General features: G+C 38.5%; 1 protein-coding gene across 5 annotated transcripts; it reads right to left on the reverse strand.

The window, feature by feature from the left end:
- Positions 1-6,068: 6,068 nt before the first annotated feature.
- Positions 6,069-55,510, reverse strand: LOC308701497 (uncharacterized protein). Of its 5 annotated transcripts, none has more exons than XM_081383818.1 (7): positions 55,471-55,510; positions 49,905-49,943; positions 35,524-36,186; positions 33,891-34,550; positions 24,919-24,957; positions 10,673-11,959; positions 6,069-10,317 (listed from the first exon to the last, which is right to left on the reverse strand). In XM_081383818.1, exons 1-7 carry the CDS (start codon positions 55,484-55,486, stop codon positions 8,432-8,434), a joined length of 4,590 nt encoding a protein of 1,529 aa, XP_081239944.1. In that variant the 5' UTR covers positions 55,487-55,510; the 3' UTR covers positions 6,069-8,431. The 5 variants fall into 5 exon arrangements, with proteins under 5 accessions (XP_081239944.1, XP_081239943.1, XP_081239941.1 ...); XM_081383817.1 differs by having other exon boundaries at positions 24,919-24,954; positions 35,515-36,186; XM_081383815.1 differs by having other exon boundaries at positions 35,515-36,186.
- Positions 55,511-72,089: the final 16,579 nt, after the last annotated feature.

Consider the following 72,089-nt stretch of genomic DNA (forward strand, 5'->3'; position numbering starts at 1 on the left):
GTCATCAACTATCTGATAAAAAAATGTGTATGTGAGAGTGTTTGGTCATTTAAAAACCTTTATAAATAATCTTGATCTTGATCTATAACGTGAGATGGCTGTTTCTTTGCGCCGCGTTCTGAGAATCCTGTGAGTCATCAATTTCTCCCGAAATACATGCAAGAAAGTGGAATAGAAGAATAGAGTAAACTACTTTATAGTTACTTCCACTGTGTTTGTCTGATATGATGAATAGCACACGTCGGCAAATTATATTTGAATAGATTGTTATTGCTGCTTCCACAGACATCAGTGTGTATTTTACAAACTCCAAATGTATTGTTTTACTAGTGCTTAATGTGTATTTAATTGTCTGAAACCTAAAATAAAAATTGTGAGGTTGAAAACACTGCATAGTTGTGATATATGACAGCGCTGAGCGCGTCCGACTCTGGCTCAGCGCCAACCAACGCGCGAAAGCACAGTTTGAATCTGGCCGTTATGTCACGTAACCGAACATTCTAAATCCCATATGTGGGACCGTACTCTCAGGGGCACTGAAATAAAAAAAAATCCCATATATGGGACTGTACCGCTCAAAAGGTTAAACATTTCATTTGTAACCATAAATACAAAAATGAAACTGAGGGGGCACAAATCAGATCTGAGGGGGCAATGCCCCCTTTTGCCCCCTCGTGGCGCCGGGCCTGGAAGAACTGCTTGTGTTGAGCTATGATTGATCATGTGACTCTCATCACTGCTGTGATTGGTGGTTATCAGTGTACAAAACAGATATTAATACTTAAATAGAACGGTAAATTAACATTATATCATATTACTGAAATCCAATGTTAAATATACAGTTTTTTTCCGTAAAAACAACGGGAAGAAATTACAATTTTTTTACAGTATTTTTCCGTTTTTTAACAGAAATTTTCTGGCGCCCCTGCTGCCAGAAAATTACCGTTTTTTTACAGGTTTTTTTTTTTACAATGTACTTTAGAGTCGGTCTAAACCAGCGCTATAGGAACTATCTGTTAGTGTTCGCTTATTGGCCGAACACACGCGAGACACCAGCACACGCCATTTAAACACACAGATTACAGCCTATATATTTACTCCAGAAACTAACTCTACGAACATGTACAAGTGTGATAGATGAAGCTCTTAACCTTTACACTGAGGAGAAAATCCAACGCAACTTTGAGGAGATCAAGAGAAACACGATCATGTATTTAATGTATTATGCAGCAACACTGGACATCAAACACACGGCATACGCTAATAACTGTTCATTACTGTCTTGCATGGCAGCTCTAATAACGTATTACAGGAGTGTTATAAAGATAGTAAAGTAATGAACACAGAGAATGCAGGCGCTGTGTGGCTCAGTCGTTCTCAGCGCCGTCAAAATAAAAGTGACAACAAGTTTTAGAGTTCCGACTGGCGGTTTGATTGGAAATACAACCAGGAAAATGTTCTTAAAGGTGCTGTAAGCGATGTCACACGGTTTTTAGGCCAAAACTTTTTTTGTCACATACAGCAAACATCTCCTCACTATCCGCTAGCCGCCTGTCCCCTGAACACACTGTAAAAAAACGCGGTCTCTGTAGACACCCCAGGCTCCACAAACGGCAAGAAAAACAAACTGTGCTAACCCACACCATGAAACATAACAGACTGTTCCATCCAATAACCGACAAGAAGGATTTGGGGGGTTAGTGTGAGGAGGAGGGAGGGTCTAGCTAGCCTCCGTTTTGTTTTGTTTTACAATACTTTGAACGTCAACAAGAAGTGACGTCACCCAACATCACTCAGAGCAGCTTTAAGGGAACCATTAGTTCTCAGGGAAACACCCTGGTCTGCAGACAACAGCACATGTGTGAGTGACTTGAACGCTTGAAAATAAAGTCCATTAGACAATGTCCACACGGAGAATGCATCTCTCTGCGCTCACTAGCAAAAGAGTAAGCTTAGTTCGACAGGCTCGTGGAACAAAACTGAGCGGAACGCGGAAAATGAAGTATTCAAGTAATCCTGAAGACCTTGATTAGCTGGTTTAGGCGTTTAATTAGAGAGCTCTGCAGGGCTGCTGCTCTCCAGGAACTGAGTCTGACACCCATGATCTATAGCCTTCATTAATAATAATAATAATAATAAACAGGCTAACTACCACAAATCAACAGAGATAAGTGGAATCATGATTATAGTTAAATAAGATAAAAGACACATCTAATATGACCAATTACATTTATTTTCATATTAAATATCACAATGTGTCATTCACTTTCAAATGTGACAATTTATCATTTATAATTAATAACGAATTTATATTATAAATACACATAGATGTAGCTATTATATGCACATGTATATTTATTTAATTCAGGTGTCGTCTGTGTTTGATGACGTTGCAGGTTGACAACGCATTATGTCGAGTGAACCAAGTTTGAAACTAAATATATAAAAACTTTTCACAAAATAAAATAAAATAATCATTAATTAATCTAATACAAATGAAGCTCTTTGAAACTTTGAAAACGATATTCAAATAAAAACCCTTGAAAAAGGGTAAAAGTAGCCTATAGATACAGAGATTTGATGTGTATTAAAAAGGTTTAAATGTATAAAAATGTATGTGAGATGTAAACTTTTACAAAGGTTCAATGCCACTTTTAAATGTAAATGTCAGAGTGCAGAAAAATATCATTTAATAAACTTAAAGTAAACAATTGCCTTCTTTTGACTTATATTTCATAAATACTTCATAAATCATTGAGGAAACGTTGCTGCATATATTTCTATGTAATTTGATTCTTACCTGAACTTGAAGCCATTTCAACACCAACACCTTTGAAATCAACATCGACAGAAAAACCAGATAAAAATGTAGAAATTTCACCATAAATCCATGTAATTAAACTCTACTGTTTCACAGTCAACACATGGCTTTTTGCCCGGGGTAAAGCAAGGAAAAATAAACCTAAAACCTCAAGGTGACGTAATGGATGACACTCGTCTCTTCGTGGAGGTGGAAAAACAAGTTCTTTATGAACCGCAGGATTTCTTGTTTAAAGGTTTAAATGTGAAAGAAAATGCATGAGAGTCGGCTGTTTTTGAGTTTTAATTTAAAATGTTAGAAAAGTACGTTTACAACTTAATATATGAATATATATAGAAGTAATGCATTGAATAATTTACATTTAGTGTGTTTAAACATGAATATGTTTATGAATATTTACAAAGAGAATTTCAATGCTGACAAAGCATTTTCAGTAACAACTTTTGGATTTGAAATAAAAATAAGGAATAAAAGAGGTTTAGTGTCCTTGTGTAATTCAGAATTAACTTTAATTCTAAAGTTTGTGTTGTTATATAACTGTGTCTTTAAGGCAAGACACTACAGACAAAAACAGTTTTTTCATAATTGTCAATTTTGGGATTTTTGGCTTTATTTTTCAGACTAGTGGAAAGAAAACATCCTAAATACACGTTTAAGTGTATCTTTTATAGCCCTTTATCTATTTGCATCTGTAGATTTCAATTACAGTATGTGTCTTTAAAGTCTGTTTTCTCAAAATGACCTTTTCTCTCCACTTCAGCAGCACTTACATATACCAAACTTTAGAGGTTCATTCCTATCAATATTCTGAAGGTTTTTACAGAGGGGTTTGTTCATATAGAATTTAACGTTACCTGATTTTATTCAACATTTTATAAAAAAAAAAAAAAAATGGAAATGTATTTTTTTGATTTATGGAGTGATAAAAAGAGAAATTCAAAATCCCCTCTGTAAAAACCTTTGACTCTAATATGTGAACAACAACAAAAACGAAACAAGACTTTTGTTATAGAAATGTATGCAAATTTGTGAGATAACTCTCATTTACATATTTAAACATAACATTAACATAACAACATTGGATGTACATTATCTGCTTATTACACGGATGCTTGCCACTTCAGTAAATAATAAGACACAAAATATTGATCTGAGTTGAAATATTTTATTAGGTCTATAAACGCAAAGCTTCCACAGAGAGAGCAGTTTCAGCGGCGAAACTAGACAGACATTTAAGAGATACGGTTTACAGTCATAACACTTATTACACAGCATTTCACCACATAAATAATTATGGAGATCTGAGATATTGATTTGAGATTAAACTGTTTTAAAACCGTACCTGTCAGTATCTTATAATCCAACTGTGTACAAAACAATAGTTGGCGGCTGCATTTGTATGAAACGAGAGAGCGAGTCCACGATACTGGATGGCATAATTAAATAAAAAAACTGTACACAAAATATTGACTTGACTGAGTTGTATTATTTTATTAGCTCACCAAATGCAAAACTTCTACGAAGATTTATTTTTTTTTTCCTAGTGAGTGTATATCGCTGCTGACTTAAGTGACGCGGATGAGCCTGTGTTTCTGTTTTCAGAGGTTGTTATCTGTGAATAATATAAAGCTGGATGATGCTATTGACCAATCAGAATCAAGTGTTCCACAGAGCCGTGTAATAAAAATATAAACGGTATAAATTAGCCTACTTTTAGTTCAGAATCACAGTTTCTAATCATCTATTATGCATCAACGACAAGTCAAATGCATGCCATGGCAAAATATTCAGCAAGGTCTAGCATTATATGATTTTTATTAACCCAGATGTATTGTTGGAGTGTATGAAATCAAATTTTGTAAGTATTAGACATAATAATACAGCTTTTTAAACTTTTAAAATTAGCCGCATTTTGTTTTGCTACAGAATTTTCGTTCACCATTTCTCCCTTATGTTGTCTGTACATCTTTATTGGTGCTGTGGATAACAGGTTTTGTCATACATGTCTCTGTGTGTATGTGTGTGTGTCTCTGTGTGTGTGTGTGTGTGTGTGTGTCCGACATGACTTACAGTTGTTACAGTTTCACCACTGATGAGAAGAAACCCACTGCCAGACAGGGATTGAGCAGAAGATCAGGACGGTGGTTCAGAGTGACGGTCATAAACCCGGATGTCAACAGCTTCATTCGGTCCATGATGGTGTTTAACTGGAAGATACGCTGAGGGTCAGTTTGCCACCAACCACATTAAGATACGTAAAGCCTTGTCTTCAGACACTGGTTCCCAAACCAGCCCTCAACTTCCCTTCTCTTGCATGTGTTTGTCTATTTTATATTCTTGCACACTTAAGGCTTTCATGGCTGTAAATTGCTGATGCACTGTACTCTGGGTAACAAACACAGTACCAAACTATTTAGAACTGTTTTTAATAGTTTAAATATATTGACTGAATAAAAATATCTTTTGAAAATAACTCAAAATATGGTAGTATTATAATATTACTAACTATAGGTTCATGTCTTCACTAGAGCTTAAACTCATTGAAAGTCATTGGCATGTGCTGGAGGAGACTTTACCATCAATTTTTGGACATTTTCTGCTCCGCGTGAGTAGCTTGTTTTGTGCGGAGAAACTTTTAATGGTGAATGAGTGATCAAATTCAAACACTATCCATCCTAAACAATATGTGAGATTAAAATTAGTGTGTCCCAAAGCATAGTATGTTGAAAAGAGTATGCCAGAAGTCCCTGGATAGTCTACTATTTCTGGTAGATTAAGTAGAGAGGTTAAGTAAAGAGGTTTTGATAATATTAAACAATCTAATAAAAAAAATATATTTAATGTTATTCATGTTATATTTCATCTGCAACAACAGTGTGAACTTTTATAAAGATCTGTTTGGCCATTAACTTTAAAATGCATCATTATACAAAAAATATGAGGAGAGTTCTTCACATGAAACACCCAAAACTGGCTGAACAACATGCTACATCTTTTCTCTCCAATATGATTGGAAATTAAATGAAATATGGAGGATGTAAACTGTGACGATAGGCCAGTTCATGGTGACTGATGCGCGTAACGCAATTTAATGACATGATAGTTTGTCCCAAAACTTGTCTACTCTTCTGCTGCACACTTAAAAGTAAGTACTTTTTCCTCCACGAGGCCAACTGCATCAGCCGATCTAAACCCCTTCTTTCCACGTGTTGGACCAGTTCGAATGAAGAGACAAAAGGCTGAGGCTTTATTCTTTATTGTTTATTGTCTTTATTATTCTTTGTTCTTTATTGTCGATGAGTAGAGAGAACAGAGTAGAAGAAAAGAAGAAGCAGAGAAAGTCTAAAGGTCCTTGCACACTGAGTCAGAAATTTTCGTATGCTTTTTTTAATTCGTCATTCGGCGGCTCTGAATTGTCAAAACACCTGAGGTCGTATTTATTTTTTAACGTGCAAAAATTTCTGACGCAAATTTCTGATTCTGTGTGCAAGAACCTTAAAGGGGTGGTGGTTTAAAATAAGTCCCAGTGTGTGTGTGTGTGTGTGTGTGAAGTTTTAGCTCAAAATACCCCACAGATATTTTTATATAGCATGTTAAAGCTACACTGTGTAATGATTCTTAGCAAAAAACACTTTCAAAAAGAATTTTCTTTCAAAATTATATGTGCTCATTCATGTGTAATTACTTAGACCAACTAATCAAGTATTCTCGTAAGCGTAGAATCTGCCATTCAGAATACACACGAGCGAGTCGCTCAAATGGCGGAAGCCATGTTGCGCCTCCATCTTGAAAATACATTAGCCAAAGAGGGACATACCTGGAAATTCAAGCTTCGCCTTTCGCGCTTTTACACTCAGTGACACCGTGACGAATGCGAGGGGGAGATTACTCGCGACTGCCGGCAGATTTGAAAGCCTGTTGAAGATGGAGGATCACGCCTATTCTCGAGGACATGTAACAGAGTCGCCAAGGAAGTGAAAAAGAGAATTAAAGCTGCGTTTTGTGTCTGTCCCTTTAAATGCAAATGAGCTTTTGTCACAGAGGGCGGAGCTTCAACAGCTTGTGTCCTTTTACCTCACGATACAGAAAAATAAAATAGAGAAATAGGAGAATAGTACATTAGTACATTTTGTGATGCACATACATCAAGTGTTATTATACCAAAGCAAAAGCTACAGAAAATGACTGCTTCACAACATCTTCCTGTGACGTTAAAAACCTTTGAGTGGAGACATTCTCTTATCTCTTACTTATGAAGACCTACCCACTGAGACCACACAATCATAATAAATAAACAACAAAAGCAAGTATTGCCACAGCTATAAAAATAAGTAGTATTATAAATGATTAAAGGGGCTATATGCAACTTTTCCCCCAAAATAAACGTAACAATAGCCTTTTTATTTGACCATGTATGACTCAAACATCTCCCGATGAGCATACTGACACCTTGTCAGCTCACAGTGGGTGCACCTATAAGCCTGTATCCTATTTTTCCTATTTTCTGTCGGGTCGGATTTTTCGCGCGCTGTATACAATATACAATATATCTTTCCAATATACACTCTGCTCGTTTTTTAACTGTAGAGTGAAGGGTGTAAGTTCTTACAGTTCAAAAACAATGTTTTATGTTTTAGAATTTAGTCTCACTTCAACTAAAGTTATATTGTAATAATAAATAATTATTTTTCCAATACCTTTCATGCAAAGAGAGAAGCTCAAAGAGTGGTTCAAACAGGATAGGTCAATACTTCTAAAAGAGGTTTTGCGGCCTTCATATTCACATATGGCCAAACAGTAACAGAAGTTACAGGGGGCCCTCGTAGTTCTTTGTTTAAAATGCCCTGTATAGGCTATGGGACACATATATATTAGAGCAATAAGGACCCAGTTGGGTCACACTTTATATTAAATGGCTTTAGGTACTATGTACTTTCATTGAAATTAATAATTGGACACAATGGACTTATTGTGTACATGCTTTTACATTGTACTTATATTTTGAAAATACCTGCATGTAATTAATGTATGTAATTACATTTGTAATTACACTGTTGACCCTAACCTCACCTGTATCACACCTCAATAGCAGCACGAGTGTTTTACAATACAACATCAACGCAATAAGCACATTGTAACTGTACATAGTACTTAAAGGCACTTAATATAAAGTGGGACCCACATTTGTTTTCATTGTTAATGGGTTTTCTGAACCAAAGTGGATCACATGCATGGCCTTAAACCCCATTCAGGGGTTTCTCTTGATGAGCTAAAACGTAAATGACATTTGTATTCTAAATAAAAGACAGATTGTACTGAATGTCAGCTTGCTTATTTTGCTCACGATTTTAGTCAGTTATTTTGGTATGTTCAACTCAAACCATCAAGTAAATGATATTCAGAGTTTTTATTAAGTTAATAATGTTAAATAATACCGTTTTACTTACTAAACCACTAAATTATTTTTTTAGAGTGTTACAACAAAATGTGTGTGTGTGTGTGTGTAAGCATGCTTAGAATGTATTAAGTGTGATTTAACCCTTTCATTTCTCTGTGTTTGTGTGTTAAGCATGTTCTCCATCGTGATTGTCTTATGGGAATGGGTCATTTTTAGCCCCAAAACAGTTTCCCAAAGCCTTTAATAATAAGATTTAACCCCGATCTATTTTTCTCTTTATATAGTTGTTCAAGCCTCTCTTTGAGCTCCTGAACCTGCTGATCTTTTCTCTCACTGAAATCTTTCAATTCTTTTTCTTGTTTTCTGGATTCCTCTTGATGTTTCTTCTTCATCTTCTCTATTTCCTCTTTATGTTTCTGTTTCATTTCATCACACTCTTTTTCTTCTCTTTCTATTATTTCTCTCTCCTCTCTTTCTCTTCTCCTGATCTCTTCTTCTTGCTCTCGTTTCAGATCTTCCATCATTTTCTTCCATCTCTTTCTCTTCTCCCCTCGTCTCTCTTCATCCTCTTGTTTTCTCCACTTCCACTCCTCTTTTCTCTCTCGCTCCAGCTGCTCATAATCTCTTTTCATTTCATTTCTCTCTTCTTCATATTCTCTCTCTTTTTCTTCTCTCTCTCTTTTCTGTTTTTCTCTCTCCTCCTCTATCATCTGTTCTTCTTCTTCTCTCTCGGCTTCAAATCTCTTTCTCATTTTCTCCAGTTCTTCTTGTTTTTCTCTCAGTTGTTCCTTGTGTCTCTCTTTTATCCCTCTTTCCTCTTTCTCTCGTTCTTTCATCTGTCTTTTCTTCTCTTCCTCCCATTTTCTCTGCTGTCGTTTAATTTCCTCTTGAATCTCTTCATCTTCAGTCTCTTTTATTTTTCTCTTCCATTCTTCTCTCTCTTCCTCTTCTTGTCCCTTCTTCATTTGTTCCTCTAAATCTCTCTTTTTTATCTCCTCTTCCTGTTTTCTTCTTAACTCTGCCATGATGTGTTCCTGCTCAGTTTTCATCTTTTCTTGATCTTGTTTATATTCTTCTTCTCTCATCCTATCTTCTTCTTCTCTTTCTTTTTGCTGTTTTTCACACTGTAATCTCTGATTTTCATTCTCTCTCTCCATCTCTTCAATTGTTTGATCATATTCAGCTCTTCGCTGTTCTTCCTCTTCTGATCGTTCCCGATCCTCCTCCTCCTCTTGTTTCTTCTGGTCTGATTTTTCCTTCTCCTCAAACTCTCTCCTCAGTGTTTCCTCTCTTTCTCTGAACTTGTTCTCCAGCCTCACTCTCTCCTCATCTATCTTTAGTTTCTTCTCCTCCAGTATCTTTCTCATGAGTTTGACTTCCATCTTATATTTGTTTTCTAATTCTTTAACTTGATCCTGATTTTTTCTTTTATTCTCTTCTAGAATTTCTCCTCTCTTTTCAATGGAGATCGCTGCCTCCTCAAACATCTCATTAGTGAAGTATCGGCCCTCATTAGACTTCTTCACCTCTTCTATCATGTTTATCAGCTCAGTAACTTGCGTCCGGTCTTGTGTTTCTGTGTTGTTAAAAGCCAAGAATCTGTTTCCACATTCGCTGATCAGTTTCTTGAGTTCATCATTTCCACTTTTCTCTACATATTGTTTTATTGTTTGTCCTCTCAGAGTATCTCCTCTAGTGAAGAGAACAATGCTGAACTCTGCTGCTTTTGGGCCAAAGATCATCTTTATCATGTCTAAAGTGTCTCTCTCCTCTTGAGTGATTCTTCCCAAACTCAACACAATGATGAACACATGAGGTCCAGGTGCGGACAGTGAAATACACTTCATCATTTCTTTAACCACTTCTGGATATTTTAGTGAGGTGTCAAGGAGTCCTGGAGTATCAACAACAGCTACTGATTTACCATCAACTTTACCAACTCCCTTCTGACAAGTAGTGGTCACCAAACGTTTCCTGGCTTCGCTGTGAAACTCGTTGTTTCCGAGGATTGTGTTTCCTGTGGCACTCTTTCCATTTCCTGTCCTCCCAAACAGCAAGATTCTCAAACATCCTGGATCTGATGGTGAAACTTCATCATCTGAAAAAGACAATTATAGGGTTTAGAGATTAATAACAATTTATTAAATGTGAGACCCAGAGCAACTAGTGTTGAACTTAAACCTAAAATTTAAACTATTTACAACAGTCCATCTCAGTGGTTCTCAACCCTTTTTGGTTCAGCCCCCCCCCCACTCAATCCATTATCCAGGTCAACTACCAACCTATTAATTAAAGTGTAGGTTACTGTCTTCCCTGAATATTCCCTGTTTTTAAAATAATAATAATAATAATAATAAATAGATTAAATATTTTTTTGTGATTTAAAATAAAATAAAATATCAAAAGGATAAACAATGCAGATTTATTTTCACAGCCATATTCATAATTCTGACCTTGAGGGTGTGTGTCTGTATTATGTGTTTCCTCTCTTCTTTTCTTTCGTCTTTCCTCTTGTTTCTGTTTGTTCCATTCCTCTCGTTCTCTCTTCATCTCCTCTCGTATCTTCCTCTCTTGATCCTCAATGTTTTTAATATCTCTTCTATACTGTTCTTCTCTTTCTATATATTCCTCTTCTCTTCTCTTTCTCTCTTCATCTTGATTCTGTCTTTCTTCCTCCATCTTCATCTTCACTCTCTTCATCTCTTCTTCATGTATGAACTGAAGATCTTCTTTCTCTCTCAGTCTTCTTACTCTCTCTCTTTTAAGTTTCTCATAATATTCATCCCATGTTTCCTTGTCTATTTTTCTCCTTCTCTCATCCTCTTCGTCTCTTCTTTGTCTTTCCTCTTGTTTCTGTCTCTCCCATTCCTCTTGTTCTCTCTTCAGCTCATCCTGTATCTTTCTCTTTTGTTCCTCTCTTTCTTTAATGTCTCTTTTGTATCGTTCTTCTCTTTCTCTAAATTCTTCTTCTCTTCTCTTTCTTTGATTTTGTATTTCTTCCTCCATCGTCATCTTAATCCTCTTTTTCTCTTCTTCATGTTTGTTCATCAGTTCTTCTTTCTTTCTGTTCAGTTGCTCCACTTCCTCCATCAGGATCTTCATCTGTTTTTCTTGTATTCCTCTTTCCAACTCTCTGAACATCTTACATGAGTAGTAACTATCTCCGTTTGCTTTCACCATGTCGTCTATCTTCTGCAGTAGATCAGACACCTGTGTTCGGTCTCCAGTCTGATTATTATTGAACACATGGAATCTGTTTCCACATGCATCAATGAGGGATTTAAGTGCAGGTTCAGGATCTCCCAGATACTGTTCAATGGTTTTGCTCTTCAGATCATCTCCTCTAGTGAAGAGCACCATTGTGTACATTAAAGAGTTTTCACCAAACATCTCTTGGATGATCTTCACTGCTGTTGCTTCTTCTTGAGTGAATCGTCCCACTGGTATCAGTAAGAGAAGCACATGTGGTCCAGGCAGGATCATGGAGATGGAGTTGCTTATTTCTCTCTGGATTTCCTCATTAGTAAGTTCAGTATCAAACAGTCCTGGAGTGTCGATCACAGTAACGTTTCTGCCGTTGATTTCATCTGATACTTTCTGACACTCTTTAGTAATAGACTTTTGAGATGTGTCTGATATAAATGCTTCTCTTCCTAAGATGGTGTTTCCAGTTGCACTCTTCCCAACTCCAGTTTTTCCCAGCAGCACAATCCTCAGATCGTCTTCTCTTTCTCTGGAATCTAAAGATAGATCAAATAAAAATTAAAAACAGTATTTTGAATTTTAAGTGAAGATTGTTCATCATCCACGTCATCAGAGAATATTGTGTATAATTTATCCTGAAGCCTCATGTGCTTATTTTATTTTCTTCTGAACTCCGTATGTAATATGTTTTTCTCACATATCTTTGTAAACCTTTGCAGCCGGAGGGTCTGATTATAATTTAACCAACAGTAATTCTGGATTGCGTCCACCAACAAGTAAATAGGAAATAAGCGAATCAGAACACTGCGCGCCAAACCAGCAGTATGTGCGCAAGCGTGAACCACTAGTGTTTCTGTCTCACTCTGGATCTGCCACTGCATCACATTTCTCTCTGCGTGGCGTGGAGTGTCCGTTTTTAAGTCGGCTCTCATGTTAACTGGTTAGAGCTTGTGTTAGAGCACAATGCCTGCGTGACACACACACTTCTCGAGCCGCGCCGAAACCGCGTGCTAGAAATAGAACCGCAAACTACGCCAATTTTTCACGCGACACGCAAGAGTGTTGGAAGTTTTCAGACAAAATAGAAGGCGCAAATACATATTAATAAATTACATTTTGATGCTTGAAAGTCTCTCGGTTTTGACAAATGCATATATAATTGTAATTAAAAAAATAGGCCTAATTATCGATTTTCAAATATTGCCCCTGTCAATAGGCCTACAGAACGAAATATTCTGTAGCCTATTTTGCCGTCAATACTGCCGACGTTGTCTTTGCTGTATCAGGCTATATATATTATGTTTAACATCCAAATGTAGATGGTCGGCGCACAGAGCCACGTACGCAGTCGCAGACAGCACGTGAAGTTCGTGAACACCGAATTCCCTTTTCTTTCTAATCTATTTGTGTTTGAACAGACATGTGCACGAAAAAATAAGCCAGTGTCCGTCTCAACGAGTTTCCCCGTAAACGCAGTCAAAATAAAACGGATGCGTGTCATTACCGGTATTAGATATGTGCATTCGTCTTAAAGGGACAGCACCCAATATACCTGCAGCTGTTTGTGTCACCAAAGTTAATCAAACAACAAAAGAGAAAGAGAAAAATCACGTTTTGTCAAAAGATAACCTGTATTAATACTTAATACAGTTAATTTACCTGAAAAACATAAAGCACTGCTTTATTTCTCATGTATTTGTGTTTTATTGTATTTATATTTGTATTTTGTTTATTAGTTTCTAATCTATGCAGATGCACTAGGCCTACCCTACACAATTACCCCAATCATCCTAGAATTATTAATTCTTTACAAAAAGAGCTATTCAAATCATCAGGTGAAATTGTTTTCAGGAAGTAGCAGTAAAGCAAGAAGAAGAAGTGCAAGATAGTTTTTCTAAATTTCATTTGACTCTATGTGCCTATAGGGGTGGGTTGGGGATGGTGGCATTGTAGTATCTGGATATTTGCCGCGGGACGAGGGCTTCGATTACCTCTCTCTTTTTTGACCATACATGTGTTTGCACCCCTGTTTATGGCAAAGTTGCGCATCAATCTCTTCATTGGACCCTGGTGCATCATCCTATAAATTGCAACCAAGTGGCAAGCCTTTGTGTTTCGATTTTTTTCCCCTCCAAACCAAGATGGCCAAGGGTCAGTCAGACATGCCAAGTTTCTCCAGAATATCCACCCATTCCTTCTATCCTAGGAGACTCTTGTAGGTAAAAAAAATATTGCAGCATCAAGCAATATCTAATGAGTCATATCACAGTAAAATTTTCCAAGTTTTGATTTTAGATTGAGAGAAAACTCTGATTAATCACATGTCCACTGTAGTGGACGTCATGCATGCAATGGCTATATTTCAGCTACAATTCATAATTATAATGTGAATATTGTTTTTGAAATTTAAAACTTAAATTTGACTTTTTCTACTGTAAATAAATGTATTTGTATTATTAGAATGTAATTTTCATTGACATCGAAAAAAGTCATGTGATTACATAATGTATGACACTTGTAATGCATTACTTTACTTGTTAGATCAAAAAGTAATCTGATTTTATAATGCACGTTATTGTAATGCGCTTCTTTACTCATAACATCAAAAAGTAATCTGATTACGTAATGCATGTTACTTTTAATGCGTTTCTTTACTCATAACATCAAAAAGTTATCTGATTACGTAATGCATGTTACTTGTAATGCGTTTCTTTTCTCATAACATCAAAAAGTAATCTGATTACGTAATGCATGTTACTTGTAATGCGTTTCTTTTCTCATAACATCAAAAAGTAATCTGATTACATAATGCATGTTACTTGTAATGCGTTTCTTTACTCGTTACATCAAAAAGTAATCTGATTAGGTAATGCACATTACTTGTAGTTAATTACTTGTTAGATCAAAAAGTAATCTGATTAGGTAATGCATGTTACTTGTAACACATTACTTTACTTGTAACGTCAAAAAAGTAATCTGAATGCGTTATGCATGTTAAATTACTTGTAATGCGTGTTGGTGTTGGGGGTTGGGTTATCATTTCAGATGAGATTGAAAAAACGTATCGCTAGGTTTTCTCAGAGGAGGGCTATGATAGAAATGTGCATGTCCATCTTGGACATAATCAGAATTATCAGCTAATAAGGGTAAATCTCCATACTCTGGTGCACTGGAGGGAGCATCTGAGTGGTTTCCACAGTTGTACCTTGACAGGCTTTAGAAAATTCTAATGGAATCACGTCCTCATGTTCTGATATCAAAGATACGCGAAGTGCAACTTGTATGAAGTTGTATGAAGCCATTGCAATATTTTGCATTTATATTTTTTGTATATATTTTATAGTTTTCACATTATTTGATATAATTGCATTGATTAGTTTGTTAAATTCACATACTTTATCTGTTTGATTATTGTCTTATATTTAATACAGTATATCTTCAGTTTAAACTAACCGCATGCTGTCCACTCAAGTGGACATCTGAAGATCTCTTTGAAAAATTTGTAAAAAAATAAAATAAAAATCAATTCTTGTTTTTCATGCCCTAAGAGCAATAAAAACACATAGGAAAAAAATCCTGACTGAGGTTATCATAATTCATGCATGAAAGGGTTAAAAAAAGCTGTAACCTCCCCCATCTGATCATTGTGAACTTATGTAAAAACAGGTTAAGGTAAAGGCTAGCTACCTCGACAAATCTCTGTTTAATATGTAAACCCTAACAGGGTGATCAGGAATCTGGTGTGAAGCAGAAGCTGACTGTACATTACTTTACTACAATGCAGCTTTTTGCCAAATATAGAAATAAATGGACATGAAATATTAATTTGTTTAAATAATTTATTTATTTTCATTTTATATTATTTGAGTGTAGTTGAGGAGGATATATTTTGTGTGCAATTTTTAGTATGTTTCTCTCTCTTGTCTGTCTCTCTGTCAGGGTTCTGTCACTTCTGTCTATTTCTTGGTTTTGTGACAGAGCCCTGATACTCCTGTTTAGTCTTGTCCATGAGCCTTGTTTCATGTGCATTCATATCATGTTTAGTCTTGTGCTGTGTTGCATGCAGCTTGTGTTTTACACTAGCTGTGTGCTTGCATGTTGTCATGTTTTGTGTGAACACGTGGCTTATGAGTGTTGTCATGTGTTCCTTGTGCCATGTGCTCTTCTGTCCATTGTCTAGCCCCTCCCATCTTGTTACCTGATTATTGATTCATTTGCCCCACCTGTCCTCCCTCGTTACCTGCTTTGTTTGCTCTCCCTATTTATTCTCCCTGTGTTTGCAGTCCTGTGCTGGTCCATTGTTGTATGTACACCTTGTGTTCCCTGCTGTGTGCTCAAGTCAAGTCAAGTCAAGTCAAGTCAAGTCAAGTCATAATTAATAAAAACCCATCCAAAGACCCAACCGTGTCCTCGCTTCATTTCCTCAACCCCAAACCCTGAAACTCTCCATCTGTAATCGCTCACAATTGGAGCTACTAATGAGAAGCGAACTAACAGTGCGTTCAAATCCTCCTGAACTCCTCCAGAGGAAATCGCTCGTGACAGTCTTATCCTGTAGGCATGAGCTGGAGGAAAGCTTTCCTCTTCAATCTCGCACAACATGTGGGCATCCTCACTAAATCCATCACATGCTGACAAAGTCTAATGATAAGGAGGCCACAGAAGGAGGATTCCCACACTGAAAGGTGGTTGATTGAGCGGAGAAACGTTGATTGAGCGAACGCTGGCGTGTTCTGACAGCCGCTGCTCTCCTGCTATCCTTTCTTTTTCGTGACAAATTGTGGACTAATTATGGACTACTTAAGCGTGCAGTTTTAATTTTTGGATCCTAACTCCCTTGAGTCCATCCTGCAGATTTTTTAACGCTGATTTGACTAAATACGGCGCTGTTTATGAACTGTCTCTGTATCCCTTCAGTCAAGTTGTTACCTGCCATACGCGAGCTTTCGCCACTGAAGCAACAGGCTACTTCATCTGTCTTCCGTGAGTAAGGGACCGTTCGGTATTTATGGAAGGGGCCACCGGAGGAAAATAGGGGAGGGTCATGTCTTTTTATTCTTTGTTGAGGGGAGGGTCATCCAACTTTTTTTAGTCTAGGGGGAATATTTCAAAGTGGCTTGTTTGGTGCTATTTTTTTCCATTTAGCTCCATGTTGATCTCGCGTTATCAGCCCCCCTTCGATATCAGATGGGTCTGACCCAACAAAAATCCAGTTTGGCGCTGTTTGACAGTGTGCGCTTCAGTTCGCGCTTAGAAAAAGTGCATCATGTCAGAACAGAATGCCAATGAAATGTTTACCCGGCAAAGCTTTAAAGCACGAGCAAATAATGAATTCTTGTGATTGCGAATAAGTGCACAGTGTCCTGTGAGTGTAACTCTACCGCTGCATTAACATGTGATGTGAATGTACATCGAGTTTTACAGTATTGGGACTGAGGCGCCAGAACTGCAGCTGATAAAATGTGCGCTGTAGCGCAATACTATTTAGTTTCCATTCTTATTTTGTTTCCACGATGTGTAAGATGTAGGGCTACCACATATTTAAATTACTATTAGTATTATTTAAGTTAACATAATAAACAGCGCCGCTGCTCCCACCACGCGCATCACGCGCTGTGCGTAGGGCACCAAGTGCTGAGGGGGCACCAAAAAAAGCCTAATTAAAAAAAAATTATAATGCCGATATTATTTCATTAGCCTACCCATCCCCCCCCCCCCCCCCCGCTTTGGATGGTCCGTGCCGGTTGTTTGCGCGGGCGCCTTTGCGAAGGACGAACGCGAACGAAGTTTGACAGACAGACAGTAGGCAACTTTTTTGGAAATGGCCCCTAAAAGACAGCAGGAGTTAGGATCTGAGAAAAAAAAGAAGAAGAAACTGCGAGATGATGCCCGTGCATCACTTGCAGGTAAGTCCATGTTTAATCATTCTTAAATAAGGGAAATGTTCTGCATGTGCTGCTGCTAACACGCCTCGAACTTGCTGACGTTAATGTTAGCAAACTATGTTATTATAACTTATAACTTCGGTGCAAGCTAAATTGAGATTTTACTGTTAAACACTACCTGTTTTACAAATAACTGACGCCAGCTAGTTGTTACTTTCTTTACTATCTTTCTTTAGATATTGAGCAGTAGTTTATGGTTTATTTTGACGTGACGGTGGTTAATACTTTCTCAGTAACAGTTAACGTTAGCAGTCAGTGCAGTGCACATGGTAGACTAACAATTCCTGTTAAATATATAAAAAATATAAAATGTCAATATAAATGATGTAAAGCAAACAATACTGTTTAATTGTGTGCATTATTGCACCTCATTCTATTATGCTTTTATATTATATTAGATTAGATTAGATTTATCAAATAGTTGATAAATAAGGAATAAAGGGGGAGAACTCCTTGGCTGCCATGCTTTCAGTTTTAAATGTTTATAATTTTTTTCCGTATGAGATTCTTTGTTTGAATATTTTGTCTAATAAATGTAATTTATTCAAAGTGACATTGAATTTGGGAAAAACATGTCTGGATTATTTTGATAGTTTTTTATTTTGCTATTCGGTTTACTGAAGAAAAGTTTGCACTTTAAAATGTGTAGTGAGTGTTGGCTATTCTACATATGTTTACAAAGTCAGCAAAGCTGTGAAGATTTTACTTTCTCTTTTTAGTGTTCTTAAGTTTTATACTGTGGTGCTGCCATTGTGTTATTGGTATTGAGTTATATGTTTGGTAATAAAAAGTTAAACTGGCAAAAACAAACGTTTTTTTTCCCGGGGTCGGGGTGGGGGGCATCATAAAGGAATTATGCTTAGGGCACCAAAATGGCTAGCAGCGGCACTGATAATAAAATACGTAGACCTACACCACAAAAACTAGTTGAGGATAAATTCGTTAAAATTTGGCGATTCCAGTGTTATGGACGTGACATTTGCAGTCAAAACTTGAAATATAAATTCTCAGAAAATGCATTTAATACCAATATTTTGAAACGTCTGAAAGGAGTCAAGACATTAGAAAAATATCAGTCTACACATGCATTTTATAATATGAGGGAAATACACATGTGACGTGACACAAAAAATCTTTTAACTTTTAGGTGTCAAAATATTTTTTAGTAATCTGTGCAAACCCAAAGATATATACCCACCGGATGAATAAAGATCGGCCTCCACAAAACATAAAATATTATTTTTATTTTATTTTTCGTGTTCGCATTTATGTGAAAAAAAAAAAATGTTACGGGCGTGACAGTTCTCTATCACGGACATGACTGCTCTGAAAGCGACTTTAAAAATTTCACAGAGACCTCAAACAGAAAGCACAAAGCCTTTCTTTAAAGTGAATTTCGTTTTATTATTAATTGTATCTTAATTTTAATCAATGTTTCATCAACCAATTTTAATACATAATAAGTAAATACAGTAGAAAATAGATAATCATGACACGGAGGCGCCGGCGAGTGAACTGGACTCTTGTCTCATTAATGAACCGAAACTCAGCGTAAGGTATACTTGCCTCACAGACCTGAGAAATATATAGAAAGCTTGAAATGTCTACTTTTAAACAGAACAATTCAAAACGAAGGAAAACAGACTGCTTTCTGCTTATGAAATGTGCATTTCTGAGAAGATCGCGACGCATCGTCAACTTCATCTTTGCAGTCCACACAGAAAACACTTGTTTATTAATAAACAATTAAAATGTCTCCTTACTATATTTGACATATTAATAATCATTACTTTTGCCGGTTCTTTGTGACAGCTTTTAGATGCTTTATTCGCAGCGCCACCCACATGTTGAACGCGTCACACCGCATCAGCACCGAAAACATGATTTTTTTCAAATCTAAAATCAAAAATCGTGATACGAACCGAATCGTAGGTTTGGTCTATCGTTACAGCCCTAGTAAGATGAGAAAGCAAGAGTTTAACGTTATGGTTTAAAAAAACAACAACAAAAAAAAACAATAGCTATCTGAACATCTTTGCCAAGCGCAAACCAGTACAGAAGTAGGCTAATCAATAAATTATCGGGGAGGGTCATGCCTTTTTTCACAATCATTTTGGAGGGTCATAGAAAAATGTATTGCTGGCGAAGGGAGGGTCATGTCTTTTTTGACAACAGATCTCAAAACTCCTCCGGTGGCCCCTTAAATAAAAAACGAACAGTCCCTAAGTATCCACTTTCTCTAGGATTATCGGTTGCCGGATGCTGGTCTGGTTGATATGGTCTTAGAAAGGGCTGTATCTTCCACATATTTGCACTGTGTTGTAGTTTAGCTGCTCGGTGTGCTGGCTAACGTGGTTTTAAACCTGGCTGGGTACGGGCGACTTTAGGATGATCCTCCTCTTTTTATTGCCTGTAACTTTTTTATCCGCTTTTTATTTTTGCACGCTGTCTCAAGAAACTTTGCTGCCTTTTTGCTGGTGGGGTTTTTATGACATGACTTTCTATTCGTCGTTGGATCTGCATCACCTGAACCCTAAAGTTCGGCCATCGCTGCCCACTAACCTTTATAATCACTGCACTGCTCTTGGTATCGCTCGCCGGCCTCGTTACATACATCGGGGCTCCCACAAACATTGCACTGGGCTCACTACCTCAGTTCCCTCAGTTGACGGATGTATTATCCCCGTTGTCTGGTCTTCTTCTCGTCGGCTGTATGCAAAATCTCGCAGAGAGGGTGGAAATATTAACTTTGCAAATCACCGTTTTCTGGAATATGCCCCACTTGGGGCTCCACCGCCAGTTACAACTTCCTCTGCAACAGTTCAGCCTTCAGTGAAAATGGCCCTAGTAAACGCTAGGTCACTGTCAAATAAAACATTCATTATGAACAACTTCTTCTCATCTTATGCCTTGGATTTTCTGGATTTTCCTGGCTGAAACCTGACGATCTTTCGTCTCTGGGTGAACTATCTCCTCCTGACTGTTCCTTTTACAGCTCTCCCAGGCCAAATGGATCTGGTGGTGGTCTAGCTACAATTTTCAAGAAGTCATTTAAATGTCAACTACTGCCTGTAGATGCCTTTTCTAGTTTTGAGGCACAACTCCTGCACATCGACCTCGATGGTCCTCTAATTTGTATCTTGATTTACAGACCACCCAAAGTTAGCACAACTTTTATTCATGAGCTCTCAGACTTCCTGTCAAATCAAGTGTCACGCTGTGATAGACTGTTGGTTCTGGGGGATTTTAATATCCATGTTTGCTGCCCCTCTAAACCTATGGTTAAAAATTTTATGAATCTCATTGACTCGCTCAGTTTCGCACAGTGTGTCTCTTCTCCCACTCATAACCTGGGCCATACATTAGATCTTATTTTGACTCGCAGTCTCTCCATACATTCATGTGAAGTATTTGATACTGGTATCTCTGATCACTATTCTGTATTATTTGAACCTGCAGTCCCATATGTACAGCCCTTCCTCTCTCAGCCTGTGTGCAGCTCCCGTGTTTTTCATGCCACTACTGCACTACAATCTCTACAATCTTTTCTAATTGTGAGGTCTCTTTGTCACCTGATATGAACACTGACCAGATGGTTCTCGTCTTCAACTCTGCCTGTTCTACTGCATTGGATACTGTTGCTCCCCTGAAGCCTAGAAGGCAACAACCTAAATCTAATTCTCAACCTTGGTTAAATGCCTCTACCCGTGTGCTCAGATGGGAGTGCAGAAGGGCTGAACGCAGGTGGAAAAAGGATGGGCTTCAGGTCTCTTATCAAATTTTAAAAGATTGTCTTGCCTCCTATCAAACGTCGGTCAGTGATGCAAAATCTCAATACTTTTCAAATTTGATTGCCATGAATGCAAACAGGCCAAAAGTTCTTTTTAAAACTATAAACTCAGCCTGATCTCACCTTGATCCATCTGTTCTTAGTAACTACTAGGGATGCAACGGTACACGGTAAAATCCCGGACCGTTCGGTCAGCCCTGCACGGGACAATCTACCCTCGTGTCCCGCGGGACTTCGGTTTTGCCTTTGAGTTCGCGCTGATCCTTTTAGTTTTTGCTTTAGGCGCCATTCACATATCGCGCCTAAAAACGCGTAGAAAACGCTAGGCGCGCCGCGTTCTCCTTTTTCCAAAGCGCTAGGGCGGTTGCGCTCCGGAGGCGTCTGTCGTTGCTAAAGCAACCATCAGCTGCGCTCTGGTTGGTTCTTGTCACGTGACCTACGGTGCGCTTGCGGCATTCTGAAAAGTTGAGAATTTTCTGCTGGGGACATCGTTAGTGCCAACCGGTCTCGCCTTGCACCAGACAGTGTTGATAGACTCATCTTTTTGCACAAGAATCTCTCAATAGTGGATGAGTAAATAACATTGCACTTTGTATCCTGAATGCAGTATTTTTTTATTATATTATTTTGCTCTGCTTTTTTTTATTCAAAGCACAAGCTAATTTATGTTTGTTAAAGGTAAAAGTGCACTTTTTCTTTCACATTGATCACTTCATATACCAGTTATCAAGGTTTGGAATTGGGATCCACTTGAATATTTTGAAGTGTGTTTGTTTACATTTTGTATTTCATATAAGTGATAGTTGAAGAGGTTGAATTCCTTAGTGTTGTTCAGTACAGACTAGAGTGTTAATTTATTCCATACATTGATGTTCTTCCTACTGTGACATTCTGTTTATGCTCATAAGAAAAATAAAACATATTTTTGGGATGAAATAGCAGTCTCTTTCTGCACAAAACATGTACCGAAACCGAACCGAGACCGTGGCCCAAAAACCGAGGTACGGACCGTACCGTGGGCTATCTGTACCGTTGCACCCCTAGTAACTACCGGCCAATTTCTAAACTCCCATTTATTTCCAAGGTTTTAGAGAAAGCAGTGCTTTCACAGTTTACTTCTTACCTGGATGCCTTTAACATTTTGGATAACTTCCAATCTGGTTTTAGAGCACTTCACAGTACAGAGTCAGCCTTGCTTAACGATCTGAAACGCAAGTGTCAAAGCGCAAAGCGCAAGTAACTTTGTGGGCGGATCTCTGTTGCTATTTTCCCGGCGGGATAAATGACTCTTGCGCCAGGCGCAAATCTAAAATGTGTTGGTCTGAAGTAGCTTCATTATTCATAGGTGTGGTTTGGGCGTAACGTGAAATAAACCAATCAGAGCGTCATCTCACATTCCCTTTAAGAGCAGACGCGCTTGTTCTAAAGCGGATTCTTATTATAACGGTGGGTTTGCCAGACGCGTGCCAGGAGCGGTTCACAGCCGAGGAGACCAACGTTCTCGTCAGGGACGTTGGGGATGGAGAAACCCACCCAAATTAACTTCGGTTAAACATTAAACAGGCATATGATAATTTGGGTAAATGTGTAAGCTAGATACATGCTTTTATAATAAACTATCTATCTATCTATCTATCTATCTATCTATCTATCTATCTATCTATCTATCTATCTATCTATCTATCTATCTATCTATCTATCTATCTATCGTAATAATGTATGATTTGCAAAAATGAGAACTGCTGCTTCTGTGTAGATGAGAGAATCAAAGTGTATGTTGTGCACACACTACATTGATTATGGCCAAGCATGCGCCCTTAAAATAGCATATGAATAACATGCGCAACGCGCCACTGACTTTAAACTGTTTTTTTTTTTTCGGTCAGTGGCGCAATTGTTTTCTAAACCTGTAAAATAGCATGAGGGAACGTTTGCGCCGGAACACGCCTCCTCTTTGCGCTGAACCGCCCCGGGGAGCGCAAGTGTATTTCTTAGTTAACCGACGTGCCTCTGTGGAGGAAAAAGTCCGCTTTGCGCGGGTGCAAAATAGGAATGATACATGCGTCGCTGTACAAAGTCAATTGTGCTGGGTGCAAGATAGGGCCCCTAAGGTTTAATCAGGACAGCATAAAAATAATTTTGCAATCAAGGTACCTTCAATAGCTGATGCATTTTAAATCTTAAATTGTGGGTTTCCTCCCTTTTCAGATAAATCTTAAATAATTTATCCCATTATAAGAACTGCTACATTGGTATATTCACTGGCAGAGACTGAAATAAATATAATAGACTCTGTAAAATGTTCATCTTGACTGATTTGACCCTTGAGCTCATACATGCCTGTCTTGGCGAGTATCCTAGCAAACATAGTTGGTTATGTCTTTAATGAACGTAAACAGTCGAGAAAGGCTACACGTGTATCAGTATGTACTGCCTTTGTTACATCACTTTATCTCCCGAGTCTTTCTGGTAGAACTATTCTTTATTATAGGTTTTGTACTTCACTCACATTCCAATATCCCAAAAAATCATCCTCTTCACACGCGCAAAAATGTGCTTGGAAACATCACAGTCGAGCGGTGCTTACTGTGAATGTACAAATTGTACTACTGACTATTTAGAGCAGTGTAATTTTTATATGTTAGATTGACTATATTATTACTATATTTTATTAAGGCTATAATGAACAGGCTGCGATGTCAAGATTGCAATGCTGGAATATGTTGTGTGTGTGTGAGTGTGTGTGTGTGCGTGTGTGGCGCGGGCACGTTCGAACAGTGGAAACATAAAAACATACTCCGTCATGTTCATTCAAGACATCATTCAAACTGCAAACTCATTCAAAGTGTTGCAAAACGTTGGAGGATATTTTGCAAATAATTTATTTAATATGTTTTGTGACAGTTTGTTTTTAGAAGTTTCAAAGTGTTAGTAAAAGAGTAAAGAAAAAGTTAAAACTTTTTTTTTAAGTATCTATTTTTTATTAAGTATTTATTTTGTATTAATACATAACCTCATTGTATTAATTTATAATGTAACATTATAGAGTGACATTTGTGTCAATAATCGTCAAGCACAGGTGACTGTATGTTAAATTTCTGCTGTTTTAACTCTTTTTTTTTATCTCATCTTATTTTTTGCACATACTAATAAGGTATTAAAAGGGTGTTTACAGAGTTTGTTTTTTTAATACCACCGTCGTCTTACATTTAAAAGCTAAGCATTTTTTTACGTTAAGTGTTTTAGAAGGTCCCATTATGATGCCATTGTCTGTTTTAGCAGCTACTGCCATCTAGTGGTTCTCAGACAGCCGTGTGTGTGTGTGTGTGTGTGTGTGTGTGTGTGTGTGTGTGTGTGTGTGTGTGTGTGTGTTTGTGTGGATGGAATAAAAGTGTCAAAATTTCAGATGAATCAAATAGTATCGACTCAGAAATGCACATCTTCTTTGTTGCATGTGCAAATTATGATGCGCTTATACAAAAGAAAACATTTGTGTTCACAAATAAGTCTCTATTTGTACAAATTGCTGCACATTCATTTAATTATCATTTCTCTGTGCCATTATCGTTATAGTTGTGATGTGATCTCTGCTATTCTTTAATATTGAGAACAATTTTTAGAACTATATCTTTATGGTTATCTTTATAGTTATTGTCTTTGGTGTGAACGGGCCTTTATCCATAATGTTTCATTAAAGGGACACATACAAGTTTCAAGTTGACACATCTTAATATCACTGCTAGTGATTTAATTCACTTACTGTTAGGACGTTCAAAGATTGGACTTCTTCTTCCTGCTGCTGGAAGAAAAATCACACACACACACACACACACACACATGCACGCACACACACACACGCGCACACGCACACACACACACACACACACAGAGGTCTTTAATCAGTGAACAATTACACACTTAACACAATCATACAAAAATATATAATTTTATCACCAATTAAATGATAGTCATCTCATCTTCACAAACAAACCACTATTTACACACCATTTGTACATTCAACCATGTTCCCTGTGGTTTATATATATATATATTCTACCCTTATTCTTTATTCAATTAATACTGTAAACAGACAATAACATTATACATAGTGTCAATTTTCTAAAAGATCAGGAGCTTTTAACAATAATCAGGGGCTTAAGCCACCAAGTTAGGAGAGAACAATGCGTCTGTTTTTATCTTCTGAATCTGATCTATTCTGAGAAGTGTCTGAAGTCCGCGGTCTTTTGCTTCACATTTAACAGCGCTCATTATAATCATAGACAGTGATTATAATCGATCTTCATGAGGAGCTAATGCTAATATAATCACTATTGCTAATGCGCGCGGTGCCTGGGCGTGGCCTAATTGACTCCTCCCCCATCAAGACCATTCTTTTTAAAACAGCATTTCATTTTCTTTTTTTATTTTTATTTTAACGACTTTTTATTTTCATGAAAGTGACACTGAGAGTATAAATATTAAATATAATAGAGATAATAAAGTACTGCAGTCGCATTGCACAATGTTCTCATTGGTCTTTATATCGAGCCTCCGAAATGCAATACACGGGTTTCTTGTATACAAACAATACCGGATGCGCGCGCATCCAGGAGGCAGAAAACCGCTAGCTGTTATGCCGAGTTCTGTAAAAGAACATTGTAATTAACGTAGATTTCGCATTGTTTGTAATTTATTGTTGACTCAATAATAAACTGCAATTTCAGAATTGGATCTGTTTGTTTGTGTTTCATATTAATATAACATTATGTAAAACGTCCAACTGTTTACGAATCAAAATCCGGACATACTGTGATGTATGTATGAATTATCATGTTAGACTAAGTTAGTAATGTAATTAGGGTGACCACCATCAAACAAACCAAATGTGGGACGATTATAAGTTTGTGTGGGACAATGTGGGACATGTTACCAACACCAAAACATAACCTGGAACTGTTATATAATGTTTATCTAATTTAATAAAAACATTTGTATTCTGCCTTTCAGCTGATAAAAATTATTTGTTCTTTAGTTCCTTTCCTTCCAGAAAACACCATTACATCACTATGTAACATAACATGTCTTTATTTTACATGTCATTTAAATTCAACATCACTGAGCCCAAAGGCAGCAGGCATCATGCGCATATATAGGCTATATATATATAATTTATTATAATTATAATTTTTTTTAAACAGTTCTGACCAACTCCAACTAAAACCCAACAAAATAAACAATGAACAAATAAAATATAAAACATGAAATTAGATCATTGACAGTCTTATATATTAAGAATATATTAAACCAAAAATTTTCGTATTTTTTAGAAAGGATGTGAATTAAAACAACCACAGCAGGAACAAGTTGATAAATTCTGTTAAATTTAAATTTACCAAATTATCTATTTGTTTTCAGACAGGAAACACATGGAACGAATACACCGCTCCACATTTTGATTGACAAAACATTGAGGAAACATTCCTTCATAGGCTATGTTTGTGCCTTAATTTGATTCTTACCTGAACTCGACGCCATTTCAACACCAGCACAAAATCAAAACCGAAAGAAACACTTCTGTAAGAGGTTTATTGTCCTCGCGTTATTCAGCCACAGGGTGGCGCTCTAACAGTGAGTAATCCGATCCTGGAGGGTCACAGTCCCAGAGTTCAGCTCCAGCCTCCAACATTATTACACAAGTTATCCTGAGGATCTTGAGTGTTATTGCTTCCTCGTTTCTCCCTCGGCCTGTTAGTCTTCTTAATAATGATTATAAGATATTAGCCTGTGCTTTGGTCAAAAGACTTCAGTGTGTTCTGAGTTCAGTTATTGATGAGACTCAATCAGGATTAATGCCAAAAAGACATATAGCAAACAATACCCGACTTGTTTTAGATTTATTAGACTATAGCGAGTTGGTTAAAGATTAGTTTTATTCTCTTTTTATTCTAGTTTATTTTTCTATCTCTCATAAATCTTGGGTTTGGTGATCCATTCTGCATATTTATAAGAACTCTTTACAATAATCCCTGTTCCTTAAATCAGGTGTTTCAGTTTCTCTTCAAGAGGAGTTGGTCAGGTTTACCCCCTTAGTTATTTACTTATAGTCAAGAATCTGACGACATGAGTCACACGACCCTGTTTTAAAAGATGAATCACAGATACTGATTGCCGTCCAACATATTGAATTTTCCTCTAAATCTTCTGTTTTAAATGTAAATCTTGATAAATGTGATAAATGACATTCACATTGATAAATGTGAGCTGTTAAAACTCTCTCTCTCTCTCTCTCTCTCTCTCCGCAAACTAATAGAAAACAACCAAAACAATCCTAGGTTCTTATTTAACACCGTGGCTAGACTAACAAATAAACAGATGTCTCCTGAACAAAATATTCCGTTACAGTTTAGTAGTAATGATTTCATGAAGTTCTTCACTGAGAAAATAGAAAACATCAGAACCACAATTGTAAACGTTCAATCCTCAAACGCGCCTTATAATTCAGCCTCAATTATCACCCCGCAAGAACAATTACAGTGCTTTACAACTATAGAACAAAAAGAGTTAAATAAACTTATCACTTCATCTAAAACAACAACATGTTTATTAGATCCTATACCAACTAAACTACTGAAGGAAGTGTTACCTGTAGTGGAAGAGCCTCTCCTCAATATTATTAACTCGTCTTTATCTTTAGGTCATGTTCAAAGAACATTTAAACTGGCAGTTATAAAACCTTTCATTAAGAAACCACAATTAGATCCACATAATCTAGCAAATTATAGACCAATTTCAAATCTACCTTTTATGTCTAAAAATACTAGAAAAAGTTGTGTCCGCCCAACTGGGCTCTTTCTTGCAAGAAAATGACATCTATGAAAAGTTTCAGTCAGGATTCAGGCCGCACCATAGCACTGAAACTGCGCTCGTTAAAATCACAAATGATTTACTCTTAGCTTCTGACCAAGGCTGTATCTCAATATTAGTTTTACTTGATCTTAGTGCTGCGTTCGATACTATAGATCACACAATACTCTTAGATCGACTACAAAATTATACTGGTGTTCAAGGACAAGCATTAAGCTGGTTTAGATCGTATTTATCTGACCGCTACCATTTTGTCTATTTAAATGGAGAAAAATCGATCATAACTCCAGTAAACTATGGAGTGCCGCAGGGATCTGTGTTAGGCCCTCTGTTATTCTCAATATATATGCTGCCACTTGGAAATATTATAAGGAAACATGGAATTAGTTTCCATTGTTATGCTGATGACACTCAAATCTATATTTCATCACGGCCGGATGAAAACGCTAAATTATCCAAATTGACAGAGTGTGTTAAAGATATAAAAGATTGGATGACGCGCAATTTTCTTTTATTAAATCCAGACAAGACAGAGGTAATACTTATCGGTTCAAAAAACCGCCCACAAAACCTCTCACAATACAACTTTAACATAGTAGGATGTCCTGTTACTTTATCCTCTACAGTAAAAGACCTGGGTGTTATATTAGACTGCAACCTGTCTTTTGATAATCATATTTCATATGTTACAAGAACAGCCTTTTTCCACCTTAGAAACATTGCTAAGCTACGTAATATGCTATCAGTTTCTGATGCAGAAAAGTTAGTTCATGCGTTCATGACCTCGAGACTAGATAACTGTAATGCTTTATTAGCTGGTTGTCCTGCATCCTCAATAAACAAGCTACAGTTAGTCCAAAATGCAGCCGCTAGAGTTCTAACTAGATCAAGAAAATATGATCACATAACACCGATTTTATCATCCCTACATTGGTTACCTATAAAGTCCCGTATTAATTACAAGGTATTGCTACTGACTTATAAAGCCCTAAACGGCTTAGCTCCAGTCTATTTAACGGATCTTCTATCGCCCTATAATCCATCGCGCTCTTTAAGGTCAGTAAATTCGAGGCTTTTGGTCATACCTAGGATATCCAGATCCACCAAAGGAGGGAGAGCATTTTCACATTTAGCTCCAAAACTCTGGAATAGTCTTCCTGATACTGTTCGTTGCTCAGACTCGCTCTCCCAGTTTAAAACTAGATTAAAGACGCATCTCTTCAGCCAGGCATTCATATAATATTTTAATCTTACAGTTAAATCCGGTCTCTAGTTCATAAACGCCAGAGGAGAACTGGCCCCCGACTGAGCCTGGGTTCTCCCAAGGTTTTTTTTTCTCCATTAGGTCCTGATGGAGTTTTTCGGTTCCTTGCCACTGTTGCCTTTGGCTTGCTCAGTTGGGGATATTTGGGGATATTTAATTTGACTAATCAATCAACGATACTATTGATCAGCATTAACATGGACGTTCCACTAGAAACAAACATTGATGTATTGTTTTAATTTATTACTGTGAAGCTGCTTTGATACAACCTGTGTTGTGAAAAGCGTTATATAAATAAACTTGACTTGACCGCTGGTCCTCTGAGTAGTCAAAATTAAACATCTGATTTTGACAAAACTAAAACGTCTGAGTAATCAAAATATGTAAAAAAAGTTGTCTGGTGTGTGTTTCCTAATGTCCAGTAGTTCGTCTTTGGTGAAACTGATAGGAAAAGAATGACTAAACACAGAACAAACCAACAAAAACAACACAAAAACTGGAGAGCTCCACACCGAGGCAGCCATCCGCGGCGCCATCTTGGATGGCGGTAAGTTATTTATTTATTAAAGATGCGGTAAGTTATTTATTTAGGGAAATCCATACTCACAAACAGTCCAGGCAGGGGTCAAAACCAAAGAAGCAATCCAAAAACATAAAACAATCCAAAACAGGCAACAAAGCAGACTCAGAAGTGCCGTGATAAATACAAGGACTCTGTGACACACACTAAAACAGACAGGGTATATATACACACAGAACTAACAATGAAACAGGGAACAGCTGGGAACAATGATATGACGGGGAACAGCTGAGTGCAATGATAAGTGATTGGTACAGACAAGGATTGTGGGTAATGCAGTTCATAATGTGGATGACACTGTGGGGAAGAGGACCTCTAGTGGTTACCCAGGGAAACACAAACCAGACACTGTGACACTAGATCGTATGCGACCGGTCGACCGGATGTGATGTATTCTAATCAAAACTATAAGTGCGAAGCTAGAACTACCAATATTTTAATACTTTAACGTAAACGCTATTCCTACAAAATGGCGGTTGTTAATAATTATTTATAATAATTGTTAATTATAATTAATAATTAAAATATTTTATCATTATTAAATCAATATTTATATTGATTAGCTCTATAAAATCGACTATTTTTTATTTTAGATGTATTGGGTCATTTGATTTGTGTGGATATATTCATGCATGCATTAAATTCATTAAAATTATTAATTTTACCATTGTGAATAGCCGAGGGTAACGGTTGCTTCACGACCAATTTCAAAGCTCCGTGCGACTGACACTAGGGGGCAAAATGCGACAATCGCATGCGAATTTCGTGTGCAGTGGAAAGGCAGCTTAAAACCGTGATACAAACCTAAGTACTTATAATTGCAGGGTGCCCAAATTTGCTTCGGGCACTTTTCTTTTGTTGTTGTTGTTGTTATTTTGAAATGGTAAATTATGGAAATAAAAAAAAAATCTTCCTTAAAATATCAAAGAAATGTGTAATCTTTAACTTTTGGAAATCAGATCATCTTTTACCCTGCTATTGACAGGAACATATATTTTTGACATGGTGTGCCCAAACTTATGCATGTACTACTGTAAGTGTTTGCACATTAACACAATTTGTGTTGCTTTGATTCAGTAGTCCGGCACACTGAGTTTTGAAAGTCAGTGGTATTAGTGGTGTGTATACAGTAGCAAGCCAATTACTACTACATAAAGTGATGGAAAACAAAAAGTACAGCTTAAGTAATACAGTAGGGGTGTAACGATTCATCAACTACATCGATGTATCGATTTATATTCCTACGATCCAACTGGATCGATCTGTGCTCGGCAAGTTGGCCTTCTGGACGACATATATCGATCTAATATCGTTTTAAAAGGTAATGAATCGATTGTATCGATACTAGGAAATAGCGCATTGCTCGGCAAGTTGGCCTTCTGGATGACATATATCGATCTAATATCGTTTTAAAAGGTAATGAATCGATTGTATCGATACTAGGAAATAGCGCATTGGATTTAAGCACGTCAGACTTAATATGGATGTTTTTTCTTTGCACTTAATGATAAAGGCGTTAAACGTGACTCGATTCAGTCTGCCTATCTTTGTCGTCGTCGCCATGCGTGACGCGCCAGCAGCAGCGCAAAGACAACAGTCAAGTGGCGCAAAGTCTCTCACCTCAGAAAAACAGATTTTCCTGTCCTCTCAGCCGCTGTACTGCAGGAGCGCGCACTCTTCAATCGCACGCGCAAATGCGCCGGCGCGCGCTGTATCACTTCACTAAAGTCATACGAGAATGCAACGTCGTAAATTAGTAAGTTAAGAAATAAAAGTAAAATACCAATAAATTACGTTATTGGTACGTCATGTGTGTTGCTATTTATCAGGAGCAGTTTCCATGTTTCTTTACCAGTTCTTCTAAGTATTGTGTATCACCATGGTAGCCTAATTGTTGTTTGTTTCCATAACAAAATGCCACTTACTGGTTATTTTGTATATTTTTATATGACTGTGGTGGCTCATACCAAGATTGTATTAACACAAACTAGTTTGGGACTGCTATTTAATAGCTTAACCTCGCAGTGCCTACTGTCTATCAGTATTTGTCATATTCTTATTTTTTATTTTTTTGTTAAGTAAAGGGGGACAGAACTTGTGTGTCAACAATTTTTGTGTAAACAAATGTATTATAACAGGCCTATAAAATTCCTAAAAAGGTGGGTCGCGGCTTGATGACCATGGGGAAATGTGGGTCCCATAGCCAAACTATTCAAAACATCATTCAATGTTGTGATAATCGTAATTAATAATCACAATTACAATTTCAAGGGAATAATCTACAATTATCATTTTTGTCATAATCGTTCAGTCCTACCTATTAAAATAAAATGTGAATGCATTTGACATTAATTTGTGTTTTACTTGTTTGTTTATATCCATAATTAATTGATACCTGATTACCTTACAAGAATTTTTGGCTAAAAAGTCACTGAATCGATTTCAAGTCACTGAATTGTTTCGAATCGTATCGTTCTAAATGAACCAATATCGTCCTTGAATCGTATCGACAACCATGAATCGCGAATCGAATCGAATCGTTGTTAAAACGAATCGTTACACCCCTATAATACAGAGCTTTTCAGGTGCTCAAAGTGGAAGTTTATGTATCCCACTGACCTTACATTTACATTTATGGACATTTACAAACATAAAAAGAAGAATGCAGGAGCTACTTAAAGGGTTACTTCAGGATTTAGCATTAAGCTTTGTATTAGTAGAAAACCTGTAGTATTTTCGAATTAATATGCTTTCCACCCTCATATCCCCCTGAGACAAGAGATTTATGTATTTTTTGTCTGGAAAAAATCCTCCGATGACGCAAAAATCGTCATTTTGCGTCATCGGAGGATTTTCTGGCCAGAGGCTAAAGACTACAGCCAGTAGAAGGCGTTGTTCCGCATGTTTTCAGCCCGCCCATAGAGGGTGGGATCTCATCTCACTCACAGAATGTACACACAGTGTCAGCTTTTGGAAGCTAAGCTAGCAGGCTCTTGTTCTGTTGAGAAAGCTGAGTAGTAGGAGAAAGCTGAGTAGTAGGAGAAAGCTGAGTAAGTAGGGGTTACCATCCTCCTTTTCCCGGACTTGTCCGGCGGGTGAGATCGTTCAAAATGTCCGGGATTCAGCTTTTGCGTTCTGCGGTCGCCATTCATTCTTTACATTGTTTCAATCTAACTGAATTCATTCTGATCGGTGAGTCTGAATGTAGTGTTTACATAAACGCTAAACAAGTCATCGGTTGATGTGCGTTTTACCATTGCTAAGAAAATTCCCGCTCCTCCGTGAGAGATGCGAGACCGGTGCGTCTCAGTAATCATGCCACCGGCCTTGCGCTGTTCTCCCGCGGCCGTCAGCCTCGTCCTGCTCGCCATAGTAAACATGATGAATGGCGACTGTAGAACGCAAAAGCCGAATCCCGGACATTTTTGTGCGATCTCGAAATCACGGGCAAACTCGTCACGGAGACTCACTAAGTTAGTAGCCTAACCTTCTTGTTGTTTTCAACTGTGCTCTCTAACCGGTAGGCGTGGCCTCCTAGGACAGCGAAGCAAGTGCATTCTGGGAGTTGTTGTCTTTCATCCACATAAGCCAAAAATACATTTTCTGGCTTTTCTCAGGCTAGAAAGCTCCAAATTAAAAAATTTCTTCACATTTCTTCTACATAAATGACCTATTTTAAATACACATTCATCTTCCCAGAGGTGAAGTACCCCTTTAAGTAGGTTACTGAAGGCTGAAATACACTACACAACTACAGATTTTAAAACACTAGGCATCATACACTTGCCGGCTTTGTAAATGCATCATACACTAAACAAATGAGAATAATACACTACATGATTGTCTATGAAATCTGTTTGAAATCTGGCACTGAGTTTTGGCAGCTGGCATCAACTTGTCCAGAAAGTCGTGTAGTGTATCCCATCCTTCAGCGTCGGGTGATGTGTAGGATCATAGACTTTACCCAGTCAATAGTTGCAATAGATTTAACAATTTATTAAGAAAAGTAAATGAATTCACTCACCCAGTGTCTTGATCTTCTCCTGTAACTCTTTGATTTCATTATCTCTCGCTCTCAGTGTCTCCTCTAGTTCATGTCTGACTCTCTTCTCTGGAGCTCTTATATACATCTGAAGTGAATAGGGTTCATCCTTCATCTTCTCTATATAATCCAGAATCTTTGAGATCTCTCCGGAGTTTCTATCATCCTTTAACCCCATCACACTGTACCAACTCCCATAGAGACTCACGATGCTCTGAGATTCTGTGGATAATACTAAATCTGACACACTTCGGTCAATAGTGAGTTCAGCAGTGAAAAGCACCATGAAGTGCTCATTAGAGTTAAATATTCTCTTAATCTTCTCCATTTCTGCTTTGTCTTCATTAGTCAGTGAACCGACAGGAGTAACGAGGATGAAATGATGAACTCCAGGATCACAGAGAATCAGACAGCGGAGAGTCTCCCGCATCACTTCCTCCTCTGAGAGCCGAGTGAGAGCTGGAAGCTGTATTACAGTAATCTGCCGTCCATTAATCTTCTCTTCTTTCTTCACACACTCTTTACTCATCTCGTTCTGAGGTTTACTTGTTTTCCCTCGAAATATTCTAGACACTGAGGTCTTGAATGTTGTATTATATCCACACAGCACAATGTTCAGCTTTGCTTTTCCAGAAGTAGTCACTGAAACAATATTGAGACACAGATTACTCAGTTTAGCTTTGATAACAAATGTACACTTATTAAACAACAACAAAATATTATATAAAACTTAGATTTTTATACATTGTTTTATCTACTGAAAGCTTTCTTGCAATAGTTTACTGACTTACTGTCTGGGTGAATCTACTCTCTATGTATGGATGATGGATCTATGACATGTACACTCACACTACAGCCTTTAAAGGAATAGTTCACTTAAAACATCTCCTAATGTCTTGACCTCGCTCTTGTCATCTCATTCCTTCATTTGCCCTCACAGTCATTACCCTCCCTATTTATTCTCTGTCCTGTGCCAGATTGTTGTCTAATGCTCCCAGTGTCTCAAGCCTTGCCGTGCCTGTATGATAGAGCTGAGGCACATTTAGTTCAGGACATGCAGTATAAGGAGACATTGGTTCACGAAGTTCAAATATCCCAATCCCACCTCTTCATCCCTAAACTTTTCTGTCACATTCAACTGTCCTCAAAATAAAGGCTGTCAACTGACCTAAATAAATCTGACCTTTACTGTAAGAATTACTTCCCACTTTTGCTGTATAGAAAAGAATCACCTAGATGTTCCATCTCAGTTTGTTTTCCAGAGGAAAGAAAACATATCCAGGTTTGCAAAGAAATAAAACTGTATTATCAGAATGATCATGTTTGGGTGAACAGTGACAGTCAAACTGTGTTCAGCTGAATACTCTGTCTTTCTGTCTGTGTCTGATACTTTATTTTAAAGTTTTTTTTTAATGTACAAAACGTTTAGAAGCTTTTCAACCAAAGCAAAACATTTTACTAAAAATAATAAGTAACTGTTGCAGTGCAGAAGAGGCAGAAAATGACAAGGTGAAAAATGAGAAGCACTACTGTATGACTGTAACTATCAGAGGACAAAATATGTAGTTTCTTAGTGGTATTATCCAGAAAAAAGACTTTAACAAACCTCCATCACCTCCTGTTTTTGTGCTCTGACTGAGTTTTCCACCCCCTTTGTGATCAGACTTCTGTGGATCTTCCACTGATGATCCACCATCTCCAGCCTCATTCATGTTACAGATGAGAAATTCTTCATGTTCTTCCTGGAGCATCTTCTCTATCCTTCTGATCATCTCAGAGCGCAATCTTGGGTTTCTGGCATTAAACTGAAGATGCCTTCCAGTTCCTCCACACTCCTTTATTAAATTATGAATAGCGTTATTCACAGTTTTATAAACCATGAATGTGTGTGTCTCTTCATCAGTAGTCAGCACTATGGTGTGTTTAATGGCCTTCACACTGAAGACGTTCAGCACAGTTTTCACTCTGTTTCTGTCCTCCTCACTGAAGTCATTATACTGCAGGACGAGTAAGATCACATGAGGTCCTGGATCAGTCAGAGACACACACTCTCTCACTCTCTGTGTGATCTGATGCTGTGTGAGATGTGGCTGGAGCAGGTGTGTGTTGATGACTGTGAGGTTTCTCTTCTCCACCGTTCCACTGATTTTCACACTGTGCTGCTGTGTGTAAGATGATGAAGCTTCACTGTGAAACACTTCTGTTCCCAGTATAATGTTTCCCACTCCGCTGTTTTCTGACACATTCTTTCCTAGCAGAACAATCCTCAGATCTCTCACTGAAAAAGAGCACACACACACACACACACATCTGGTTCACTATCTTTGTGGGGATTTTCCATAGACTTAATGGTTTTTATACTGTACAAACTGTATATTCTGTCCCCTTACACTAACCCTACCCCTAAACCTGCCCATAACACACATTCACACACACACACACACACACACACACACACACACACACACACACACACACACACACACACACACACACACACACACACACACACACACACACACACACACTAACCTGCCCCCTAAACCTGCCCATAACACACATTCTCACACACACACACACACACACACACACACACACACACACACACACACACACACACACACACACACACACACACACACACACACACACACACACACTCTAACCTGACCCCTAAACCTGCCCATAACACACATTCTCACACACACACACTAACCCCACCCCTAAACCCGCCCATCACACACAACTTTCTGCATTTTTACATTTTGAAAAAAACTCATTCTGTATGATTTATAAGCTTGTTTCCTCATGGGGACCTCAATTTAGGTCACACACACACACACACACACACACACACACACACACACACACACACACACACACACACAAACACACAAACACATACACAACTAGATGTACCGCATGGTGGTACAAAATATGACCGCCGCTCAGGCCTGCACTGGCTTTCCACAAAAATAAATGACGTGGAGCAATTTGGCTGTATTGCGTGTTTATGTATATAAGTTGTATATTTTAAAAGACTGTCTGGAGTATTCCTGTGGATCATGGATAATTTAGAGTTTTGTAATTATTTGCCATTACTATTTAAGTTTTATATCAAAAGTCATTAGTTTAGACACTTAACATCCATAATGTGAAAACGTCACATCCATAACAGTGGTTAACAGTAAAAAGCGACTGAAGTGCCCTTGAGCAAGGCACCTAACCCCTCACTGCTCTCCGAGCGCCGCTGTTGTTCAGGCAGCTCACTGCGCCGAGATTAGTGTGTGCTTCACCTCACTGTGTGTTCACTGTGTGCTGAGTGTGTTTCACTAATTCACGGATTGGGATAAATGCAGAGACCAAATTTCCCTCACGGGATCAAAATAGTATATATACTTATACATACTAAGTATGAAAAATCTGTGATTTTTTTTTCAAAGGACCCTCCCATTCAATTTCTACAAACCTCTACCAAACGGTTGAGGTGCCTGTTGATGGTAAAAGTCAGTTATCTGACTTTGGCATGGGTTTGTTGTGTTTTACTGAAATAAAAAAAAAAAATTCTCCAAAAAAGTGGTTTTATCTTGTAGCCCTGGTCCCAGAGTTTTAAAAAAACAATGTTAACAAAATTAAACTCATTCCCACTGTACCTAGTAGAACACTTAAGTAAATGTCCCATTGAAATTAATGGGATTTTATGGATTTAGGTGAAGAAAGTGTACACGTAATACATTTTGGTCTGTACCATGAAGAGAAAACTGATTCAACTATATAAACTATATATTTTCTGAAAGCGTAGACTCTCAGGATGTGATCTAACATGGCATGAAACATGTCCCACCCACCTCATTAGTATACTGCCCAAGCATAACACATTGGGTATTGGTAAATCGGGTATATGGCTGATACCTAAAAAAAGTAGTAGTATGTGCATGTCTGTCTGTGTGTGTATGTGTGTGTGTTTGTGTATGTGTGTGTCTGTGTGTGTGTGCGTCTGTGCGTGTATGTATGCGTGCGTACATGTGTGTGCGCGTGTGTGTTTGTGTGTGTGTGTGTGTCTGTGCGTGTGGATGTCAGTGTGTATGCTTGCGTTTGTTTGTATTCCTGCATGTGTGTGTGTGTGACAGTATCATACTAAACCAGCAACCCTTCGCTCAACAGCACCATTTACAGGCCGATGAGTGTACAGTCACTAAATGTGCACATAAATGAATTTATTTTATACCCCCCCATGGATGAAATTCTACGAAACTTAGCATACCCCCAGAGGATGTCAAGTTAATCATACACATGAAATATGGTGCAGTTTTGAACATCTCAACTGAAGATAGGGGTGATTAAAGCAGAATAATATTGCATTTTCATTTTTTATGGGAAGGGGCGCAAATCACAAGTGAGTGATTATGGGCTATGTTGATGTGGGCCCTTAAGACCAACATACCATAAAAATGTCTTCATCCTCGGTGCCACGGTTCAGGTAGTTATTTAGGAAAAACTGCATTTTTTGGGTTTCAGGGGGCCCAGTGCGGGGGGGGGGGGAGTGGCCCCTGGGGACCAAACGAAATTTTTCCGTAAAAGTCTAGTCGGGCTACATGCCCACCAAATTTCATGTTCCCCGGTGTTTCGGTGTCCCTGGTATCGTTGACGAAAAATTCAGTAGATGACGAAAAAAAAAAAAAAAAAAACTTTGACAATCCCTATATGACCGCTTTCGCTAGCTATGCTAGCGGCGGTCATAATAAGCTTACTACGATACTCTGTGTTACACGTGTTCAGCCGTAACACCGGGTACATCACTTGCCCACCATGGCACTGCTCCCCAACGTCTTTTTAATTTTTTTTCTGCATGAAAATCCTTTCCGCAGCAGGAGTCAGATCTCAATCATCACGAGAGTGAGGAGCTGACTGACGAGACCATGGCAGGAGATCTGGTTTCAATGCGAAATCTAAAAGCACTTATTTGGCAATATTTTGGATTTAAATACAATGCTAATACTGAGCCTGCAAATGGTTAGTTGTTTTTTTCTAGTTGTGTTTTTATTAGTGTTTTTATTCACTTTGGTACTATTTTTACAGTAAGATGTGCATTTTCAAAACTCTTAGTACAAAAATCCAAACTGATGCATCTCTGGCTCTGTTTACTGCTGGTATTAAGATGCGTTTTGGTCGATCGGATCTCAAGTAGACGAGACAGACACATTTCTATTTACACCTGGTGTTTTAATCTGTCTCTTTTGTCTACTTTCAACCACTTCTGTCCAATATTCTCTGAGGCAGGGCCGGCCTGAGGGCATAAGCGAACTGCTTCAATCGAGTTTTTTTTTTTTTTTTTTACATATTAATTAACTTAAACAAGTGACATAAATGAATGAATGAATAATTCAAGACAAGAACATTCTGATTTCATGATCAATATACCTGCCTACAACTGCTGCTGTGTCTGCCAGTGTTTGAGTCATGCACATAACCTCGCGTGCATAGACAATTCGTGCGCAAAGTCACGGTGATATTAAGCCATGTCACAAAAATTTGATTTGCCTCACATGATTGACATTTAAATCAATGATTTATCCTTTAAATTGAATGATATTCAGAACAGAACAAGAATAAAAAAATAACTATAAACAAGCCGAAATGAAATAATTTAAAGCGAAAGTGAAAGTAAGCGGCGTTGGGCTCACGTATCTCTCTCATTAGAATCAAAATGTTTCAACATTCTGTAACGGATGACAGACCAGGATGTAAATGCAATAACGCTCTTTATTAGAACAGCACCAATGGTCAGACAATTACTCAGATGGTCACAACTCAGCGGGAACAGACGGGCGAACACAAACGCTGATGGAATGGTGGTGCAGGGTCCTCGGTGGACAACAGGTGACGGTGCTCAGACCCAGTGAGTAATCCCTTGGTGATGGTGCTTGGTGATCCAGTGAAGAGTGCAGAGAGTCCCAGAGAAGAACACGACGAAGACACGGGGAATCCAATCCGACACGGGGAACACAGGAACAGGCACGGAAAACACACTGGGAAACCACAACGATCTGACAACATGAGACACCAGTTACAGACTATAAATAAGGACAGACAATTGAAACCAGCTGGCGCTACTAATCACTGATGATCAGTGACCACGCCCACAGACACACATACACACACACAACAGCACGCAAGACGAGAGAGAGACAATGAATTCGTAAACCGTGACAGTACCCCCTCCCCTAGGAACGCCTCCTGGCGTTCCCCGACGGACTTACCTGTCGATTGTAATCATCGATAAGGAAGTGATCCAGAATGTCTCTAGCAGGAACCCAACTTCTCTTCTCCGGACCATAACCTTCCCAGTCCACCAGGTACTGAAATCCGCGTCCCCTCCTTCTCGAGTCCAGAATACGATTAACCGAATATGTTGGTTCCCCATCTACGAGGCGCGGCGGCGGGGGGGGGGGGGGGGGACACCGGAACTGGCGGATTAATGCGTGCATGAAACACAGGTTTGATCTTAGACACATGGAAGGCGGGATGAATTCTCCTGTACGCAGGAGGAAGTTTGAGTCGGACTGCCACCGGACTAATGATCTAGGTGACAGGAAATGGGCCAATAAATTTGGGAGCAAGTTTGTTAGATACGGATCGGAGAGGAATATTCTTAGTAGAAAGCCACACTTTTTGACCAACGACGTATACGGGAGGCTTCGACTGGTGGCGATCGGCCTTAGCCTTGGTGCGCGCTCCCACTTGGAGAAAAGTCTCACGGGCTCTAGTCCAAGTGTGACGACACCTCTCGACGAAGGCGTGAGCGGAGGGGACCGCGACTTCGGATTCCGTACTGGCAAAAACTGGTGGCTGGTAACCTAAACTACATTCAAACGGCGTAAGGCCCATGGATGACACTGGTAACGAATTGTGGGCGTACTCCACCATCGAAAGTTGTTGGCTCCAGAAGGAAGGATTCTTGGAAACCAAACATCGCAACACTCTCTCCAGATCTTGGTTGGCTCTCTCCGTTTGACCATTGCTTTGGGGATGAAACCCCGAAGAAAGACTGACAGTCACCCCCAGTAACTTACAAAACTCTTGCCAAAATTTGGACACAAATTGGGGTCCCCTGTCGGAAACCACGTCTATCGGGAGGCCATGTAAGCGAAAGACGTGATCTACGACCATTACCGCTGTCTCCTTGGCTGAGGGTAATTTGGGCAAGGGAATAAAATGAGCCGCCTTTGAGAACCGGTCCACGACAGTCAAAACGACAGTCTTGCCCTGGGAGGGCGGGAGGGCGGTAATAAAATCTAGCGCAATGTGGGACCAGGGTCTCGAAGGGATAGACAGCGGTTGGAGTAGACCATCCGGGGGTCGATTGGAAGTCTTGCCAGTGGCACAAACCGAGCAAGCCAAAACAAAACTGCGGATGTCGCGAGCCATTAATGGCCACCAGAATCGTTGCTTAACCAAAAAACTGGTGCGATTGACACCTGGATGATACGCTATGCTGGAACAATGACCCCACTGAATGACGTCGGACCGATACTCCTCTGGCACAAACAACCGATTCGGTGGGCAGTCGGGCGGAGGCGTTACCCCTTCTAAGGCCTTTATGACCTTCGATTCAACCTCCCATCTGAGAGTGGAGACTACTAACGTCTCGGGTAAAATACACTCGGGAGTGGACGGGCATTTGGATTGGTCAAAAATACGAGATAAAGAATCGGGTTTGATGTTCTTGGAACCTGGGCGGTACGAAAGAGAAAAGTCAAAACGTCCGAAAAAAAGTGCCCACCGAGCCTGCCTAGAGTTGAGTCTTTTAGCGGTTCTGGTATATTCTTGGTTCTTGTGATCGGTCCAAACGATAAAAGGTACCCCTGAACCTTCTAACCAGTGACGCCATTCCTCCAGCGCTAACTTGACTGCCAACAATTCTCTGTTACCAATGTCGTAATTACACTCGGCAGATGATAAACGATGAGAAAAAAACGCGCAAGGATGCATCTTGTCGTCTGTGGAAGAATGTTGGGAAAGAACTGCTCCTACCCCCACCTCTGACGCGTCGACCTCCACCACGAACTGACGTGATGGATTAGGGGCAACGAGGATGGGAGCCGAAACGAATCGGCTTTTGAGTTTGGCGAATACAGCTTCCGCTGTATCGGACCACCTGAACGTCGTTCTGGGTGAGGTCTAGGCGGTCAGAGGTGCGGCTAGTTGGCTAAAGTTGCGAATAAAACGCCGATAGAAATTGGCAAACCCCAGAAACCTCTGTAGGGCCTTACGGGAATCCGGGCTTGGCCAATCTATCACAGCCTTAACCTTGTCAGGATCCATACGCACTCCCTCAGACGAGATGATGTAACCTAGAAAAGAAACAGACTGTGCATGAAAAACGCATTTCTCCGCCTTGACAAAAAGCCCATTCTCTAGCAACCTCTGAAGCACTCGCCGGACGTGCTGCACGTGTTCCTGGAGAGAAGATGAAAAAATCAATATGTCATCCAGGTAGACATATATGAATCGGTCAACCATATCTCTCAGCACGTCATTGACGAGTGCCTGGAAGACCGCTGGGGAGTTGGACAGCCCGAACGGCATGACCAAGTATTCAAAGTGCCCCCTAGGGGTATTGAACGCAGTCTTCCATTCATCACCCTTCCTTATGCGAACCAAATGATAAGCGTTACGTAAGTCCAATTTTGTGAAGATGGATGCTCCCTGTAATCACTCGAAGGCTAAAGACATCAACGGCAAAGGATAAGTATTCTTTACCGTGATGTTGTTCAACCCTCGGTAATCAATACACGGTCGCAGAGACCCATCCTTCTTCCCCACAAAAAAGAACCCCGCCCCCGCTGGAGATGAGGAAGGTCTGATAAATTTGGATGCTAGAGAATCAGAAATATATTTCTCCATAGCCTCCCTCTCTGGAACAGAAAGTGAATATAACTTGCCCTTAGGCGGAGACTCACCTGGCACTAAGTCTATGGCACAGTCATAGGGACGATGTGGAGGAAGAGAAGCAGCACGAGACTTACTGAACACTTCACTCAGGTCCTGGTACTCCTCGAGCACGTTAGACCAATCGACTCTGGGGTTATGTTGTGACAACCAAGGATGACCGAGTACGACAGGTGCGAGGGGGGTGAGTTCATGAGGAAAAAGGTTATTGTCTCTGTGTGGTTGCCAGAAGTGATGAGAGTGATGGGTTCAGTAGAGTGTGAAATGCCAGGAAGTATTTGTCCATTGAGAGCCTTGACAGAAATCTTGTACGATAGAGGGGAAACAGGAATGTGAAGACGGTGAGCCAGTTCTGAGTCCATAAAATTACCCTCTGCCCCCGAATCCAGTAAAGCCTTGGTGTCGTGTGTGTGGGTTGGCCATCTTAGTCTTACCGGAAGGAGAGTAGATGATGATGGTGAAGATGAGGTCTTCTCGGCAGAGATCCCATCCGATAGTAGACTCAAAGTTACTACCGGGCTTGATCCTTTTACCGGGCATGAGTGGATGAAGTGACCCGCCTTCCCGCAGTACAGACACAGTCCTTGGGATCTCCACCGTTCTCTCTCCTCCCGGGAAAGCCGAGTTCTACCCACCTGCATGGGCTCGGGATCACAAACGTGGCTGACCGTGTCCAGGTAGTTGGAGCGCAGGGTCTCCGTGCCGCGAGACGGAAGGTTCAGTTGTAAGTGACCCATTCTGTTCAGCCGAGCATCAACTTGTAACGCCAGTTCAATAAGTCCATTGAGACTGCGAGGAAGGTCCAGCATATAAATCTCCCTCTGGACACGATCAGCCAACCCATGCAGGAATCTATCCCACTGCGCCTCCTTGTTCCAACGGCACTCTGCAGCCAGGGTGCGGAACCGGATGGAATACTCCGACACCGAGCCGTTACCTTGGCAGAGATCGGCGAGTAGTCTGGCCGCCTCCCTACCCACCACCGCACAATCGAAAACCCTTCTTAACTCCTCGGAGAGTGCCTGGAACGAGGCGCAGCATGGATCTTGATTCTCCCACACCGCCGTTCCCCAGAGAGCCGCTCTGCCAGACAGCAACGTCAGAACAAATGCCACCTTGGTCTGTTCTTGATTGAACGTCGATGACTGTAATGAAAAGTGTATAGAACATCGAGTCAAAAATGCTCTGCAAAACTCCGGTTCACCTGCATATCCCTCTGGTGTCAGCAGTCTCGGTTCACACAGCTGTTGCGGCTCTGGTGGTGTGGGCTGAACGGGCAGTGTGGGTGGCGCAGTGGGAATTCTTAGTTGTTGAAGCTGTTGGGTGAGCTCGGACACCTGCGTCACCAGCGCTTGGATCGCACGTCCCGTGTTGGAGATGCTTTCCTTTTGAGTGTCCATTCTCGCGATGCTTCGAGCCGCAAACTCGTCCCACGTCGTAGCACCTGCTACATCCATAATGGTCAGATCGTTCTGTAACGGATGACAGACCAGGATGTAAATGCAATAACGCTCTTTATTAGAACAGCATCAATGGTCAGACAATTACTCAGATGGTCACAACTCAGCGGGAACAGACGGGCGAACACAAACGCTGATGGAATGGTGGTGCAGGGACCTCGGTGGACAACAGGTGACGGTGCTCAGACCCAGTGAGTAATCCCTTGGTGATGGTGCTTGGTGATCCAGTGAAGAGTGCAGAGAGTCCAGAGAAGAACACGACGAAGACACGGGGAATCCAATCAGACACGGGGAACACAGGAACAGGCACGGAAAAAACACTGCGAAAACAACACCGACCTGACAACATGAGACACCAGTTACAGACTATAAATAAGGACAGACAATTGAAACCAGCTGGCGCTACTGATCACTGATGATCAGTGACCATGCCCACAGACACACATACACACACACAACAGCATGCAAGACAATGAATTTGTAAACCGTGACACATTCGCAATGTATTTGGATGGTAAACTGGATGGCTTTGTACTTCACTCACGTTCCAATATTGACGGAAAAAATCATCCTCTTCACACGCGCAAAAATGTGCTGTGCAAAAAAAAAATCACAGTGGAGCAGAGCTTACTGTGAATGTACGTATTGTACTACTGACTATTTAAACAGAGCAGTGTAATTTTTATATGTTAGGTTGACTATTTTATTATTATATTTTGTTACAGCTATCATGAACAGGCTGCGATGTCAAGATTGCAATGCTGGAATATGTTGTGTGTGTGTGTGTGTGTGTGTGTGTGTGAGGCGCGGGCGCGATCGAACAGTGGAAACATAAAAACATACTCCATCATGTTCATACAAGACATTCAAACTGCAAAGTGTTGCAAAACGCTGGAGGATATTTTGCAAATAATGTATTTAATATGTTTTGTGACAGTTTGTTTTCAGAAGTTTCGAAGAGGTAGTAAAAGAGTAAAGAAAAAGTTACAACTTTTTTATTTAAGTATCTATTTTTTATTAAGTATTTATATTGTATTAATACATAACCTCATTGTCATTATAGCGTGACATTTGTGTCAATAATCGTCAAACAGGTGACTCCGCGTGGTGGGAGGGGGCCACCAAATCAAATTCTGCTTAGGGCCCCCAAAAGGCTCGGGCCGGCACTGATTCGAGGGGAGGGTCTATCGGGCTGTGCCAGAGTTCATTTTCATCTGTACTTCTGAACCAGCTGTTCAATTTCTGCTGTTATTACTCTTTTTTTGCACATACTAATAAGGTATTAATAAAGTGTGTACAGAGTTTGTTTTTTTAATACCACCGTTGTCTTAGGTTGTGTGTGTGTGTGTGTGTGTGTGTGTGTAGATCGTGGCTAAACTAGCAGAATGAAAGTGTCAAAATCCAGATGAATCAAATAAGATCGACTCAGAAACGAGTCAGTGAATGCATGAGTGTCACCGGATCCACAAATCTTATTTGTTGCATGCACAAATTCTGACCTACATCAAGGATTTTTTCAAAATCGAAGTTTAGTATTTACAACTATGTCTCTATTTGTACAAAATGCTGCAAATTCATGTAATTCTGGATTTTGCTCACTCAACTTATTACTAAAAAGTATTTGTTTAAATGTAGTAATGCACATATAGATAGTTGTTCACACATTAAAGCTGCTCTAAGCGATGTCACGCGTTTTTTAGGCCGAAACATTTTTTGTCACATACAGCAAACATCTCCTCACCAGGGCTGGACTGGTAATCTGGCATACCGGGCAAATGCCCCGTGGGCCGACATGCTTTTTGGGCTGATAGGCCTACATCTCATATTTTTTTTTTTTTTTTTTTTTTTTAACGGCCCATAAAACTCGTACATCGGCGGCCCATTCGTTTTGTTTTGTTTAATTGACGGTACTGGGTTAGTGCCGGTGTAATGCATTGGTCAAAAAAAAGTAAGCGTTAGTTTTTTTTTCCACTGACAGACCGGCCCATGAAACGCGTAGATCAGCGGCCCATTGGTTGTTTTCTTGATTGACACTGTGCTGGCCCAATCACAGCTTTAAAAACCTCCCCCTTTGGGCTTTGAGTGAGCGTGCAGTGTCAAGTGTGTATCTGTCAAAATAGTCTGAGAGATGGAGAAGTGACGCAAGGAATGTGCAGAGAAATAGCGTGTAATAGAAATAGCAGACGCTGTAAAATGCAGTGTTGTATAAAGTACTAGAAAGCAATACTTGAGTAAAAGTACAAGTATTGTACTAGAAAAAGACTTTGGTAGAAGTGAAAGTTACCTTTTAGAATATTACTTAAGTAAAAGTCTTAAAGTATCTGATATATACTGTACTTAAGTATCAAAAGTAATTTTCTGATATTTAATGTACTTAAGTAATTGAAGTAAAAGTAAAAGTTTTTTTTTTTTTTTTTTGATTATGCGTTGAATTCAGCGATCACGGAATCGCGAAAAACTGGAGGGAATGTGTAGCCTGTACTGTAGGCTACTTGTGTTATCGTTTATCTCCCACTGCATGAACCTTTAGCTGTAAAAAAAAAAATTGCTTCACAATAAGTGTATTGTGATTGTCACTAACATTTTTGTAATTAAACTGAATTTTATTAGGTTTAGTGACATGTTACAATGTTTATAATTTCTGGTAAGCTACGCTTTTTTATTATTTCAATTCAATTCACTTGTGATTTGATTTAATATTGACTCATTTGTATAAATATTAGGTAGGCTACTCAAGATCTGCGTTAATTAAAAAAAAAAAAAAAAAAAAAAAAAAAAAAAACTCCCCTAATGCTGTAAACATACAGAGAGCCCTAGCTTGTAGTAGGCTATTATTTAAGGTTAAAAATAATTAAATAGAATGCGTTTTTTTTTTATTATAATAAAAACTTTAATGATATAAGTAAAAATATAATAAATATGTAATATAGAACACATATTTAGCAAAATACTCTCTATAGCTATTTTTTGTCTTGCCAACTGTGCTATAGCCTATTATTAAATGGCTTTCCTGAGGTAAATGTGACATAATTGTCCTCCAGCTATGTTATTGACCTCTTCACGCTGATGAAAAACACTTATTGATCGATATTATGTATGAGGAACATTTCGGTAAGTTATAGGCCTACTGTATCTTTCAACAGTATTCATGTTTTTTTTACTATTAGCTAGTACCCTACAGATGATCGGTTCACTTGAGCTAGGGATCTGTCATCTGTCACGTAACATTTACAAGCGCCAAAACAGTATTTATTTTTTGAATTTCGTAATAAAATTGACATAATCTGAGTTTAAAAAAAAAAAAAATGTTTTATATCATAATGTAACCTGCTCTGTCTAGTCTGTCGGTCGTCCTCTTTGCTTCGCGATTTTTCTGTGCGTGATAAAATTGATGTGAGGCGAGAGAGCGTGTGGAAAAAGTCAATTGCGTGTGTCTCACGGTGAATGCGTGAGAGTTGGCAGCTCTGTAAGTTAAACGTGCTCCAGGTCCTCCGGCAGGTTCTCGTGCTTCCATGGCGGTTTCAGTTGTGCTTCCTCCTCCTTTGGCATGGCAACAAACAAGCATTACGCTGAAATAGAGCGCGCGCCGTGCGTACTGCAATCTAGGAGCAGTGATTCGCCAAACCTCCCTTATTGTAGTCGCACACATTTCTTCTGATTTTATTTTGCAGTAACGAGTAACGAAGATGCTTAGTGGAAATATAGCGGAGTAAAAGTATACATTTTATCTAGGAAATGTAGTGGAGTAAAAGTGAAAGTTGACATAAATTTAAATAATGAAGTAAAGTACAGATACGTGAAATTTCTACTTAAGTACAGTAACGAAGTATTTGTACTCCGTTACATTACAACACTGGTAAAATGTGTCACAATATATATGTTTTCTGCAGCAGCATGACCTTCATCAGCTCCAGTGGCTGATGAGGAGGATAGTATTAGTGAGTGAGGAGGATCAGGAGAGAGATGAGAAAGTGTAACGTTAGAGTCCGCGCGCGGTAAGCAGAACTACTTTCAAAAACACTTTGGCTATGAGTGTAGGAACCCATTACCCAGTTACGCATTATTTCCACATCTGCATAGTTGACGAGTTGACTGCATAGTTTTACAGAAATTTACTAGAAGTTTAATGAGACGCGTTTTTATCCATGTTTTCCGCCAAAATAAAAGCTTGATGCAGTTTCCGTCAAAATAAAAGATCATGTGCTGATCTCTTTCAAGTTTAGAAATTAGTACAAAACTAATTATAAAAGTTTTCTTCATTTTTCAGTGCATTTGTTTTACAATATATGGCTATTAGGCTACTGTCATGAGATTAATATTATAACTATTATTATGTAGTAGTGTAATATAGACAGATTTTTTCTTTGTTATATTTGCACACTGAATATGGGTTGGAGCTTTTAATTTTGAACCCTCAAACTGCACCAGATTGATGAATTTAACATTAAAATGCACAAAATTTTCTTAGGGGGAGCATGCCCCCAAACCCCCATAGAAAGCCACCACACCCACCACAGTTTTAACAAAATTCCTGTGAAAAACACTGGTATTGCTATGCCAATGCAGCTTATAGCTTGTTTTTTGGATGCATCGCTGTGTATTAATAAATGACAATTTTGTACTTTTTTCATCTGTTAACTCTCACTCGTTTATACTCACTCATTACATAGCATTAGTGGGTTTAATGAATAGGAGTTGAACAAAAACATATTTAAGGGCGTGGAAAGATGGGTGGTGTTTATGATCATATATAGTGGGCCAGTCTGGGCCAAAATGCCAGGGCCGATTTTCTGTCCCAGTCCAGCCCTGCTCCTCACTATCCGCTAGCTGCCTGTCCCCTGAACACACTATAAAAAGAACGCAGTCTCTGTAGACACCACAGGCTCCACAAATGGCAACAAAAACAAACTGGGCTCACCCGCACCACGAAACACAACAAACTTTTCCAGCCAATAACCGACAAGAAGGATTTGGGTGTGGGGTTTGGGGGGTTAGTGCGCGGATGGGGGGGGGACAAGTATTGTCAAACCGTTTTGTTTGACAATACTTTAAACATCAACAAGAAGTGACGTCACCCAACATCACCTACAGCGCCTTTAATAATCAGCACCAGGCCTATTCATCATTTCAGTTGCTTGTGTGTGGGTTGTGAAGTGCTTGAAAACCGTGAAAAGAAAGTCTCAAAATCCAAATGAATCAAATGATATCGAATCAGAAAAGACGTAAATGAATGAACGCGTGTCACCTGATCCACACATGCACATCTTCTTTGTTGCATGTGCAAATTATGATGCGCTTATACAAAAGAAAACATTTGTATTCACAAATCAGTCTCTATTTGTACAAATTGCTGCACATTCATTTAATTATCATTTCTCTGTGCCATTATCGTTATAGTTGTGATGTGATCTCTGCTATTCTTTAATATTGAGAACAATTTTTAGAACTATATCGTTATCGTTATCTTTATAGTTATTGTCTTTGGTGTGAACGGGCCTTTATCCATAATGTTTCATTAAAGGGACACATACAAGTATCAAGTTGACACATCTTAATATCACTGCCAGTGATTTAATTCACTTACTGTTAGGACGTTCAAAGATTGGACTTCTTCTTCCTGCTGCTGGAAGAAAAATCACACACACACACACACACACACACACACACACACAGAGGTCTTTAATCAATCAACAATTACACACTTAACACAATCATTCAAAAATTTATTATGTCACCAATTAAATGATAGTCATCTCATCTTCACAAACAAACCACTATTTATATGCCATTTCTACATAAATTCAACCATGTTTCCTGTGGTTAAAAAAAAAAAAAAAGTATATATATATATATATATATATATATATATATATATATATATATATATATATATATATTCTACCCTTATTCTTTATTCAACGAATACTGTAAACAGACCATAACATTATACATAATGTCCCTGAGTCAATCTTCAAAAAGTTCAGGGGCTTTTAACAATAATCAGGGGCTTAAGCCACCAATAGCTACTGACCAATAGCAAGTTAGGAGAGAACAATACGTCTGTTTTTATCGTCTGAATCTGAACTATTCTGAGAAGTGTCTGAAGTCCGCGGTCTTTTATTTCACATTTAATAGCGCTCATTATAATCGATCTTGATGAGCTAATGCTAATATAATCGTTATTTGCTAATGTGCGCCATGCCTGGGCGTGGCCTAATTAACTCCTCCCCCATCAAGACCATTATTTTTAAAACAGCTTTTCATTTTCTTATTTTTTTATTCTAATGACTTTTTATTTTCATGAAAGTGACACTGAGAGTATAAATATTAAATATAATATAGATAATAAAATACTGCAGTCGCATTGCACAATGTTCTCATTGGTCTTTATATGGAGCCTCTGAAATGCAAAGTGTATGTATATTTACGAAATATTGTCGCATTTTGTCCAGTAGTGATCTTCAATAATCACGTGCTCAGGGAGAAGTGAACACTATAGGCTCCCTCAATCAGCGCTTGTGTAGATTTATGGAGTAAAAAGTCTTGACTGCTTCATTTTAGCGTATGCATTCTTTTACTATTATACTACAGGGCCGTTGAATGCTTGAATCTGATTGGTTGACGAACGTTCTAAGGTGTGCATTATTTTCAGGGAAACGCACAGCTAAAGTAGTTCCAGGCAGGTCTTGACCGCATTACAGTTCCATATCACTTCGCATAGTTAACTGTAATAACGGAAAATAGGATACAATTCATAACAAGAAAAAGCATTTAGCCCCATGCGCTTCATCTGGAATTTTCAGTGTCTAGCTTCACAATCAATGGAAACATGCTGTTTAATTTGAATAAATAAAGTATATAGTCCTATATAATCAATAGATAATTAAACTGAATATAGGCTAAATAAATGGATAGTCCTGCAGCACGGATTATTATTGCAGATAATTTAACAAATAAATAATTATTGATAGGCCTACTTGTTAAAAGGGCGTTGTGTTTCATTTATTTGGCTAGGCTACTGTCATCTGTCAATAATAGAAAAAAAAAGAATGAACGAATTAATTAAAACGAATTGAATTAATAAATAAATAACAATATTGACGCGCATGATTTCGGTCTCATTATTGCAACATCTCTTTCTAATAACTGCATTAATAGCATAAAGCCTATGAATGTAATTTGATACTTATGACTGATAATGCCCAAACGCGCGTTCAGTCTGTGTTCAATGTCGGTGTTTAAAATCTGCTGCGATGAAAACAGTCAGAGAATGTGTCAGCTAGTCGTGTGTCCCAGCATTAGTCTGCTATCAGTGGCTCAAACCTTCGTTACTAACTCTAAAATGACGTTTTGGAATTAGCAACTGAGGCATGGGATTAGATGCGTAAGAAATTAGTCCTACATACAAGAGCGTTTTAATGACAACAACTTTACAAACGTCTTGAAATAGCCTACATAATCTGAACAATGTTTCGAGGTGTGGTAACTGTAGTATAAGCGGAATAATTGACGACAGGCCGTTGAATTATTAGAAAAATAATGCACACCCGAGGTGGTAATGCGGTCACGACGCGAAGCGGAGTATAATTATGTATAAGTATAAGTATAATTATTCCTTACTTACACTCATAGGCGTAATTTGCGGGTGGGGCGGGTGGGACATGTCCCCACCACTTTTTGCTAAGGTCGATATTGTCCCCACCACTTTTGAAACATCTCACGGCACGAATGTACCAATACAAATAAACAAAACATCTCCAGTTAACTAGCAGAGCATTCATTTAGTTCGTTTGTAAGAGACGATCTAGCGCTGAAATGTGTTGTTTTTGAAATCAAGTGATCAAAGTGCGCGTTGCCGCTGCGATCGCTACATCCGTCGAAGGACTGTTCCAATGTCGAGGATCCTCGGAATTTCAACCAAGGACTGACGCCGTTTCTCAATGTCAAGGATACTTCCTTGGCAGGACTGGTCCTTCCAAGTCACTTCCTTCAGAGGCTAGGCGAGGCTCCTCGTTAGCATTTGGAGAACATGTAAATGGAACAGGCTAGCTAGTGCACGTCATTACATCAGTGAAAATGAAAAACAGAGCGTTGCTATGGACGCAGTTCTGTTCACTCGGGCAGTTGTGGTCGTTTTTAAATCAATAAACTCCTTTTTAATCATATTGATTATTTGACTGTCAAGTGTGTTTAAACAGTGCGGATAAATTTGACCCATAACATAATGGATGTAATTATTTTTTAAAACAAATGTTTGGAAACGTAAATATAAACATTACATTTGAAAGCATATTTCCCCGTTAACGCTCCGACTCCGTTAACGTCTGACATTTTTTAAATTTTTTGAACAAGATAGCAAAGCTGCGCGCATAGGATTGTGGGTGATTTGAGAACGCGAAGAGCGCGAAGGCTACACATGCATCCTTTCCTGTATATGGGATATTTTTCGAACGAAGGACTCAAGGCGTTTCTCAATGTCAAGGAAGGATCCTCGAAAGCCAGAATATCGAGGATGCTACGTCATCGACATCCGTCGAAGGACTGTTCCAATGTCGAGGATCCTCGGAATTTCAACCAAGGTTCGAGTCCTTCGTTCGAAAAATATCCCATACACAGGAAAGGATGCATATGTGTAGCCTTCGCGCTCTTCACGCTCTCAAATCACCCACAATCCTATGCGCGCAGCTTTGCTATCTTGTTCAAAAAATTAAAAAAATGTCAGACGTTAACGGAGTCGGAGCGTTATTGTTCCGATTCCGATACTAGTATCGGAAATGCCGCCGATACCAATAAAAATTCTGGCATCGGTATCGGCGAGTACATCTACCCATGTACCGATCCGATACCATTTTATTAAACAATACCTAGTTATGCACGCTAGCTTTGCTTAACGCTGCAAATCGGAGATCAATTCTTCTTCGCTGATCTAAACAGTGGTTGCTTGTGGCAACACAGGAAGTTGTGCTGTTGCCACAAGCAACCACTGTTTAGAGCAGCGAAGAAGAAATGAAAATGCAAATTTTCAAATGTAGGCGCGCGGCAAGCGCATAATGTAAGAGACGCTGGCGCCCAACATCAAATGGCAAACGTAATGAAAACGGAACAAAACTGCACTACTCATTATTTTGTGCTTCACGGACCATTAAACAGTTTGGAACAATGCAGCGCGAGCCGATCTTGATCAAGCGACACTGTTACTACACAGCGCTAAGAGATCCAGTAAAGAAAGCATTTGAGTTCGCCACTGAAGTAATAACATCGCTGCGAAATCTAGTGAGAAACATTCACTTTTCTCCGTTATTAACGGATCAAACTGCGCTGACGTGGAAACCAGAAACATTGTGCTTTCAAGTAAGGTTACGTCGGTTTTATTTTGACATTATGAATAAAATTGCTGCCCTCAAATGTTAATCTGAAATAAAATAAACCTTTGTTTATAACTACTACAATATTATATTTCATTTTTTTATAAGGAGCTGTTTTTGTTTTATATGTCAAGTATAGCTCCATCATTGCTCAAAGTAAAAAATGATCATAGGCCTACTTTATGATGTTAGTTTAAAAAAAAAAAAAAAAAAAAAAAAGTAAATCAAGGAAATTTCTCTGGCATTTCTTTCTTTTTGCTGTATTGAAAACGAACCGTGACACCAGTGTATCATATCGAACCGAACCGTGAATTTTGTGGACCGTTACACCCATATTATTCATCTATAATTTTTTAGATTCCTAGATTTATTTGTTGCACTTTTTTAAACAGTTATATTGTAAAACTAAAATACCTTTTATAAAATAATTCTATCAATTCATACAGGGCTAGTATGAATTGCAGCTGTATAGATACACACCCAGGTATCGGATTAGTACTTGGTATCGGCCGATACCCTGAGTCCAGGTATCGGAATCGGTATCGGGAAGGGAAAAAGGGTATCGGAACATCTCTAGCGTTAACGGGGAAATATGCTTTCAAATGTAATGTTTATATTTACGTTTCCAAACATTTGTTTTAAAAAATAATTACATCCATTATGTTATGGGTCAAATTTATCCGCACTGTTTAAACACACTTGACAGTCAAATAATCAATATGATTAAAAAGGAGTTTATTGATTTAAAAACGACCACAACTGCCCGAGTGAACAGAACTGCGTCCATAGCAACGCTCTGTTTTTCATTTTCACTGATGTAATGACGTGCACTTGCTAGCCTGTTCCATTTACATGTTCTCCAAATGCTAAAGAGGAGCCTCGCCTAGCCTCTGAAGGAAGTGACTTGGAAGGACCAGTCCTGCCAAGGAAGTATCCTTGACATTGAGAAACGGCGTGTGTTCTCTTGTAGCTCGCGCACAATCTTCACTCGGACGCGCGCTTCAATCCGTTGTGGAGACTCTCTATTCGTTCCGGTGAAATTACAAAACAAAATGCTTACAAACGTATGCTTGCCTGATATACAACCACTGATAAACATAATCGTTTTTAATGAGAAAAAAAAACCTATACGAGTGTGGATTAGAACCTACAACCTCTGACACGCTTGGCAAAAGTTCTACCACTGGACCATTTCAATACACGTGTTAATTAAGAATTTACCCACACCAATGTATATCAAACCTCATTAAACGACAAATTAAACCCATGCACTATTTCAATCGATTGCTGGACATCGTAATGTTATTATACATGCATCGATTTATGATTTAGCGTTCATAAATCCCCCCCCCCCAACCGTTTTTTTTTAAAAACCCGTCCCACCCACTTTTAAAAACAAAGTTACGCCACTGCTTACACTACACATCTGATCAATCTCAACATGCGTTAAGAGTGTGTCGCTACGTTTGCGTCACTATAAGCTAACATTTATGTCTAGCTGTGGTTGTTAATTCGAATTTAAAAATGCAAAACTATACATAGGCTACGCCTAGATAGCACAATTGATGGGTTAAAATGAATGTTAAATGTAGCCTTTTATATAGCCTACGTCGGTTATTCTTCTTCCTAGTAGCCTATGCAATGTCATTTAAACACATACGAGCGTGAAATAACTAAACGAAGTAAACAATTGTCTATTGTTGGCTAATATTTCATAATCACTGCACAAATCATTGAGGAAACATTCCTTCATAGGCTATGTTTGTGCCTTAATTTGATTCTTACCTAAACTCGACGCCATTTCAACAGCACTGAAATCTGCGGTCAAGAAAGAAACACGATATAGCTCATCTGTGCCAAGTCTTTATTTATAAACCACGGTGCGCTTCCTTATTTAACTCTGATGCATAGAAAAAGCATATAGTACAAACATTTTATGATCCAAAATTCGTATTTCATTCATATATATATATTATAAATATATTACTGAGATAGAATTTAAGTTTCAGATTCTAGTCATGGAACTCTTCTGTAAGAGGTTTAGTGTCCTCGCGTTATTCAGCCACAGGGTGGCGCTCTAACAGTGAGTAATCCGATCCTGGAGGGTCACAGTCCCAGAGTTCAGCTCCAGCCTCCTCCAACATTATTACACCAGTTATCCTGAAGATCTTGAGTGCTTCAAGTTAATGCTTCCTCGTTTCTCCCTCGGCCTGTTAGTCTTCTTAATAATGATTATTAGCCTGTGCTTAAAAGACTCAAGTGTTCTGAGTTCTGTTACTGATGAGACTCAATCAGGATTTAAGCCAAAAAGACATATAGCAAACAATACCCGACTTGTTTTAGATTGATTAGACTATAGCGAGTTGGTTAATGACAGTTTTATTCTCTTTGTATTTTTTACAAACCTTATACAAAGTTTATTTTTCTATCTCTCATAAATCTTGGGTTTGGTGATCCATTCTGCATATTTATAAGAACTCTTTACAATAATCCCTGTTCCTTAAATCAGGTGTTTCAGTTTCTCTTCTTCAAGAGGAGTTGGTCAGGTTTATCCTCTTATGTATTTACTTATAGTCCAGAATCTGACGACACGACCCTGATTTAAAAGATTAATCACAGAGACCGATTGCCGTCCAACACATTGCATTTTCCTCTAAATCTTCTGTTTTAAATGTAAATCTTGATAAATGTGAGCTGTTAAAACCTGTTTTTCTCTCTTTAGGATATTCCAGTTCAGTCACAGGTGAACTATCCTGGTGTAGAGATGATAAAGTCAGATGCAGACTGAACTGTGACGCGGTTGTTGAAGAAACTAGAAGGAAATTCAGGAGATTTCTCTCTGAGAGGACGAACTGAAGAATGACGGACCCGCTCTCGCTCTAATATCCTGGATTATGTGCAGAAGCAGAAGAGGCATTAATAAATAATAAATATGAATGTGCTAGTCTAAACTTTCTAGATTTTCCTTCCCTAAATAATAGGGGAGACCGGGGACAGTTGCAACATGTCATTTTTCTCCAATCAGAAACAAGCTAGAGTGATGACACTCACACTGCACATGCACAGTTAGTTATAATAATATTTTTGAAATAAATAATACTATAATATCATAGCAGGCCTAAAACAGTTAATATTTTCAGAATTCTAATGCTCATTGAGACAAAAAACTTAAGTTAATTAATGAAATTTAAGGTATTTTTAACATGTTGCAGCCGTCCCTGGGTCGGGGTCAGTTGCAACATCTGGCTTCTTTCCATTCAAATAAATACTGTGAACGATGTGTCATATGTAATCATCTTTAAATGGTATGTGTAATTAGCAGACAGATGCAAGTTTAATATACAATATATATTTGGTTGGTCTAGTCCAAATAGTCTCTAAGTAACTGAGAGAAATGCAAAAAGTGTTACAACCGTCCCCGGTCTCCCCCTACTTTCAGGATATATTATCTTATTCTTCCCAATCTTGTTCTCTAAGGTGGGAATTCTCCCTTTCTTGTTGTTATGTAACTAACATCACTAAATTGCACCATAAATGATCAAACTTTGATGAAAAAGTGTTTTTGGCTTGGCACCTATAACTTACAAACATAATTTTAATCCTCACAGTTTTTTTTTTTTTTTTTTTTTGGGAATAATTGTGATATTCCTCACACAAATAAGTCTTGCGGCTCTACTTTTTCCCAGATTGGGTCAATAATAATATTATTTTAGTCAATTAATCAATGGTGATGGACACTTATATTCCTGTCCAGAGTTTTTGAGCAGGTCACTCTTAAAAGAGATTGAACCTTTGGGGTTCAAAAAAGAACTTTAAAGTGCAAATATGAACTTCTAACTATAAAAAAGGTTCAAAGTTGAACCTATAGGTTCTATAATGATCCACTGATTATTTGGCACATGTTGTCAGTTCATTTTAGAACCTTTGTTGTGGCAGAATGGTTCATATAAGAACCTGGCCTGTTGTCAAGGTTCCTTTTTGAACCTATGGACTGTAAAAAAAATAGTATTTTGTTATTAGGCCCTTGCTTTGCTATTAGCCCCTGACCATACAAGAATGGAACTTTTAAATTTGTACACATTCAAAGCACTTGATCATTAAAGATGCTCCATTATTGTTGTTCACCTGTTAGTTAAAAAATACTTTGCACAATTATAAGCAAAACTACAGCCCTGAAAAAGATGCCCTTTCAGGAGGATAAATGCAACATTTTTTATAGAAAAGTCAATAAATTATAATTCAGTAAACATTAATCAAAAACAACTTCTGTAAATTGCAAAGTGAACTACAAACTTTTGCCCTTATCATACATGGTTAAATTGGGCCGGGGCTCTTCGGGGCTCAGCCCCGGCACATAGGCCTAAGCCTGCTCGTTTGTGTCCTGATGTGCCTGTTTGCAGTCTGGAAATTATGGCATATAAAATTTGATGAAAGTGATGCTTTTGAAAATATATTTCTGACAATAAATGAAAGATTTTTGAAATGGCATGTCTATTTTGTCTCGGCGGAGCTGAGATGAGAACAATCGGAACACGGCCGTATTCTTGTTCAGCTGCTTAATCTCGTGTCAGTCGACCATGATCGCGCACCGCTCGCGCATGCAATGCGCATCTTAGTCTCGCGTAGCCAGACCTTCAGACTTCTCTGTGCCTTCAGACCGTGGGCGTGACGTCTGAGGCTGAGACTATGCGCATCTAAGTAGGCTACTACTCAGAACTCCGACACGGATAAATGTACGCAGCAATGTATAATGAATGTTCCTGGGAGATCAGTAGTTGCGCGGGATGTGGAAGCGCGCAAAAGTTCCAGAACCTTCTACTGCCTTGAAAAAAAAAAAAAAAAACCTCACGCTGCTGGCCGCCGCTGCAGCAGCAGATCAATAATAAATAATAAATCCCAATTTAACCCCTGTATATATATATATATATATATATATATATATATATATATATATATATATATATATATATATATACACATTTTATTTTTTTACATAGTTTTCTTTTTTCTTTTCTTTTTTTGATACAGATATGGGCCTAATCTATTGAAACGTTGGGCTATTAATTACTCTTGAATTCTTCTAGCTAAAATGACATCCAAGAAGTAATAATATATCAATAATAATAATAATTATTATTATTACCATTATCATTTTTATTATGCATAACAATAATACTGTTCTGATTAGCCTACTATTTTTTTTTTCATATTAATAGTAGCCTAGGCTAATAACATGCATAGCCTACCTATTATTATTATTATTATTATTATTATTAATAAAAGTTTTGAAAATTGTAACAATGTATTTGTTTCCACAAAAAAAAAAAAATCAGAACACATAAATGTTTAGCCACTTTAATTGCACCAATACTAAATAATAACAATTCATTAATAATTTAATTAGCCTACATGTTTACATAAATCACAAAATCTTCAATGGTCTGTGCAAAAAAAAAAAAAAAAAAAAGTTTAAACCGTTACTTTGTTGCGCGACTCACGTCACGTCAGCTGATGGACTACTAGAGGATCGACGGAAAATATTTTAGGTAAGTCACAAATAAAATGTCAAAATAACTATAAACCTTGATATCCGCGATAATATAATGAGTGTAGTGTGTCATAAAAAGGTTTGAGCTCATTTTGTGACTCTTCTATCGACAGTAAGATCGCAAAATTGATTGGATTCAGAACATTAAAAAAAGGTAAGAAAAAAACAAGAACAATTTGTGGTTTATATTTGTTTTGTTTGTTTTTACCTCTACCTCCTCATTTTTATTTTAGTAACAATATAGTAATAAAAGGTATTTTAGTTGGATGGATATAAGCTATAATCTTTTAAATTATTTACATCAGTGGTTCTTAACTAAAATTCATTACTGATTCTAGCTAATTAACGTTATTCAGTTTCATTTTAATTTCTAGTTAAAATAAAGAAATATATAAAACTAAATTGAAGATTTTTATCAAACTCCCTAGTGTTATTTTTGCGCAATTGCTCAGGGAAAATTACTCCATAGCGCCATCTAACGTACAACCAGTATAACCGTTTTGAACGCAGAAAACTTAACGGTATAACGTTATACATGTATATAATTGGTTGTATTACACATTTTTTTAGGGATAGTTCACCCAAAAATTAACATTCTGTCATCAGTTACTCAAATTGTCAAACCTGTATAATTTTCTTTGTTCTGATGAACACTAAGGAAGACATTTTGACGAATATTTGTAAACCAAGCAGATCTGGGGAACCATTGACTTCCATAGTAGGAAAAAAAAATACTATGGAAGTGAACGGTGCCCCAGATCTATTACAATTCTTCAAAGTCAGCAGAACAAAGAAATTATACAAGTTATACAGGTTTAGAAATCAGAGTAACTGATGACAGAATGTTCATTTTTGGGTGAACCAAAAACCTTTATATGCACTGTTCAATTTCTGGTTACAGCCTGTATGGTCCGGGTCAAATTGACCCTAATTGGATTCAATACAATTCCAAAAGATACAAAAATACAATCAGTTACAAATAATTACCTCTTAATATCAATGCTTTCCCCACATTACAAAGAATAAATATATACATTTATGATTTATAAAAATGCTTTGAAAATTGACAGTCTCCGATGCCCATATATGGCAAAAAACAAAAAACAAAAAAGAGATTAAAATCAGTAAACATAACAGGCTTGTATATCTCATTGACATTCTTCTACCCATATTAGATTCTGATCATGATTAATTGTTTATCCCCATATTAAGAAAATGTATGTGATAACACATTGTTCTCTAAATTTTAACACTATCTTTTCTGTAAATAAGGATGAGCACAGAGGTGATTCAGTGGACAATCCAAGATGTGGCTAATTGGTTGACTGCAAACAGTTTCCAGGAATTCATCCCTACATTTCAAGGTTAATCTGACAGAAATGCCCACTCTCTTTAACTGTCCACTATGCAGCAAACAAACATTCTCCCTAATTAAACAGATTCGTCATATTGGCCTTTACCATCAAAATGAACCAAAATTTGAATTCACATGCGGATTGAACGGTTGTGGCAAAACCAACAAAACCTTCAGTTCCTACAGATCACATATTTATCGCAAACATAGAGACCTTCTTTCATTGGTCAGTGAAGAAGAGGAAGCTTGTGATGATGATGAACATTGTAACTCAGAGGAACATACGGAGGACTTTCATGATCTTGAAGAGGAGATACCTAACACTAATGTGGAGGATATTGCTAACTGCAGAGAGTTTAGAACAGAAGATTTACTGCCAAACCTCAAGCGCAATCTTTGTCTCTTCATTTTGAAATTAAGAGAGAAGCATTGTATTGCAGCCACAGTTCAGTTCAGTATTGTGGAGAGCCTGCAAGTCATCTTTCAGGAATTCACCACTCATTATGCTGAGATTATAAGATTTCATCTTCAACAACAACATCAAATTGACACTGATGCTGATGACAACTTATCTGAACTACTTGATCAGCAAAATATGTTTGATGAATGCCTTCAACAGATCAGTAGTGAATGGATGCTTGAGCACTATTGTGAAGATGAACTTGAATACATTGCACCTGTACAAATTCCGCTGGATCAAACAGAACGACATGGTGCGCATTTCCAGTACATACCTCTCAAGGCTCTGCTGAGAAAGATTGCTCATAATGAGGATGTGTGGGCAATGCTTAACCAAGAGAAAACACCCAAACATCCGGATGTTATGGAGGACTACACTGATGGAGACCAGTTCAAAAGTTGTGAGCTTTCTTCTTTATCCAATGTACGTCTACATTTCTACATCGATGAATTTGAGATTGTCAACCCTTTAGGCTCTAAAGGGGAAAACATAAACTGACAGCTGTGTATTTTAAACTCGGAAACATTGATAAGAAATATACATCAAAACTTGAGAATATTTACCTTTCATCATTAATCAGACATCGGTATATTGAAGAAGATCTTACCAACTATAACAATCTGTTTCAGCCTTTGATTGAAGAAGTGACGTCTCTTGAGACAGAGGGAGTGACACTGTCATGTAATGGGGAAAGCAGAAGATTCTATGGCACAGTAGTCACCATCTCAGCGGACAATCTTTCAGCTCACTCTTTGATTGGGCTGAAAAGAAATTTTTCACATGGGAGAATATGTCGTTTTTGCATGGCCACAAAAGAAGACATCACTACCAAATTCAAAGAAGAGGACTTTACTCTAAGAGACAGTGCTAATTACAGATACCACCTGCAGGCTGTCTGTGAAAATCCTGATAATGGGTCCGTTTATGGTGTGCAGAGAGAGTGCTGTTTCTCATCACTTAACTATGCTCCTACAGTCATAACTCACATGTTTCCACCTGATGTGATGCATGATATCTTAGTCAAGTCCCAAAATAGATAAATAGCCCTGGATAAGATGCAGTAGGCATTTTTGAGGAAAAGTACTTCAAGTGTTGTTTCTATATGATTTTTAGGTGCTGAATCCATTTTTGCCGTATAACAAGTTGTAAACATTACTGTTTTGGCATAAACAATAAAAACAAAATGGCTGCCAAAAAAACAAAAACAAAAAAAACGTTTTAATGCATTTATTGCAGTTTAAACATTAAACATTAGAACTAAACTATGCATTCTCAGAATATTTAAACATGTAAACAATGAAAAACAACATTAACATGAAAGGGACAGTTTTTAATGGCTGCTGGAATTATGCCAAGGTACCAAGGTACACTGGGAAGCATATATCAGTGGAAATATGCAATTATGCCCAGCCCGAAGGGGGGGATTTGGAATACACATGACCCCAGGGGGCTGCATATTGAGAATCACTGGGGTGTCCAGCCGTAGGTGGAATATTTCAAACCCAGGGGTGGCAAGGTGGCTTGCCGAGGGAAAGACACATGCTCAGAGAGGCTTACAGTGGACTACACACGTGGGGGTCGCCCAGAGGCCGTGTTAGGTGTCACCCAGCCTGCAGCTCTACAGATGTCTGTTAGCGAGGCGCCATGCGCTAGAGCCCAAGAGGATGCCACACTCCAGGTGGAGTGGGCCGTCACACCAAGGGGGCATGGTCGACCTTGCTGCTGGTAAGCCAAAGCAATGGCATCCACTATCCAGTGAGACAACCTTTGCTTGGCTTGCCTTTCCCTTCAGCTTCCCACCATGACAGACAAAGAGCTGGTCTGAAGTCCTGAAACAATGCATTCTGTCAACGTAAGCATGGAGGGTGCGTACTGGACAGAGCAGTGCCAAGGCTGGGTCTGCCTCCTCCCAGGGCAGCGCTTGCAGGTTCACCACCTGGTCTTGAAAGGGTGTGGTGGGAACCTTGGGCACATATCCAGGCCGGGGTCTCAGGATCACGTAAGAGTTAGCCGGTCCAAATTCCTGGCACGCTTCGTCAACCGAAAATGCCTGCAGGTCCCCTACCCTCTTGATGGAGGCCAATGCAACCAGGAGCACTGTCTCAATTGACAGGAACTTAAGCTCCACTGATTGCAGAGGCTCAAAGGGAGCACACTGCAGAGCAGTTAAAACCACTGAGAGGTCCCAAGAGGGAACGAGAGGAGGGCGAGGAGGATTCAGTCTCCTCGCTCCTCTCAGGAAATTGATGATCAGGTCGTGCTTTCCAATGGACTTACCATCAACTGCATCATGATGTGTTGCAATGGCGGCACCATACACTTTCAGGGTGGAGGGAGACAACCTTCGCTCCAAACCTTCTTGCAGAAGGAAGGAAAGCGCGACACTGATCGGGGTTCTTTCGTGGGTTCTTGAAGTTTAGAAGAACACCAGTTGACGTTCCACTTCAACGCATAGGCATGTCTCGTGGACGATGCTCTAGCGGAAGTGATGGTAGCCACCACCGCTGGTGGTAGGGTACTCAAACCTGCCTCGTCCCGTCCAGGAACCACACATGGAGGTTTCAAAGATCGGGACGAGGGTGCCATAGGGTGCCCCGTCCCTGAGAAAGCAGGTCCTTCCTCAGGGGAATTGGCCAGGGAGGTGCGGTTGTGCAAATTCGGGGCAACCAAAATTACCTGCTCCTCGTCCTCCCTGATCTTGCGCAAAGTCTGCGCAAGAAGGCTCACTGGGGGAAACGCATACTTGCAGAGGCCCCGCGGCCAGCTGTGCGCCAGTGCATCCGTGCCGAGCGTGCCCTCGGTCAGAGAATAAAACAGGTTGCAGTGGGACGAGTCGTGGGAGGCAAACAGATCTACCTGTGCGTCCCCGAACTGATCCCAAATCAGCTGAACCGACTGGGGATGGAGTCTCCATTCTCCAGCGAGAGGCCGAAACCGAGACAGATCAGCTGCACGGTTCAGGTCTCCCGGGATATAAATGGCTCGAAGCAACCTCAGATGCTTCTGACTCCATATGAGGAGGTGGCGGGCGAGTTGCGATATGCGGCGGGAGCGCAGACCACCTTGTCGGTTGATGTACGCTACTGTGGCGGTATTGTCTGATCGGACTAATACGTGTTGACCCCTGAGCAACGCACAGAAGCGGTGCAGGGCGAGACGTACAGCCTGCAACTCGAGGCAATTGACATGCCAAAGACGCTGGGGTCTTGTCCAGGAGCCCGCGGCAGCATGTCCATTGCACATGGCGCCCTAGCCCATTGTGGAGGCATCTGTTGATACAACAACATGCCAGGAAACTCGTTCTATGGGCACTCCAGCCCATAGAAAACTGAGGTTCATCCACTGGGTGAAGGTCTGACGGCAGGTCGAAGTCACTGGGACTCGGAGCATGCCGTGTTGCCATTAGCAGTGACAAGTTAGCAGTGACTGCGCGCGCTCGCTCGTAAGCTGCGCGCACATGGCGACCGAGTCGATTTCCATACCGAGAAAAGAGATCCTTTGCATGGAGCAGAGTTTGCTCTTCTCCCAGTTGACCCGAAGGCCCAGACAAGCTAGGTGCCAGAGCACTAGATCCCTGTGTTCGCAAACCTTGTCTCGAGAGTGAGCTAGGATCAGCCAGTCGTCGAGAGGAACAAGGGCTGCCTCGACAACCTTCGTGAAGACGCGAGGAGACAGGGCTAGCCCGAAAGAGAGAACCGCGTACTGGTATGCCTGCCCCTCGAATTATATATATATATATATATATATATATATATATATATATATATATATATATATATATATATATATATATATATATATATTGGTATGCCTCATTTGCATATGTAAACATGACATTTCAGAAAACTTGTAATACAAAAAATGTCTGTCTCTATGTAAGTGAAAAACTGGAAAGGTTTTATGGTGATATCTATAACTTAAAAATTTTACCCTATCCACCTGTAGTGTTTCGGCTGTGAATAATGCACCTATTGTTTCAATAACAATTACAAGAAAATGGGACCCTTATTTCAATGTTATACGGTGGATCCTTATTTAGGAGACATTGAACTTCCTAAAAATGTGGTATAACAACTTTTCCTCAAAAATGCCTACAGGGTTACACAATCTTAAAGATTCGGACCTGACTAATGCTCTCAGATGGATTCTTCATCAGTTAATCAAGGATAAACACTTCACCCTAGATCAACTGAACTATGAAATTGAAAATTTTTCATATTCTGTAAATGATAAAACATCTAAACCACAAATCTTGACGGAAAGAATGTTGCGAAGCAGAGGTCAAATCTCTGGTAAAGCTTCAGAAACCTGGACATTGTTTCGACTACTACCACTAATGGTCGGATCTTATGTACCTCCAAACATGCATTGGAACTGCTACATCTTACTGTGTGAAGTGGTAGATTTGATCATGGCCCCAGTGGTTAGAAGATCATGGATACCCTATCTTGAGGAGAAAATTACAGAGTTTTTGGCAACATTTCATGAGCTTTTCCCTGGTGGTGTCATTCCAAAAATGCATTTTTTGGTGCACTATCCTTCACTTATGCTGAAATATGGGCCATTAATTCATTTGTCTTGTATGCGCTTTGAGGCAAAACATCAATATTTCAAGAAAATGTCTACTGTTGTTTGCAACTTCAAGAACATCACCAAATCACTTGCTAGAAGGCATCAGCTGAGACAATGCTGGGAGCAAGCTCAGAAGAAAAGCATTGGATATGAAGTGTGCCATGCCTCAGGAGCTTTTGATGTCCCATCAAACACCCTGCCTTCTTTAGTTTTGGCCACACTGGAATCACAGATTGGAAGAACTCTGTCAAATGAAGTCCTACAAAAAACAAATTTCATCACAGTTAACAATACAGCTTATAAAACTGGAGAATGCAAAGTGATTGACACTGTACACACTGAAGAGATTCCACTTTTTCTCAAGATCAAAGCAATATATGGACACGGTGGTTCGTGGTACATGTTTGGAAAAATACTCTCTCCATTCAAATTTGACAGTCATCTCCATGCATACAAAGTTACCGAAACATCTTGGTGTGCCCTTGAAGTAGGGAAAGAGTTAGCTTTCCATGGACTGGACACTTATAAAAACCTGGAAGGAACTCTTTTGATCCCCTTGCGGCATCGGATTACTAAACATTAGGATGTGTATGTGCATTTATACACAATTCTTAATGCAGTTTGGTGGAAAATATCAAAGGCCTACTGACTCTTGTTGTTTTTACAGAGAATGAAATTGATGGGGACACTTTTGTAAACCTAACTGAAAATATGATATCAAAAATATTTCCGAAAATGAAGGATCAAGTTAAATTTATAAGATTACGGCAAAGCCTAAAGACTGAGATGCCTTCTAAGACCACACACACCAATCATGAGTAAGTATGTTAAAATGCACTGAGTACCTTTTTGCACTTATATAAATAAAGAATATTGCTAGTAGCTAGGTATGTAATCCTTTTCAGATACGTAGCCAAACAAATGATTGTTAATAATTAATTTTTTTAACACTTTTTGGGAGGACTTGAAATATTAAAACCACAGATCAGAATCTTGCGATGGCCAGTGTTACACTCACTTATACTGACACCTACTGGCGTGCATCCGTGCAGCATCATGTAAAAATAACGGTTTACAGTAACGGACGTGACTGTTAAAATGTTATTCGTAGTGACCCATGATAGATTTATTTAGTGTTTTTCATAGAATGGGCAGTTTGTGACTTTTGTGAGATAAACAACATAAAGTAGCACTGGTATTACAAAACATTCAGTGGCACATGCCATCAAATCAAATAACACTTTTAAAAAATATATTAATGACTTTAATTGATATTTAAAAATATTACAAAATTAGGCTATTTATTTAGGATTTTGTGTCACAATAACGTCAATATAGGTGCTCGATTAATCTAATTAATAGCGTATCAGATCCTGCTGGTTAGACTGAATAATGAAAGTACACTTACAGTCTGCGTTGGCGCACGCGGTGGAATTTGCCATAGGCCTGCAATCACAACGTAATTCAATCACATAACATCGACCGCCCATACAATATCAGTCTGAAACATTCTATGCACCCTATGCCCAAGCTACAGTGGGATGAACATATTACACTTTGACTCAATTATTTACAATAACGCACCACATTATTTTCTACCTTCTTTATGGTGCCGTATCAAACCCGCGAGAATTCAGAGATTAAACCACGCCTACTGGGCATACGCAACACTTGAACAGAACGCTGTATAAGAGTCTTGTTTCTCAAAAAATAAAAATAAAATAAAAATTAGTCTCCTCTCCGGTGTTGAGTTGTGACAAACATACAAAATAACACTTTTCTAATTCACTTCTTTTTCTATAGGACTTCATTTGGTATTTCACATGGGGCAATCTCAACACAGAACTTTGCTCAAACAGTGTGGCCAGCAAATTATCAGCTACCAAAATTTCCTATGGCAATACAAAAAAAACTTGATGAGGAGAGCAGAGATTTTTGTTCTTCAACAGGACGGAGCAAATGGAGATCAAAAATAATTCAAACACTGTTTGATCAGATGTGCACATATACATGGTAATTATATAGCATAATTAATAGCATAATTTTAGAGCATGATGGAGGACAAATTTTGTTTCTCTTTTTTTTTTCAGGTATCCAACAAGTGAACAATACAACAAGGTGTGTTCAGCCCTTGTTGCTAAATACCAATTCTTGAGAGACAGGACAGGAAGGGGATATGTAAGAACATGACAAAGAGTTTTTCAATTTCATAAAGCCTTTAATACTTCCTTGATATTGTTATCTTGAAGGTTATACGTGATTAATTAATATTTTTCAATTCAAGGAGTCATGGCATGAGATGCTTAAGAACAAATTCAAGAAAGAAAGATCACCCTTGGTTGACATTGAAGAGATAAAAAAAGTTCGCAGCAGATTCGGGAAAGTAAAGAACCAGATGACTTCTCAGAGCATCCAACAGACAAGTGTCACCGATAAGGTAACAAATAAAGAAATAAGTATGCCAAATGATACGACACCTTAATGGATATTTACAGTAATGGATGTCTTTTTTATTTTTTTAGACTGAGGATCTATCTGTTATCCAAGACATGCACCAAAAGAGACAAAGGTCTGAAGAGGTAAGAGTCACAAATAGAATAATCTTCAGGATTTAAGTTATGTTATTTAGCATACCTATAAGTATGTTTTTTTTTTTTTTTGTGGAAAGAGTGAATCGGGAGAAGATGAATACAGCATAGGGATCCACTTGGAGAAAATGAGAACAGAATGCTTGAAGAGGACACCAAATATCCGACTTTTACAAGACTGCATGGCACGGACGAGGAATGAGAGGGCAGACTATGTGAAACATCACTCCACAAAAGAAATACTATCACGATATCCAGCCCTTAAAATCCCCTCAGTTGTGAGTAGATTTGTATTCCAAATTATGACTTCAAAGAAATGAACATTTGCACATTTGAACATTTTTGTTAATATTTTTTTTTAACAGCTTGTATTAGAGTTTGAAAGCATACTTGATGCAAACATTGAAAAGAACATTCTGAAAAATCTTGCCCTGGTGGCACAGAAAGTTATTAATGAGTGCCACAGAAGAGAAGTCGGGGTGGATATTTGTGCTGAGTTGGCTGAAGCGAAAAAAACCCATATTGAATTGGCACACAAAGGTAATATATATAAATGAAAATGTAATCAATTTGTTTTTAGTAAATACAATTTTGCAATTAACACTAAACTACCCATATTTTTACAATTTTACATTTAAGGTCTCTCAATGGCTGCTGCTGTCCTGCTGCTTCCACTTTTATTCAAAGAGAGTCCAAGATCTCTATATCTTATCAATGAGGTATAGTATACTTAAAAAAATAGTTTTGTATGCCCCATCTCTTTGAATGTGTGCAGGTTCCACTATAGAGTGGTGCGGGTATGACGTCAAAACCCCACACCCTGGTTCCCTCGAGATTATATAGAATTTATAATGGGGGTTTTCAATTTATTAGTAAAATAAAGCCTGTGGTAAACATAATTTGACAACATTTTGTCACCCATACCGAAACCGTGAATTTTGAAGCAATTTTCATTTTTGGAAAAGTATGTTTCTAATAATTATATAAGACTATATACGACAATGTGCATATGGAGTTTACAGTGTAAAACAAAATGTTAAAGTATCATCAAGTTATGTTAGCACAGGCTTTATTTTGCTCATATATTGAAAACCCCCATTATAAAACCCCATTGGAAACTCTCAAAGGAGCCAGTGACAAATGACTCTTCTGTGTTCTGATGTCATTCTGATGCACCACTCTACATCACCAGCAACATCGAGGGAGTAAATGAGGAGAGCATTTTGGGGGAACTTTTCCTTTAATGGTGTCCTATAAATTTGTGTATAATTTAAATTTATCTAAATGACCAATTCTTTTTTTAGCTTTTTGAAAATGTTTGAAAAAAAATTATAATCATAAATGGTATTTTAACTGCTATATATAATTATGCCTTATATAGCATTATCCTTTCTTTGTTTAGGAACCCCGTACACCCAACCCTGTGCTGTACATAAAGGGACGTGCCTTGGTTGAAGAGTCTCTCCTAGAAATATTGATGGAAGGGGAGAAGGTCTGTGAAGTGGATGATCTGACCATGGCTCTTGTTGTTCTGATGGCAATACACTTCATCTTCAACATTGAGTATGCTGCAAAGATGAGAAACACCCTGAAATTTGTTGAAAAGTTTTTAATGTGCCATAACGCAGAAACCAAAATACCACCCACAGTGATTAAAATGGCCAATTTCTTGTTTGACTGAATGTGTGTGTGTGTGTGTGTGTGGTGGGGGGGTGGGTAAATACATGATGTAAATACATGGAATGAGTTGTTGTGAACTTTATATTTTGAAATGTAATATTCTATATTCTCTATATTCTAGATTCTATTCCAGTTTTAATAAGTCTTCATTTGTACTTTCTGTCCTGTGTTCAAATTTGTATATGCCTATATTAAATAAATATTGCAAGAAGAATAATAGGTTGTGTCTGTGTTGTGAAATGGGATTAAAGTAGTAATGTATAATAATAATAATAATAATAATAATAATACATATATACATACCAAAAGTGTGTCCAAAAAGGTTCAAAATGGAACCCAGGCGGTTCATTAATGCACCCTTAAGTAAAGGTTCCAATTAGAACCTTTCCAAAAAGGTTCAAAAATGAACCTTAAGGTTCCCCCACAGTTGCAATTTCCAGGAACCTCAAAAGGTTCATTTTTGAACCTTTTCTTCTTAGAGTGTACGTCACTTTAGAGCGGTGCAAATACAACCAGGAAAATGTTCTCAAGGGAACCATTAGTTCTCGGGGAAACACCCTGGTCTGCAGACAACAGCGCATGTGCAAGTGACTTGAACGCTTGAAAATAAAGTCCACTAGACAATGCCCACACGGAGAATGCGTCTCTCTGCGCTCACTAGCAAAAGAGTAACCTTAGTTCGACAGGCTCGCGGAACAAAACTGAGCGGAACGCAGAAAATGAAGTATTCAAGTAATCCTGAAGACCTTGATTAGCTGGTTTAGGCGTTTAATTAGAGAGCTCTGCAGGGCTGCTGCTCTCCAGGAACTGAGTCTGACACCCATGATCTATAGCCTTCATTAAAAATAATAATAATAATAATAATAAACAGGCTAACTACCACAAATCAACAGAGATAAGTGGGATCATGATTATAGTTAAATAAGATAAAAGACACATCTAATATGACCAATTACATTTATTTTCATATTAAATATCACAATGTGTCATTCACTTTCAAATGTGACAATTTATCATTTATAATTAATAATGAATTTATATTATAAATACACATCTATGTAGCTATTATATGCACATGTATATTTATTTAATTCAAGTGTCGTCTGTGTTTGATGACGTTGCAGGTTGACAACGCATTTTGTCCAGTGAACCGAGTTTGAAACTAAATATATAAAAACTAAATTTAAATTTGTTCACAAAATAAAAACTTGTCCTTGTGTAATTCAGAATTAACTTTAATTCTAAAGTTTGTTATGCAACTGTGTCTTTAAGGCGAGACACTACAGACAAAAACTGTTTTATCATGTCAATTTTGAGATTTGGGGCTTTTTGGCTTTATTTTTCAGACTAGTGGAAAGAAAACATCCTAAATACACTTTTAAGTGTACCTTTTATAGCACTTTATCTATTTGCGTCTGTAGATTTCAATTACAGTATGTGTCTTTAAAGTCTGTTTTCTCAAAATGACCTTTTCTCTCCACTTCAGCAGCACTTACATATACCAAACTTTACAGTTTTATTCCTATCAATATTCTGAAGGTTTTTACAGAGGGGTTTGTTCATATATAATTTACCTGATTTTATTCAACATTTTATATAAAAAAAAAAAAAGGAAATTTATTTTTTCCTGGTTGTTGACAGTATTTTTTTAAACCTATGGAGTGATAAAAAGAGAAATCCAATATCCCCTCTGTAAAAACCTTTGACTAAAATATGTCAAAAAAGAAAAGAAAAACAAAACAAGAATTTTGTTCTAGAAATGTATGCAAATTTGTGAGATAACGCTCCATTTACATATTTAATAAACATAACATTTCCGAAAACTTATAATACAAAAAATGTTTGCAATTTTAATGTAATCAATCAGCTGAGGTGAGCTATTTTTGTTTACACTTTTCAAACTTTTATAATGTATATGCAAATATGGTTGAGTGAAGCATTTCATATCTGATTGGCTGATAAAGTAATGGTCCCGCCTCCCGTACTGGAAAGAGGATTCCTATTGGATAGTTAATTGTCATTCAGAGGAGAGCGGTCACACGCATATTTCTCAGTTGAAAACACTTAGTTGTTATTTAGATTGTGTATTGAGTGGTTTCGACAAGAAATTCACTCCGTGAGTGTTTTTTTTAATGTATTTTATTTTGTTTCGTTATTTATAAAGTGGTGAGATACTGTTTGTTTACATTTGAAAGGAAAGTT

The sequence above is a fragment of the Scardinius erythrophthalmus genome (assembly GCF_964197995.2).
Source record: "Scardinius erythrophthalmus genome assembly, chromosome: 14".
Classification (NCBI taxonomy): Eukaryota; Metazoa; Chordata; class Actinopteri; order Cypriniformes; family Leuciscidae; genus Scardinius; species Scardinius erythrophthalmus.

Coding starts and splice junctions, on each gene's coding strand:
- LOC308701497 (XM_081383815.1), bottom strand. Junction 34,551..35,514: donor AAAAACAGGAGGTGATGGAG/GTTTGTTAAAGT, acceptor ATATTGTTTCAG/TGACTACTTCTGGAAAAGCA. Junction 11,960..24,918: donor AATCTTTGAACGTCCTAACA/GTAAGTGAATTA, acceptor ATCTATCTTTAG/ATTCCAGAGAAAGAGAAGAC.